At 41.5% G+C, this 71,428-nt stretch overlaps 4 protein-coding genes across 6 annotated transcripts; 1 reads left to right on the top strand and 3 right to left on the bottom strand.

Annotated features, from left to right (window-relative positions):
- Window positions 1-1,298: 1,298 nt before the first annotated feature.
- Window positions 1,299-3,207, bottom strand: LOC113017514 (tripartite motif-containing protein 16-like). Its single transcript, XM_026160661.1, has 2 exons — window positions 1,725-3,207; window positions 1,299-1,643 (listed from the first exon to the last, which is right to left on the bottom strand). Exons 1-2 carry the CDS (start codon window positions 3,131-3,133, stop codon window positions 1,457-1,459), a joined length of 1,596 nt encoding a protein of 531 aa, XP_026016446.1. The 5' UTR covers window positions 3,134-3,207; the 3' UTR covers window positions 1,299-1,456.
- A 17,455-nt stretch (window positions 3,208-20,662) lies between these two features.
- LOC113017517 (polymeric immunoglobulin receptor-like) lies at window positions 20,663-32,405 on the top strand. 3 transcript variants are annotated; one of them, XM_026160664.1, is made up of 6 exons: window positions 20,663-20,767; window positions 20,846-21,178; window positions 28,149-28,469; window positions 29,005-29,189; window positions 29,738-29,841; window positions 31,918-32,405. In XM_026160664.1, exons 1-5 carry the CDS (start codon window positions 20,728-20,730, stop codon window positions 29,822-29,824), a joined length of 966 nt encoding a protein of 321 aa, XP_026016449.1. In that variant the 5' UTR covers window positions 20,663-20,727; the 3' UTR covers window positions 29,825-29,841; window positions 31,918-32,405. The 3 variants fall into 3 exon arrangements, with proteins under 3 accessions (XP_026016449.1, XP_026016450.1, XP_026016448.1); XM_026160665.1 differs by lacking the exon at window positions 29,738-29,841; XM_026160663.1 differs by lacking the exon at window positions 31,918-32,405 and having other exon boundaries at window positions 29,738-29,987.
- A 10,065-nt stretch (window positions 32,406-42,470) lies between these two features.
- On the bottom strand, window positions 42,471-43,069 carry LOC113017524 (rano class II histocompatibility antigen, A beta chain-like). Its single transcript, XM_026160673.1, has 3 exons — window positions 42,875-43,069; window positions 42,715-42,782; window positions 42,471-42,620 (listed from the first exon to the last, which is right to left on the bottom strand). Exons 1-3 carry the CDS (start codon window positions 43,030-43,032, stop codon window positions 42,493-42,495), a joined length of 354 nt encoding a protein of 117 aa, XP_026016458.1. The 5' UTR covers window positions 43,033-43,069; the 3' UTR covers window positions 42,471-42,492.
- A 16,073-nt stretch (window positions 43,070-59,142) lies between these two features.
- LOC113017511 (protein NLRC3-like) lies at window positions 59,143-70,216 on the bottom strand. Its single transcript, XM_026160658.1, has 12 exons — window positions 70,171-70,216; window positions 69,892-69,991; window positions 67,897-67,926; window positions 67,600-67,689; window positions 67,205-67,327; window positions 66,640-66,691; window positions 65,852-66,071; window positions 63,960-65,754; window positions 63,526-63,699; window positions 62,347-62,520; window positions 59,764-59,810; window positions 59,143-59,684 (listed from the first exon to the last, which is right to left on the bottom strand). The coding sequence occupies exons 3-12, from the start codon at window positions 67,902-67,904 to the stop codon at window positions 59,143-59,145; spliced, it is 3,225 nt and encodes a 1,074-aa protein (XP_026016443.1). The 5' UTR covers window positions 67,905-67,926; window positions 69,892-69,991; window positions 70,171-70,216.
- Window positions 70,217-71,428: the final 1,212 nt, after the last annotated feature.

The following is a 71,428-nucleotide window of genomic DNA, read 5'->3' as shown; positions in this document are numbered from 1 at the left end:
AAAAATGAGATCCACGTATGAAGACATTAATTTAAAATTTCGATAGAACAGTGGCAGCATAATGTCCTCGTAAGTGGTTATCCAGCTCTTGTAGAGCAAAATTTAGTATTTTGGTTTAAACAACCCAAAATGGGATGTCCATATATATGAACGGCAGGTCCTAGGAGGTTAAGCTTGTAACTGACATTTATGCAATATAATGAAGTATTTGCAGAATAAACACAAATAATGTGCTTTGGAGTTTGTATGTTTTGGAGTTTGTATGTACTTTGTCAGGTTTAGTTGTGTGTAATTATTTTCTCACATATAAATTCAACTCACTGAGCTCAACATGAACTTCCTGTTAACAAAAACAGCAGGAATATTTAAAACATGCTGGATGTTTGCAGATGAGTAAGAAGCAGAAATATCTGCATAAATTTGATTTGTTTTTGTGTTAAATGATGTTGTTTGCTGATATCATGCCCCTGTTGTTTGTTCTCATCAATGTCCTGTTTTTAACTGATTTTCAAACTAGATCTGGTCCAGGTATTCTTCATCTAAACATCAGAAGTCTTTGTTCTAAACTGGGTTTTGTGAAAGCATCATATACCGAATAACTATCTACCATGATGTTAATGAGTCTGCTGACAAAAGATTTGAACTGGGACTGGTTATCTTATGTACTGAAAATGAGTCTGTTTTTGTTACTGAGAGAAAAAAAATCAATATTCACTACAGCTCACTATTACTTAATAATAATGGATTGCATTTATACAGCGCTTTTCGAGACCCTCAAAGTGCTTTACAATTCCACTATTCATTCACTCTTACATTCACACACTGGTGGAGGTAGCTACAGTTGTAGCCACAGCTCCCCTGGGGCAGACTGACAGAGGCGAGGCTGCCATATCGCGCCATCGGCCCCTCTGGCCAACACCAGTAGGCGGTAGGTGAAGTGCCTTGCCCAAGGACAGAACCACCAAGACAGATGTAGCAGGGGATCAAACCGGTAAACCTTCTGGCTAAAAGATGAGCTTCCCAAACCCCTGAACCACGGTCGCCCATGCTTTTATTTGTTCTCCTCCAAAGTCCTGATTGTGGAACAGACATGTCTAAAAGGAAACTTTCTGCTAAAATTTCGGAAATTTAAGTAAAGCAGTTCAAGCAGTTATCTGATTGTATCAATTTCTATAGAAACATGATATCTGTTTTAATCTGTCAAACTTTTTATTTGAAAATGGCTTTAAATGATTTTACTCTAAATACAATAATTGATTGTTAGTAGCATGATCAAATAATCATAAAAAAATGCCCATAAATGTAAGTACAGTTTGAAACAGTGCAATATTATTTTCACACATCAATGGACCACTGAACTTCTCAGCTTCTAAAATGTAAAGCCTCATTTAGAAACTACACAAGTACGTATAATGGTCAGGGATCAACATGAACCTTAGTACCTTAGAACCTTAGTTTATTTGACTTTAATCAACTCTGCAGTGTCTCCATCAGAGAACCCAAGCCGAAATCCAGCATAGAGCGGCTGAGTGAATGTGGTCTGGACTCTGTGGAGGAGAGTCATGGTTTCAGAGACGCTGTAGAAAGACAGAATACCTGCTCTGTGATCCAGGTACACTCCTACTCTGGAGGACAGAGGACCTGAGAGGACAGTTTGGACTTTGTTATATTGAAATTTATAACCGTTTGTGTCACAATATAATGACTGAGATTTGTCATTCCATCCAAATCCACATTCATTGCCCCTTCCTGCTCTGCTGATATTCTTGTATGCAACTGCGACATAAACTGCTCCTCCTCTCCACTCCACCTCCCAGTAACAACGTCCAGTCAGACTCTCTCTACTCAGGACCTGACACCATACAGTGAATCTGTTTGGATGATCAAAATAAGACTTTTGTTGTTTCATAAATGTTACTTTTCTGTTCCCCTCAGATAATAACAGATGTGTGTTTGCTGTGTTTGGATCCAGTGTGATTTCATGTGAATATTTTAAGAATCCAGCTCTGGTCTTTGGCTCTGCTGGTGACAGTAAAACATCCTCTTCAGTGACTGTCAGTGAGATGTTTGTCCATTCCTCTCTCAGAATGTCCTGTAGTTTATCTCTGGTCTCTGACACAGCTGCTGTCACATCCTCAAAGTAGCTCAGAGGACGAATATTGATGCTGGATGAGTGTGTAGACTCACTGAGTGCTGACAGTGAGGGGTAGTTGTGTAGAAACTGGTTGTGATCCTCTGTGTGTGAGAGGTGCTCCAGCTCGCCGTCTTTCCTCTTCAGCTCAGCGATCTCCTGCTCCAGCTTCTCCTGAAGCTCTTTGACTCGACTCACTTCAGTTTCCTGCTGGGATCTGACCTGCTGCTTCACATCAGAGCTTCTTTTCTGGAGGAGACGGATCAGCTCAGTGAACATCTTCTCACTGTCCTCCACTGCTTTATCAGCAGAGCCATTGATGGCCTCCACCTCCTGTTGAAGCAGCTTCACATCTTTCTCTCGCTCCTGGATTCTCTGCTGGATGTTTAGTCGTCTCACCTCGAGCTCCTTCTGCTTCTCTGTCCTTTCTGCTGCAGCTGGGACTGTTTCATGGCCTTTATGTTCATCAACTGAGCAGAGATAACAGATACTCTGCTGATCAGTACGACAGAAAATCTTCATCACCTCATCATGACGAGAGCAGATGTTCTCCTGGAGCTTCTTGGAGGGGGCCACCAGCTTGTGTTTCTTTAACGGAGCTGCATCATAGTGAGGTTGGAGGTGTTTCTCACAGTAAGAGGCCAGACAGACTAAACAGGACTTGATGGCTCTCAGCTTCCTCCCAGTGCAGACATCACAGGCCACATCTTCAGGTCCAGCATAGCAGTGATCAGCTGGAGCAGCTTGGAGTCCAGTCTTCTTCAGCTGCTCCACTAAAGCTGCAAACATGACGTTTTTCTCCAGGACAGGCCTCGGTATGAAAGTCTTCCTGCACTGAGGGCAGCTGTGGATTCCCTTCTTGTCCTCTTTGTCAAAGTGGGTTTCAACACAGTTCATGCAGTAGCTGTGTCCACAGGCTGTAGTCACCGGATCCTTCAGTAGATCCAAACAGATGGAACAAGAGAAGGTTTCTCGGTCCAGCTGAACTCCTTTCTGCGCCATTTCTCCTCTCAGTGTCAGTGACTGTGTGAGTTTCTCTTCCTTATAACTGAAACTAGTCTGAGCTCTGATCTCAACAACGTGTTTCTGCAGTGAATGGAGCCTGTCAGCTCTTACACGTCACCACATGTTGTTTACGCCCATTGTCAAAGTGCAGGTCTGAAGGGGAGGGAACGAGGAAACACGTGGACAGAGAGGAGGTGCTGTGTTTAAGAGCAGGAAGAAGAGTGAGGTTATCAGGCTGTGCTTCACTCCAGGAAGAGGAGTAGTTTGAGAGCGATACTGTGTGTTTAACCTTTTTTTATTTACTGCTCACCTTTTAAGCCTGTTAACACTTTCTTCTATATAATAAACTTCACTTGTCACAGTTCTCACTGAAGTTATCCTTCAGTTTTATTCAATGCAGGATGATAATGACCCTAGACATACAGATAAGGCAGCCACTGCATGATGACATGAAGCTTATGTTGCATTTAAGGGTGCAGCAAGTGGAATAGTTGGTATTTCAGGGAAATGTTCGATAGGAATGAAGAAAAATTCCTGACTCGTTAATTTCAAAGAAAACATACTCATCAACTTTTTTAATTTCATTTTTTTTGTTATGTAGAAGTGTCACGGTTCTGGGTCCGTTGGACCCAGTAGTTTGAGTTTTATTATGTTTTGGTTTTAGTTTGCATCAGGGATTGTTTTCTTGTTCTCTTGTAGTGTTGATTATGATGATGTTTATTATTTGAGTTTCATGTTTCTGTGGTGTTTAGGATTTGTTCTTCAGTTGTGTCTGCTTAGTATTTGTCTAGCTCCATGTGCCATTTTCTGTCTGTCTCTCTATGTCGAGTTTGTGTCTTAGTGTGATGGTTGCTTGTTCCTGTTTTATTGTGATGGTCTGCGTCTCATGTGAGTGTGTTCAGTTTTACCTTTGTCTCGTCTTGTTGATTATTCCCAGCTGTGTCCACCACCTGCGTGTAATTCCCCTGTGATTCTCTGTGTATTTAAGTCATGTCTGCCGTCATTGTAGTTGCTGGTCCGTCTGTGTTTCCACCCTGCTTCATCTGTGTGTTTCCCTGCAGTCTACCATCATCTGTTTCCGCCCGCTCTCATTCATGTCCAGGTTCGTGTTCTATAGTTAGTTTGTTCCCAGTTTAGTTTAGTCATTGCTCCGTTCGCCGTTTGTCCATTTCCTTTTTGTGTTTAATAAACCACCCTCACACCCATACAAGTGCCTGCGTTTGGATCCTCCTTTATTTTCCACACGGCTCATCTCACTCGCCGTGACAAGAAGCTGTAATCAACTCGACAAATCATCTTGAAATTGTCACTAAATGGGGACCTGGGTTGGGACTGACCCTTTGATATCTGATTATGTCCCTGAAATTGTTAAATAAAGCTGATGTCCAGTGCACTTGTTTTACAGTGACGTTAATATTAGAACAACACACTGCAAAAGGGGAAATGGTGCTCTGAGGTCCAGAGAGGTGGAGAAGCCAAACATCCATTTATCCAAAGAGACACTCTCTCATTACTCAGGGTAGGGTCACCACACACTGGGGGAAAGGAATCCAGGAATCTGTGTGAAAACAGAATAAAAGTAATATCCAGACAACAAGAGCAATAAGATTGGCTTAAAATACTTCAGACCCTCCTGTATGATCCATGCACAGAGATCTGAGGGAACGTCCAGGAAGGATGATAGTGTTCTCCACAGAATTGATTGGTCTGCTTAGTAACTGGCTCAGGAGCTGTTATGCCAGTACAAAGGCTTATTAATAGTTATTAATCCCTACCTCCTTCTCAACAGTCGACTGATCTACCAAGTTCATCGTCACCCCAACTTCCCCTCAATACGTGTCTACACTGATAATGTTGATCAAACAAATTGAAGCAATTTAGATACCGAATGATCTGATTGCCACCTGGACCACTGTTACCTTCACTCTTCACATTCACATGAGTGAATTTGTTCTGTTGAGGTTCACTTCTTCTTGACCTCACCGATCCGTTTGATATCCCAGCTGGGGAAGAAGGGTCAGATGAGGCTGGAGTATTTTTCATCTTTATTACCAATGTGCGTTGGGAGATCCCACTACATGGAGTCACAGCAAGCATCGAGTAGATCCGAGGATCATTCCTGATACACACACCTATATAGAGTCAGTGGGGCGGCTGCCCTGTGTCACCCCCCTTCAGTAGTTTTCCACTAATTCTATTGTTCAGTCTGGGGGGTTGCCCAGGCAGACCCCCACTGTCAATAAATTCCTCAGGGTTCAGCAACTTAATCTCATTTGTGAGAGTTTTAAGGTCACATGAAATGCTTTGAGAATAAAAGTCCACAATTGTCCTTTAAACAAGGGTTGACCCAAGTCATTCTAGCAAAACACACACTTAGGAATCATTTCCCGTTCTTCTGATCTACAGCCACCTCCTGTTATCTAAGCACATTCTATTCTAATTGTTGTTTTATTCTACTCACAATAAAATACACAGCAGTTAGCAGGCTCAGTGAGCAGCTGGACTGAGCAGTTGGACTCGTATTTGTCACATGGACATTTTCATGGTGCTGATTGGAAAAGTTATGGGTACACACCAGCTCGCAAGTGGGAACAGGTAATCTGTGCACGCGGACTATTTTTTTTTTTCCAGAAACAGCTCCACCTCATGGCCGTTGTGCGAACCAGTGATCGTCTGCAGCTCTTTGACTCTGATCATATGAAATTTGTTAGCTGGTAGATGTGAGTACTTGCAGCCTTGGTGTCTCATTATCCTCAAGGAAATACACAGAGATCTGAGCAGTTGGTGCACATTTCCCCTCAAAGAAACCACAGTTGTTCTGTGTTTGTCATGTGCAGATATCTCCCCTTGGAGGACATAAACGATCGATTGGCAGTTTGTCCATCGATGTCTTCGAGCTTCACACACGAGCGAGCGGCAGCGGACCGAGAGACCAGTCCCTACTTTGTAATGACACTTCCAGCTTGGCTGTGGTGGATGCATGTGAAGTGTTCATCAACTTGGACTGTCATGACATCCCATATGGAAAAGATATATATAAATCTTATAAAGTTTGTATCTGTCTTGCGTGAAACTTGTATGAAAAGCATATAAGAGTGAGAACAGATATAAGATCCCTTGAAAAATTATATAATGAAACTTGTATGTTTTGGATACTTACTAAAACAATATATGAAAGTAATGAGAAAGTGGCCACTTTCATGAGTAAATCATGTAAGCCTTATACAGGGAGTGCAGAATTATTAGGCAAGTTGTATTTTTGAAGAATAATTTTATTATTGAACAACAACCATGTTCTCAATGAACCCAAAAAACTCATTAATATCAAAGCTGAATGTTTTTGGAAGTAGTTTTTAGTTTGTTTTTAGTTTTAGCTATTTTAGGGGGATATCTGTGTGTGCAGGTGACTATTACTGTGCATAATTATTAGGCAACTTAACAAAAAACAAATATATACCCATTTCAATTATTTATTTTCACCAGTGACACCAATATAACATCTCCACATTCACAAATATACATTTCTGACATTCAAAAACAAAACAAAAACTAATCAGCAACCAATATAGCCACCTTTCTTTGCAAGGACACTCAAAAGCCTGCCATCCATGGATTCTGTCAGTGTTTTGATCTGTTCACAATCAACATTGCGTGCAGCAGCAACCACAGCCTCCCAGACACTGTTCAGAGAGGTGTACTGTTTTCCCTCCTTGTAAATCTCACATTTGATGATGGACCACAGGTTCTCAATGGGGTTCAGATCAGGTGAACAAGGAGGCCATGTCATTAGTTTTTCTTCTTTTATACCCTTTCTTTTTTTTTTTTCTTTTTTTTTTCTAAATGACATCAGAAACAGCAGTATGCGACATTACGTGATGGCAGAGCTTCAGTTCATCCTTTGTCATTTTTTTTTTTTTTTTTAATAAATAGGACAGGGGGAATGAATGAGAGAAAGAGGGGAGAGAAAGAAAGAAAACCAAAGGGGAGAAGAGACGGTGAGAAGGGGGGGGAAGAGAGAGAAAAAAAAAAGAAAAAAAAAAAAAACAACTCCTGGGTCACCTGTATGGAGAAAAAAAAAAACAAACAAACAAAAAAATCAAACAGAGGAGACAGCATTTTATACCCTTTCTTGCCAGCCACGCTGTGGAGTACTTGGACACGTGTGATGGAGCATTGTCCTGCATGAAAATCATGTTTTTCTTGAAGGATGCAGACTTCTTCCTGTACCACTGCTTGAAGAAGGTGTCTTCCAGAAACTGGCAGTAGGACTGGGAGTTGAGCTTGACTCCATCCTCAACCCGAAAAGGCCCCACAAGCTCATCTTTGATGATACCAGCCCAAACCAGTACTCCACCTTGCTGGCGTCTGAGTCGGACTGGAGCTCTCTGCCCTTTACCAATCCAGCCACGGGCCCATCCATCTGGCCCATCAAGACTCACTCTCATTTCATCAGTCCATAAAACCTTAGAAAAACCAGTCTTGAGATATTTCTTGGCCCAGTCTTGACGTTTCAGCTTGTGTGTCTTGTTCAGTGGTGGTCGTCTTTCAGCCTTTCTTACCTTGGCCATGTCTCTGAGTATTGCACACCTTGTGCTTTTGGGCACTCCAGTGATGTTGCAGCTCTGAAATATGGCCAAACTGGTGGCAAGTGGCATCTTGGCAGCTGCACGCTTGACTTTTCTCAGTTCATGGGCAGTTATTTTGCGCCTTGGTTTTTCCACACGCTTCTTGCGACCCTGTTGACTATTTTGAATGAAATGCTTGATTGTTCGATGATCACGCTTCAGAAGCTTTGCAATTTTGAGACTGCTGCATCCCTCTGCAAGATATCTCACTATTTTTTGACTTTTCTGAGCCTGTCAAGTCCTTCTTTTGACCCATTTTGCCAAAGGAAAGGACGTTGCCTAATAATTATGCACACCTGATATAGGGTGTTGATGTCATTAGACCACACCCCTTCTCATTACAGAGATGCACATCACCTAATATGCTTAATTGGTAGTAGGCTTTCGAGCCTATACAGCTTGGAGTAAGACAACATGCATGAAGAGGGTGATGTGGACAAAATACTCATTTGCCTAATAATTCTGCACTCCCTGTATAACCTGCAGACGGCACCCATGGGGTACCATTCTCTAACAAATCACCCTAACTTTAAAATATTTGGCACAACCTCAGTCTATCACTTCTGCTATCCTTAAATTATTGCAGTAGATGCCTGTAGCTTAAATGGTTTCATGATCTGAACGTGAACCTACCGGTCACGTCTACAGTAATGTTACCAGATATGCATTTATGGTGTGCAAAAAGAAAGGGGGGGAAGAAACACACAGCTTTTTCAGCTTAAACACTGCCTGGATCACTCTCTTAGGCTACGTCCCCACGCACATGGGTAATTTTGAAAACTGACATTTTCTGTTTTCGTTTAAAAAACAAAAAAAAATTCCGTCCACGCGTAAAAGCCAAAAACGAAGGAAAACGCTGCTAGGAACATGCCAAAGCAGCAGGTGGCGATATATTACTAACCGTGTAGAAATGTTTGCCAATCAGAAGTCTAGAAGCCTCGGTGGGAAAGAGTAAACAAAGATGGCGCATAGAAGCAGTGTCACTACCCAATCCGTACCGGAAACCCGATCGGTCAGCGGGGGAGCTGGCCCTAGGGAGGGGCATCCTTCCCTCCCTCCTTTTCCTCCCCATCCCCGGCTACCTCCCTCTTCCCGCTCCACCACACTCACCCACACAGGTAGGGCCTTGGGGTGCGGGTGTGTCACCAGGGTGCAGGGGAGACATTCCCCCCCCTCTGTCCCCTTCTGGCCACCTGTGCCTCAACTTTATCTCACAATGATAGGTTTGTAGCTTGTACCTATCCGCTGGAACGTTGAAGACAATATAACTACACTGCAAAGCAAGACACAAGCAGGCTGGTTTACTCATGCATGAGGGAAATCTGGCTGGGGCCGAGTGTCGTCCCACCACCTAGCCTCCGTCAGACTCTCAGCCAGGCTCCCCATAGCACTCCTTTTACTGTGGTTACATGAATATGCATAGGGTCATTAACATATGACATCTTACATAGGTATACATGTGAATAAAGAATACTGTGTATGTGTGTTTGTGTCTGTGTGTGTGTGTGTGTGAGGTCCAGATGTGACCCTGTGAAGACTCCCCAAACGCTGGTGCCAGGAGCGGGTCCATCTGAACAAAAGGCTCTTATACTTAAACAGATATACGTGTGTTTGCTATACCATATATCAGCAAGAGAAGATACGACCTCTCCTAGGAGGTGTGTGATCTATACCAGAACACTCTGTAGAGGGAGTGAACGCACTCCCCCTTCATGCTACTCAGAGCCGTTACAGACCTCCTAGGATGAGACGTTCTTTCAACCTACAAATGATTATACACTTCTAAGCATATGTGGGTAAATATTTCTAAGCATAAATGACAATCAACAATACAAAACCTAACACACAACTTAGACATCCACATTACTTACACTCTCATAACACACACATATATATAGGGCCTTGAGGGTGGGCACGTTAACGGCGTCCAGTGGACAGTCTGTGTACTCAAACCTACCTCTGGCGCTGGTGCCCACCCCTCAATTTTAAATCCATGTAGACCTTGAGGGTTCTCAGGAGGGGCCGTGCTAACACCTACTGCTCTCTGGCTGCAGTACCATGCTCTCCCTTGTTTTAAATGCACTTTAGAACAACACGCAGCAACACTACACATGAGCGGGAGGAGGGAGGTATGGGGTCTTCACACACACCCATTCTCTGCTAGCCATCGGGGCGGGGGGGCTGGGAGGAGATGTTGGCTGTCCGATTGGCCTCCCTGCTGCTGCGGAGCCTGGGACGGTCTGCTTGCCTCCACCCCAGGGGGGGAGGGCAACATCTCTTGGGTCTGGGTTCTGTTTCCCCCTCTGGGGGCGAGGTTACCTGGACCCGGGGTATAGAGTATGTTTGGGGAGTGTGATTGTGTGTACATGTCCATTTATGTCAATCCTTACGTTGGGTGAGTGCTGAGTGTTTGTATATGTGTGCATGAGGGTGGGAATGCATGTTTGTGTCTGTGTGTGCCTGTTTGTCTGTGTCTATATCTCAGGTCGGGTCTTAGACTCCACCTCTCTGGGAACTCCCAGGCCCTCCAAAGTATGGAGGCCTATCTCCCCTCACCACACTCCCTGCCGGTGACTGATGCCCTCAGGGGTCGGTGCATTGGTGGTTCTTGGTGTCCGGGGCTGGGCGCTGAGGTATGTACCAGCTCACTCCCGGTGGCTACTTGGCGGGGCCTCTGGCCTCTGGGCCTGCGGCTCGGTTCACTCTGGCACAGCTGGCTGCCGGCAGAGCCGGCGGGCACGCCGGTGCAGCCCCCTCTAGCTTCTGCTCGGTGGCTACTGGGTGACGCCTCGTCTGGGGATCCTCAGCCCTTCCCATGAGGGTGGCACGGATGCCCCTCCGGTGGTCCTCCTTGGGCTCTCGCACTCTGGGGCCTCTGGATGTCTGGGGCCTGGATCTCCTCCATGCCTGCTTCATGCCCTGGGCGATGGGGCTATGGCTCTCTACATCCTCTTGCAGACCATTACATGTGGAAACCATTTGAATACAAGCACACTGATCCACACAGGTGTGCACACGGGTGTTCACTGTTCGTAGACCCAAATTACACCTTTCTTGGCTGCTACTTCAAAGCACATTGTGCGCTGTCTGTCCTGCATACTGCACAACAACATTGAATATTTAGTATTTACTGCTGTTTACACTTAGCTAGATTAATGCGATGGTATTGTGTTTAGTATGTTGCTTTGGTTTTTTTTTTTGCTTGTTTTCTATTCTTTCTCTCTCAACAGGTGATCCAAGAGATTTTATTTTATTTTATTTTATTTTTTACCCTTTCTCACTGTCCCTCTCCCCTTCTGTTTTTCTTTTCCTTCCTCTTTCTTTCTCCCTTTCCTATCCCTCACTCATGTCTGTCCCGTCTGTAACAACTGAAAATAAAATAAAATAAATAATAAAAACAAAGGTCGCTCAAATGGACCAATACGGCAATGCCATGATGATCCATTTGGCAAAATAAATCCATTGGGTATCCTTGTTGGTCTTCAGACAACAATTCTGATGGCTAAAGAACCAAATGGGACAGGCCAAAAAAAAAAAAAAAAAAAAAAGAAAACCCGATCGGTACCCCGCATGCACAAATCTTACTTTAGATTTTACACATGCGCAGTAAGGATCGGAGAGTCCTGATCCGAAACTATCTTTTTAATTTTCGTTTTTGTCTACATTGTACTGAAATGCTTCATTATTGCAAACATTTTAAGATATACTTATTATTCTTAACATCTTAACAGATATTCTGACCCATAACTATTGTAAAACGCTACGACCGGAAGTAGACACCTTTCGCGCATGCGGGATACCGATCGGGTTTCCGGTACGGATCAGGTAGTGACAAGCAGAACTGAGTCCTATAGAGATTGAAAATGTGACGTCATTCAGGGGTAAAACCGCAAAGGATTCTGGGAACTCGTGGCAAGAGGTACTAGGGCACACAGGTTTTCAATTGAAATCAGTTACACAGCGATAAAAAGAAACACAAAAAATGGCAAGAAGCTGTTGTATTATTAACTGCAATAGCCGGTCGCATGACAGCCACAGGAAGCCGACGGGTACAGAGATCAGTTGTGGATTACGTCGTTGAAGAGAAATTGTTTAAGCCAGTAACAAAGAGCCGACGGATGGCCTGGATTGCAGCCATTCGAAGACCAAATATAACATCCCAGAAAACTCCAGCTCACATGTTAGTCTGCTCCAAGCATTTCCACAAAGGTCAGTCTTCTGTTGTAGTTAATGCGTCATTTTTCTTAACATAATTGGTGATATAGGTTACAAGGAAGTCTGGCGCTGAACAGAAATTGTCGCGCTATGCTCCTTTGTTTATTGTGCATAAATAGTGAATTGTCCTGACACAATATTGCGTTTCGCTTCTGTTATTACCATGGTACATTGACAAAAACTTTACTTTTATTCACAGGATAAAACAGGTTTTTTGTATCACTAATTGCCCAGTACGATTACAACATACAATATTATTGTCACTGCTACATTTCTGTAACGCGTACCAGAAATTATTTCCACTACTAATTAATTACCGTTGAGCTCAAAGGTCCTATTAATAAACGGTTAACGAATGTGTATTTATGAAGACAATTTGTGAGACTGTTAAACTTACCTTTGTTCGTACGATGGTCTTTCATTCTACACGGTGCATTTCAAGGTCCTGCACCCATCCGTCGGTAAACTGTACCTGGGCTTGTTGCAGTGACCTGAAGTTACTAAACTTCACGAGTGTATGCACTCACTCCAAGAACCGTATAATTATAAATATGAGCGTGGTGAAAGTGGGCAGCACGCTAACGTCTTTTGTCCACTCTGTGTGCTCGTAAGGGTCTGACCCTTTCACTCTTTGATTTTTTCCTCGTATCTTTTCTTTGACTTTTCAACAAGTCTGTCTTTGTACAGACCGACATTGTTCTCCTTTGTTTTGTACATAACTTTTTTGGGGGACAAAGAAAAAGCAAGAAGGTATTGGAACTGGAGAATGAACGTTTTGCGGTGCTGCAAATGCTTGCGTTTGATGCGGTACTTGGATTGTTTTGCCGCAAGTTCCCGGCATGCAATGCGCGAAAGTCACGTGGTCTGTCAATCTATGTGTGGAGGGACAGTAACTGTGTGTATATGTAAGCATTGAAACACTGCATAGAGTAAAATTAACAGTAATGGTATTTTGTCCAAGTCCGCCATTGTAGAAATTCATTTCACCGAAGCAATAACCTGGCGCACAGTGTGACGTCAAAAAAGGCACAGACGTTTGATGCTGCGTTTCCTCTGTTTCCCTCGTCCACAGTAAACGCAAAAACTGAGTTTTCGAAAATCTCCACCCTGGCATGAGTTTCAAAAAAATCTTTGTTTTCAGTGACCGAAAATGCCATTTACGTGTGGATGAAAGGTGCAAACGCACAGAAAAATCTGCGTTTCCAAAAATACCCGTGTACATGTGGACGTAGCCTTAGATACTGTGCTGTTCCATCTAGTTATTGGTTACTGAAAAATGTTTGGCCAGGGCAGTTATTAATTTAATACTTAAGTGCAGCTGTTCAGATCAGATGGTGATGTAGGAAAATGCAGAACATGTTACTATAGCTGAATGCTGTGTAAAACACTAGTATTAAATCTAACTCCCATTGATGGCTTAATTAACTATTTAATAAAATTAAGTCTTTCATTGAATATCCCCCTATGCATAGTTAAGTAGTCTATGTAGCAGTCTACTGCAGGATGTCCAAAGTGCAGCCTGCAGGTCATATGTGCCCCTCTAAGTGATTTTGTGTCATTCAACTGCAAATGAAACATGTTAAAATTTTATACTGCTTGTACAGCACACAGTTGCTGAAGACAGACAATTAAAAATATTTTTATGTTCAGATTTGTTCTGGGATATGTCACCATTTATATATATCTTCCTGTGACTTTAAAGTCTGTCAGCTAGTTAGGTACATTTTTGCACTGCCAGTGTTTGTTGCTGGAGTTGATCAGTTTACCATATAAACACTTGCAGTGCATTTCAAACTTATAATTACACTGTTCATTTTGTGAATTATCCTGGAAAAAATGGAAATGTTTGCAACTTTTTCTTTCTCATGTACTTTCTTTTATTTCCTTCTGACATTTAAATTCTTTGGGATCTCAAACACCATCTTTGACATAAAGATATGTAAGTCATTTTCATATTATTTGTATTACTTATTGGCCATATTCAATAGCTTGCACGAATTGTTTTGAAAAGTGATGGTTAATGGGACATCTGTGAAAGAAGTGCATTACTATTTTTTTTGTTCTGGTAATCGGTATAAAATGTTTATTTAGCTGCAGGAGTCAATGACCAATTTCATAATTAGACATCTTTTGAAATTTCAATGTTTTGTGCTAACAATAATGCCAACAGTGCTCTCTTCACTTGTGCCACAACTCTGACAGTTTTGCTCCTCCCCTCATATTGGAGTTCTCTCTGAGCTGCTGCTGTCAGGTGCATCAAAACATTTTACATTCCCTTGTTATTCTAATCTCTATCTGAGTTTAGGACTCCAAACATTCACACCTGCTGTCAGTAACCAGAGCTCACATGACTGTAAGTAGTGCAGCTCATTAAGGTGAATTGAATTGAAATCTATACTTTATAGGAAGGTTTTTACTGATAAAAGTGGTAATAAACATGGTAACCAATAAAAATGCAAGCTTGCTGCTTTAAAAAAAAAGAAATTACTCCTGTAATCTCTAACAGTTTTTTAACAGCAGTTGTGAGGATCCACAGTCGTTAAGCTTTGGTAAAGATTTAAAAATAACATAACATTAAACATTAAATAAGTTTGATGGTGTTGACAGCAGCAGCTCAGTGTTAATCAGCTGATGGTGAGGGGAGCAGGAAAGCACTTTTCGTCATGGTTGTTGGAGTTGTTTAGGATGCTGGTATTCATAGGAACAAAAATTAACTAAGTTGTTTTCCATTCTATAGAAATTGTGTATCTACTTTTTAATAAGTCTTTCTGCTAATGTTATTAATTATCATACATTACAGATTTTATTTTTAAGCAACAACATTTTAGCATGCAATCAGAGCATACCTTACAGTACAGTTTTGTAAGCTGTGCACACAAAAATAGACTGTTATTTTACAAAATTGCTCATTCAACAAATGTAAATCAGATTTTTTGTTTTAGGTGCACTGTAACAGCTAGATGGAACTCCTCAAAATTAAAGAAAGAACAGGGAAATACATGGAAATAACAATTTTCCTTCAAGCACATCAGCAAAGTTAAATTGGTATACTTGATAACTGTTGTTATAAGTTATTAACCCCGATTCTTTTGTCACCATGATAGAACAGAGAAAACCGACTCATAGTGGTCAAAACATTTTATATTTCTTTTTATTCAATCATCTTCTGGAAGAGAGAGACCCCTGCACAGCCCAAACGCTAGTTGCAGGATCTCTAACATTTGAAGCTCCACATGTGTCTTATATGGTGGTATTTCTGTACTTCAGATGTCACACACGTCACACGCAGTTTCATTACAAACAAAACTCCTTCTATTCAGTTCTAGTGATGGGATTTCCGGCTCTTTTTAGAGAACCGGCTCTTTCGGCTCGGCTCACTAAAAAGAGCCAGCTGTTTCGGCTTCGAACCGGCTCTTCAGGTTGTTTTCTTGCTTTAATTAATTAATTATCAACAACAATACAAAATTATGAACAAAAGGAATTAGTAATGTAAAAAAACGTGGTTTTCTTTATTTATGTTTATATATAAATATTTATAGGGGCCCCTAGAGACAAAGCATGTACAAACTCCAAAACACATTTCTAGCGTTAACTGAACTTCCAAAACAGAGCTACGTAGATCACTTAAATTACACAATCGAATTCATATGTCTATTGTTTTTGTATTAATACACAAACACTCATACATATATATATACATATATATTTAAATATGTATATATTCAAATAATAAATAAATTCATTTACCTGTTATTACCACACACCCAATCCGATTGTTGGTACTTCCTGGCTTGTGTAGCCACTAGGTAACGAAAGCTCAACACGGCCCCTAGCATCCTGGAGCTATTCCGTTGTGTTTTGGAGTGTGTACATGCTTTGTCTCTAGGGGCCACTGTAAATATACGTTTATTTATTCATTCCACATAAAATGTAATAAATAACTTATAAAATACAAAAACCAACTATTTACATTTCATACATTTCAACTTTTAACTACTTAAATTTTCAGCTTTTTCCTTTTAAACAAATTTAAAGTGAAACAACACAAAACACTGCAAACCACAACACAATAAAATATAAACTAACATATGGGGGGGGGGGGGAACGCCCAGATCTTTAATTAAGGGAAAGGTTGGCATTTAGAAATATTAATATCAAGGTTCAAGGTTCTTTATTTGTCACATGCATAGTTATACAAGTATAACACACAGTGAAATGTAGCCTGACACACTCCTCGACATGTGCAAAAATTGGGGGGGGGGGGGGGGGGGGGCTGTAGAGGAGGAACATTATATATATATATAGTATATACATTGGGTGATTGTGCAGTAGTAGCAGCAAGCAGGTGAATTCTGTACATTAATATGAATAGACATCTGACTATTTTACAGGATAGACAATATAAACATGTTTAAAATTAAAGGAATTTGAAATGTACATTGTTCCTTGGTTTAGTGTCTGGAAGAGAGTCCTCACACTCAACTGACTGCGTTTTATCTTCCCATTGCACTGATGGGTGGACAGTTCTTAGGTGCCTGTGCATGTTGTTTGTGGAGCCAGCTCTATATGATATCCTTTTCTTGTAGACTCTACACTTTGCCTTTGTTTTGTCAATAAGATTGAAATGGTTCCAGACTTTGCTTCTTTTCTTGGTATCACTCATTTTCTTTACTGTACCTTTCCAATGTGACGGTGTTGTCTCTTGTTGCTCCCGGCTCTCTTTCTTTCCCTCTCCCTCCTGCTCTTGTTGTGTGCTACTGCTGTTGCGAGTGTAACTACTGTCCCCGCCCCCTCAGCTCAGCGCTGAGGAGAGGGGGGAGGGGCGCAAATGCAAGGCTCTGTTTGCCGTCTCTGCTCAGCGCAAACACCAGGGTGACTTGCAGCATGAAGTGAAAAAAGTGAAAAGGAGGGCAGGAGAAAGGAAAAAAAAAAAAACCACGGCTCCCAATAAGGAGCCGGCTCGCATCGTTCACTTCAAAGATCCGGTGTTGTGCCAAAAAGTGATTGTCTGCCAAAAAGTGATTTCCAGTGTTTCTGTGTATTTTTTATGTGTAATATCTTTACGTATGTTCGTAAATAGACTTCGGTGAACAGGGGATACAAAGGGGTTACATAAAGAATTAAAAAATTATCTGTTTTTTAAGTATCTCTACAACTTGTACTTACATTATAACCAATCCGGTCCTTTATCCCCACTTAAAATATTTTTACAGAACTATTGTAATATTTGCTGCTATTTCTGCTGTCCTGTTGGGCAACTTACTCTTACAAAATACATTTTTAATGTTAATGAGATTTTTTTACTGCATAAATAAAGGTTATATAAAAGTCGCTGCCAAAAACTGATTGCGGCTTGTATCTTGCTACACGAATGTTGTTTGTGGCTCAAGATGACTTTATGTCATCCATAAGGGATGCATTTGACATATGTTTAACATATTATAGCCCAACAAGTTACTTATAGCACTTTAAATATGAGCAATCGCTTTTTGGCAAATACCGGAAATCAGTTTTTGGCAGACAATCACTTTTTGGCACAACACCGGCTCTAAGAGCCATTTCGTTCGCGACTGACCCATCACTATTCAGTTCCTCTTTTCTGTGTCTGAGTTATTAATATGCCTGTGAACTAAAACTTCCTGTGCAGCTTGCAATAACTTCCCCTTCCTAAGGTCTGTTGCCAGGGCAACCTGTCTGAACTTAGTTTCACTCTGTCTGTTGCTCATACTTCTGCAAAAACCTGCAGTTTCCTGTCAGCCTGTGACCTTGTCTCAAAGCTGGCCTTCTTTTATGCATAAAACAATCTAATGAGCAGATACGCATTAAAAAATATCTCTCTATTTCTTAACAAAGTATCACATGAATATGAATCTCCACAATTATAGATTTTAATTGGGAAGCAACATGCAGATGTACAGGAGGACTACAAACAGCAATTTCTATCACATACAACTCTTTGAGAAAATACCAGCAACAGTGATAATTTATCACTTGCTGATTTATACATTTTACAGTGTAGACTGATGGACAATCTCCACTCTGGCTAAAGTGTGTTTTTACAAACAATGTTTCCACATACAGTGGCTTGCAAAAGTATTCAGCCCCCTTGAACTTTTCCACATTTTGTCACATTACAGCCACAAACATGAATCAATTTTATTGGAATCCCACGTGAAAGACCAACACAAAGTGGTGTACACGTGAGAAGTGGAATGAAAATCACACATGATTCCAAACATTTTTTTACAAATAGATAACTGCAAAGTGGGGTGTGCGTAATTATTCAGCCCCCTTTGGTCTGAGTGCAGTCAGTTGCCCATAGACATTGCCTGATGAGTGCTAATGACTAAATAAATTTTTTGGATTGCCATATGTGTGAAAATGGCTCACACTTCTATTCTGCACACAATCTTCTGTGTATTTTAGTGAAATGGATTACCTTCTTGCCAAATCACAGATGAGGAGAAGGAGAATTAAAGCTAGAGTTCAGCAGCATTTAAATAGCCTTGCTTTAGATGCTGTGGAACTTGCAGAGAAGGCCGTGGACCAGGCTTTCCAGATATGGATTCAAGTCTCAGATCAGATTCTCAGTTTGAAGAAATGTTAGATGAAGATGACCATAACTCCAAATCACCTCTTCATGAGATAGGCATTGGCATGGTTTCAGCCTTTCCCTTAGACTATATGCATTTAATTTGCTTGGGTATTGTACGTAAATTACTTGCCCTGTGGATTAAGGGACCATTGCAGTGTCGGGTTCCTACTTCTACTCTGACCAAATAGACCAAACCAGCCAATCACAGACTTGGATGCAAAAAAAATCTGATTGGCTGTTCTGGTCTCCAATCAGCTCGAAATGACGAAATGCAATATCCCAGAATCCATTTCGTCCAAAACTCAAATGAGGCAGTGGCGGAGGAACACAGAGTGGCAGAGTTTGAAAAATTACTCTTTCTGGGTCACAAAATAAACTTTTAAAATAATTTCATGTGAGAATGTAGCTGTGTAAACTTCAAATATCTGCTCGATTCATCAAGACATCACATATTTGCACAAGTGCTCTAAACATTTTCGGAGATATGTGACACACACACATGAATGCACTAAAATAAAAAATATATTTCTTGTAAGATTTTTCTTCTGTATTTCCTCAGCACGTGCAGTGGTCTCAATACTGTGTGCATGGATGTTTACAGAGGTAGAAATACAGATACTTTGTTACTGTACTTCAGTACAAATTTCAGTTCACGTATGTACTTTACTTGAGTATTTTTTCTGACTACTTTTTTACTTTTACCCCCTACATTTTTAAACAAATATCTGTAATTTCTACTTCTTACCTTATCAAAACAGACTTTTGCTCTAACACACTTGAGGGGAGTTATTTTTTCTTCACGTTAGATCAAACTCATTTTAACCTTAACAGAAACACGTAAAAAGGAAATCCTGTTCCTGTAACTAGAGCAGTGATAGGCATCTCCAGGCCTCAAGTGCCAGTTTCCTGCAGGTTTTAGATACCACCCTGGGTTAATACACTTAATTCAAATGATGAGTTCATTACCAGGCCTCTGAAGAAGTCCAAAACAACTCTCAAGCCAAAGTGAAGGAGACAACAACTATTTATTTTTACCTTCAATGATATGTGTTCTATTGCTGGTCAGAGGTCATTGTTTGCAAAACTCCTGCACGGGATGATGTGGATATTTTTATTTTTGTATTTTAAATATTTTACTATTTGGGGCGACCGTGGCTCAGGGGGTTGGGAAGTGTATTTGTAACCAGAAGGTCGCCGGTTTGATCCCCGGGCTCTCTGTCCTGGTCATTGTGTCCTTGGGCAAGACACTTTACCCTACTTGCCTACTGGTGTTGGCCAGAGGGGCCGATGGCGCGATATGGCAGCCTCGCTTCTGTCAGCCCTGTCAGCCCCAGGGCAGCTGTGGCTATAACCGTAGCTTGGCTCCACCAGTGTGTGAATGTGAGAGTGAATGAATAGTGGCATTGTAAAGCACTTTGGGTGTCTTGAAAAGCGCTATATAAATCCAATCCATTATTATTGGCAATCAGGTAGAGGAATAAAATATTTCTGGGTATCTCTGTTTAGACTGCAGCCCTCACTGACAGACATGGATATGTGTTTTCCTCTTTAGACATTACAAACAGGTTCATGTTCAAGCAATCCTTTAAATCCATTTTAGACTTAATGCTATTTGGTCAACTTTGCCATTTATTTTCAATATTTAATATGAAATAATCTCAAAATGCAACAGCAAAAAAATGATGTTGATTTATAAATAAATATATAAATAAATATAAATAATATATTAATAATAAATTAATTAATATTACTCTATTCTAATTCCTAAGAAATGAGTCAGCTTTGACATGTGGTGTTTTTTTTTGTGTGTTTTAGATAGCACAGTAGACAGGAGTGTAGTTGAGAGTGTGAGAGGAAATGACACACTGGAAATGTCATTTCCATTTTTTTTCTATCTCTTAAGCTCAGGCAATCATGTGTTCCTCTCAGACATTGCCTGAGCTGGCATCAGGATTTAAAGGTCAAATTTGGTCTGAAACTCCTTCTCCTCATGAGAATGTGATGAATGTATCTTTAAAAAAGTTGAAGGAAGTGCTAAAAAGGAAACAACTCACTAAGTAACTTCTGTTTTCTGATGATAGACACAGACACAGTGAAGAGTCAGACGCTGTTCTTCTGAAGTTTAACAACTTTTCTGCATCAGGATCAAAGTCAGAATGAAAATCTTTCATTTTCTCTTCTTCTGCTTCTTGTCAGGTGAGAACTGTTGATCTGATTTTGTCTTTAATGCTGCTTTTTAATTTTAAAAAATTTTCATCTGTTTTCATCTGATAGACACAGCTGTGCTCGTCAAGGCAAAACACAATATTTGGTCTGCAGCTGAAGGAGCAAATGGCACACTTAACTGCAACTTAACTTTGTCCGGAAGCACAAAGTTCTTCTGTAAAGAAAAATGTGAGCGAGCAGAAGATATCCTCATCAAAACAGATGGAAGCACAGCTCAGAGTGGGAGATACAGCATTGAATATAAAGATGGAGCTTCAGGAAGAGGAATTGTGTTTTTGACCTTTACACACATGATCACGTCTGACTCAGGAATGTACAGGTGTGGTTTGGGAAGATCTGCTCCAGACGCATACTATGACTTTGAGGTCAGAGTTTCAAATGGTGAGTTTTTACTAAAGGTGACTTAAACGAAAAAGTTCAAGTTCACGTTCAATTTTTTATTCATCACATAAACAGTCATACAAGTACAACATGCAGTGAAATGCTTGTGTCCAAGAGAGGGAGGGGGACAAGCTGCAGATGTGGCCGTGCCAAAAAGAAAACAGTGAAAGTGCTCACATCAGGGACAAGAGGAGAGAAAAAGAGCTCTACTCAAACTGGGCCCCTAACTTGGATACCAGTTTGAGGATAGTAAAAAAAACCCACCTCAGCACAAAAAGGCACATGAATATTCACATCTACACCATGTAAAACGATGTGACATGCAACGGGAGGTTATGAGGTAAGGAATGATCTTATGTAGTCAGCGGGCATCTTGTCCTGCAGCCGTTTCTAGTGCTGGACAGACCTGCCATCTGCATCGCGTGGGTAGCAAAGCATCGGAGGCGTGTGTGTATATATATATATATATATATATATATATATATATATATATATATATATATATATATATATATATATATATATATATATATATATATATCTGCCAAGCAAAGACTCACAGCCTTGGCCAGCCGCTTGAGGAGGTACACCAGAGAGATAGAAGGCAGGAGAATAAACCAGCTGTTCTCCACAGAACCAGCAAAGGTGTAGTCTCAGTGGCAAGGGAACAATAAGAGAACAGCACCACCAAGGCTGGAGACGGAGCAATACTGGAAGAGCATATGGGAGAAGGATGCAACCCATAACGGCAATGCTCAGTGGCTAGAGGATCTGAGGGCTGACCACAGCGACCTCCCTGAACAGGGTCCAGTAACCATCACAGTGGCAGATATCCAAGAAAGGGTCTCCAGTATGAAGAGTTGGACAGCACCAGGGCCCGACATGGTTCACGCCTACTGGCTGAAGAAGCTGACTGCACTCCATGAGCGTCTGGCAGCACAAATGAACCAGCTGCTAGTTAACGAGAGACACCCGGAATGGCTAACTGAAGGCCGGACGGTCCTGATCCCCAAGGACCCCAAGAAGGGACCGGTCCCCTCCAACTACCGACCAATAACCTGCCTCAGTACTACATGGAAGCTCCTGTCAGGCATCATATCGGCTAAGATGAACAGGCACATGGTCAATACATGAGCGGGACACAGAAAGGAATTGGCAAGAATACCAGAGGCGCAAAATACCAGCTACTGGTAGACAGAACAATCAGCCGAGACTGCAAGACCAGACTGACCAACCTGTGCACTGCCTGGATTGATTACAAGAAGGCCTATGACTCAATGCCCCACAGCTGGATACTGGAATGCCTAGAATTGTACAAGATCAATGGGATCCTAAGAGCCTTCATCAGGAACTCAATGGGGATGTGGCGTACAACACTAGAGGCCAACTCCAAGCCCATAGCACAAGTCACCATCAAGTGCGGGATCTACCAAGGAGATGCTCTGTCCCCACTGCTGTTCTGCATAGGCCTGAACCCCCTCAGTGAGATCATTAACAAGACTGGCTACGGATACCGACTACGGAATGGAGCAGTTGTCAGCCACCTCCTGTACATGGATGACATCAAGCTGTATGCCAAGAGTGAACGAGACATCGATTCACTGATCCACACTACCAGGCTATACAGCAATGACATTGGAATGTCGTTCGGACTGGAGAAGTGTAGTCGGATGGTAACAAAGAGAGGGAAGGTAGTCAGAACTGAGGGGATTGAACTACCAGAAGGCAACATTGCAGACATAGAGGACAGTTACAAGTACTTGGGGATCCCACAGGCGAATGGGAACCATGAAGAGGCCGCTAGAAAAGCTGCAACCACCAAGTACCTGCAGAGGGTCAGGCAAGTCCTGAGGAGTCAGCTGAATGGTAAGAACAAGATCCGGGCCATCAACACGTACGCCCTGCCCGTGATCAGGTACCCTGCTGGGGTAATAGGCTAGCCAAAGGAGGAGATAGAAGCCACTGACATAAAGACAAGAAAGCTCCTTACCATGCATGGAGGGTTTTACCCCAAATCCAGCACCCTGAGGCTGTACGGAAGGGGGCCGGGGACTGGTGAGTGTCAGCACCACAGTCCAGGATGAGACAACGAACATCCAAGAATACATTGGGAAGATGGCCCCAACTGACCGAGTGCTCAGTGAATACCTCAGGCAGCAGAAACCCAAGAAAGAGGAGGGAGACGAGGAACCATCATGGAAGGACAGGCCCCTGCACGGTATGTACCACCGGCAGATAGAGGAGGTGGCTGATATCCAGAAATCCTACCAGTGGCTGGACAAAGCTGGACTGAAAGACAGCACAGAGGCACTAATCATGGCAGCACAAGAACAAGCTCTGAGCACAAGATCCATAGAGGCTGGGGTCTATCACACCAGGCAAGACCCCAGGTGCAGGCTGTGTAAAGATGCCCCAGAGACAATCTAGCACATAACAGCAGGGTGCAAGATGCTAGCAGGCAAGGCATACATGGAACGCCATAACCAAGTGGCCGGCATAGTGTACAGGAACATCTGTGCAAGTATAACCTGGAAGTCCCGAGGTCAAAATGGGAGATGCCCCCAAGGGTGGTGGAGAATGACCGAGCTAAGATCCTGTGGGACTTCCAGATACAGACGGACAAAATGGTGGTGGCTAACCAACCGGACATAGTGGTGGTAGACAAACAAAGAAGACGGCCGTAGTGATCGATGTAGCGGTTCCGAATGACAGCAATATCAGGAAGAAGGAACACGAGAAGCTGGAGAAATACCAAGGGCTCAGAGAAGAGCTCGAGAGGATGTGGAGGGTGAAGGTAACGGTGGTCCCCGTGGTAATCGGAGCACTAGGTGCGGTGACTCCCAAGCTAGGCGAGTGGCTCCAGCAGATCCCGGGAACAACATCGGAGATCTCTGTCCAGAAGAGCGCAGTCCTGGGAACAGCTAAGATACTGCGCAGGACCCTCAAGCTCCCAGGCCTCTGGTAGAGGACCCGAGCTTGAAGGATAAACCGCCCGCAGGGGCGTGCTGGGTGTTTATATATATATATATATATATATATATTGCCAGTCTTGGCAGCCGGGGGTCAGTCCGCCAGTGCCTCCGCTCCTGGTCGCCACCCGGCACACAATGCACCCGACCCCTATGGCGCCTCCTGCGGGAGGATGGGCCCATGTCTCATCTTCGGGCTGTGCCCGGCCACCAGACGCTCGCCCTCGGGCACCCTCCCCGGGCCTGGCTCCAGGGCGGGGCCCCGGTAACCCTATCCCGGGCAGGGTAAACGGTTCCCTCGATATCCTTTTCATAAGGGTCTTCTGAATCGCTCTTTGTCTGGTCCCTCACCCAGGACCAATTTGCCATGGGAGACCCTACCAGGGGACAAAAGCCCCCAGACAACATAGCCCCTGGGATCCCTGGGACACACAAACCCCTCCACCACGATAAGGTAGCGATTCAAGGAGGAGGGATATCCCCTCGGCTTGCTGCCGGTATGTTGGGGTTTTTCCCGGTGGACGAGAGGGTTTGTTCCCTGCGCCTTAGGGTCGGGGAACGGGTCCTGACTGTCATCTGCGCTTATGCGCCGAGTGGCAGTTCAGAGTACCCAGCCTTCTTAGAGTCCCTGGGGGGGGTGATGGAAGGTGCTCCACCTGGAGACTCTGTTGTCCTGCTGGGAGACTTCAATGCTCACGTGGGTAACGACAGCGAGACCTGGAGGGGCATAATTGGGAGGAACGGCCTCCCTGATCTGAACCCGAGCGGTGCTTTGTTATTGGACTTCTGTGCTAATCACAGTTTGGCCATAACGAACACCCTGTTCGAACATAAGAGTGTCCATAAGTGCACGTGGCACCAGGACGCTCTAGGCCGTAGGTCGATGATCGATTTTGTAATCGTATCACCAGACCTGCGACCATATGTTCTGGACACTCAGGTAAAGAGAGGGGCTGAGCTGTCAACTGATCACCACCTGGTGGTGAGTTGGATCAGGTGGCGGGGGAGGACGCTGGACAGACCTGGTGCACCTAAACACGTAGTGAGGGTGTGCTGGGAACGTCTAGCAGAGGCCCCAGTCCGCGAGATCTTCAACACACACCTCCGGCAGAGCTTCAACAGCATTCCGAGGGGGACTGGGGACATTGAGTTCGAATGGACCATGTTCAGCGTCTCCATTGCCGAAGCTGCTGCATTGAGCTGCGGCCGCAAGGTGGTTGGTGCCTGCCGTGGTGGTAATCCCCAAACCAAATGGTGGACACCAGAGGTAAAGGGAGCCACCAGGCTGAAGAAGGAGTCCTATCGGGCTTGGTTAGCCTGTGGGACTCCGGAGGCAGCCGACAGGTATCGACAGGCCAAGCGGAATGCGGCTCGGGCAGTGGCTGAAGCAAAAACTCGGGTGTGGGAGGAGTTCGGAGAGGCCATGGAAAAAGACTTTCGGACTTCCTCGAAGAGATTCTGGCAAACCGTCAGGCGTCTCAGGAGGGGAAAGCGATGCTCTACCTGCACTGTGTATAGTGCTGGCGGAGCGCTGCTAACGTCGACTGCGAAAATTGTCAGGCGGTGGAAGGAATACTTCAAGGACCTCCTTAATCCCACTGACACGTCTTCCGAGGAGGAAGCAGAGTCTGGGAATGAGGGGAATGACCCGCCAATTTCCGGGGGCGAGGTCACTGAGGCAGTTAAACAGCTCCTTGGTGGCAGAGCCCCTGGTGTTGATGAGGTCTGCCCCGAGTTCCTGAAGGCTCTGGACGTTGTAGGGCTGTCCTGGTTGACACGCCTCTGCAATGTTGCGTGGAGATCAGGGGCAGTACCTGTGGACTGGCAGACCGGGTGGTGGTCCCCATCTTTAAGAAGGGGGACCGGAGGGTGTGTTCCAACTACAGGGGGATCACACTCCTCAGCCTCCCTGGGAAAGTCTATGCCAGGGTGCTGGAAAGGAGAGTTCGTTCGCTAGTTGAAACCTCGGATACAGGAGGAACAATGCGGTTTTCGTCCTGGTCGTGGGACACTGGACCAGCTCTTTATCCTCTCGAGGATACTTGAGGGTGCATGGGAGTTTGCCCAACCAGTCTACATGTGTTTTGTGGACTTGGAGAAGGCATTCGACCGTGTCCCTCGGGGTGTCCTGTGGGAGGTGTTGCGGGAGTATGGGGTGTCTGGCCCATTGCTACGGGCCATTCGATCCCTATACAACCGTTGCAAGAGCTTGGTTCGCATTGGCGGCAATAAGTCGGACTCGTTCCCGGTGGGTGATGGGCTCCGCCAGGGCTGCCCTTTGTCTCCGGTTCTGTTCATAATTTTTATGGACAGGATTTCTAGGTGCAGCCAAGTGGCGGAGGGCTTTCGCTTTGGTGGCCTCAGAATCTCATCTCTGATTTTTGCGGATGATGTGGTTCTGTTGGCTTCATCGGGTGAGGGCCTCCAGCTCACACTGGAACGGTTCGCAGCCGAGTGTGAAGCAGCGGGAATGAGGATCAGCACCTCCAAATCTGAGGCCATGGTTCTCAGCCGGAAAAGGGTGGAGTGCCCACTTCGGATCGGGGATGAGTTCCTGCCCCAAGTGGAGGAGTTCAAGTATCTCGGGGTCTTGTTCGCGAGTGATGGGAGAAGGGAGCCGGAGATCGACAGACGGATTGGGGCTGCAGCTGCAGTAATGCAGACGCTGCACCAGTCCGTCGTGGTGAAGAGGGAGCTGAGTGTAAAAGCGAAGCTCTCAATTTACCGGTCGATCTACGTCCCTACCCTCACCTATGGCCACGAGCTGTGGGTAGTGACCGAAAGAACGAGATCGCGGATACAAGCGGCAGAAATGAGCTTCCTCCGAAGGGTGGCTGGCCTCTCCCTTAGAGATAGGGTGAGAAGTTCGGCCATCCGGGAGGGGCTCAGAGTAGAGCCGCTGCTCCTCCACATCGAAAGGAGCCAGCTGAGGTGGTTCGGGCATCTGACAAGGATGCCCCAGGCATGTCCCACCGGGAGGAGGCCCCGGGGCAGACCCAGGACACGCTGGAGAGATTATATCTCTTGGCTGGCCTGGGAACGCCTCGGTATTCCCCCGGATAAGCTGGAGGAGGTGGCTGGGGAGAGGGAGGTCTGGGCCTCTTTGCTTAGGCTGCTGCCCCCGCGACCCGGCCTCGGATAAAGCGGATGACGATGGATGGATGGATATATATATATATATATATATATATATATATATATATATATATATATATATATATATACATATGTGTGTGTGTGTGTTTTTCTTTCCCTACCTCTCTTTCTTTCTCCCTTTTCTTTCCCCCAGTCATGTCTGTCCCGTGTGTAGCAAGTGAAAATAAAATAAAATAAAATAAACAATAAAAACAAAGGTCAATCGAATGGACCTTTACAGCAATGTCGTGATGGTCCATTTGGGAAAGTAAATTCATTGGGCATCTTTCTTTGTCTTTAGACAATACTTCTGATAGCAAAAGAACCAAACGGGACAGGCGAAAAAAAATTAAAATAAAATAAAAAGAAGTTAGTCACTTTTTTTGATTTATGTGTGGATACCAGGCTCATCTTGTAGCTCTGAGTTTGAAACTCTGTGTTTCTTAGTTTTAAACTTCAAAGTGCATAAAACTGTGATGTTACATGAGGTTATTTAAAATCTGTTGTGCATCTCAGGTTTATTGTTGGTGTTTTATTTTCAGTTATCTGTTGGGTATGAGAACTTTGATCCAACTTCCAAACACAAAGAGTCCAAAAGCAGCAGGACCAAACCCACTCTTCATTGTTAAAGACCAAAATCTAAAAAGTAAAAATTAATTTTGGCCATCTACTCTCTGCGGTTATCTCCTCTTCCACACCTGTTTTTTGTTGATATTTTTGGACATATTTCTGAGATTTCTGAGTTCTGAAAAACGCTTCAAAAAATAAGACAAATGAAAAAACATTCACACTCTCCCCTGTGTACTTCTAAGACCTCTAACTCTGCCCTTTAAGTTCATAGTAATGAATGTTCTTCTATTTCACAGATCTGGATAAAAACAGTGGCTTTTATCACACAGAAATGAAGGGAGAAAACATCACATTAGTATGTTCCATTAATGCGTATGGACAGAGGACGTTCTTTTGTAAGAATGAGTGTAAGAATGAAGGGGAGATCCTCATTGACACAACTAACAACAAATCTGTGAGTGGAAGATACAGCATTGAACACAGACCAGGATCCATGTATCCACTGTATGCGACCATCACACAGCTGACCAAGTCAGACACAGGATTGTACATCTGTGGTTATGGAAACCCTCTGTCTCCTGATTCATACGAGAGTCAATATGTTCTTGTCAGTGATGGTAAGTTTCTGTTCAAAATAGTACAAACTTTTTGCATATTCCATGTGCCTTAAAATACTACTACTAATAAAAGTAGATCACTGCTTGGAAAGTAAAGTAAACACAATCAGAACAACAATAAATAAAATCATGAAACTTTTGGTGATTTTGAGGTGAGATTCTTGCTACTGCCTGAGATCAGCTGATACACTGAGTGAGAGATCATTATACCTTTCTAACATCAGAGGGTTTGACAAAGAAACAAACAAATGTCCATGTTTTTGTTGCTGTTCCCACTTTAATGTTTAACAGCATTACCTTATCCATTAGCTGATTTAACAAAACTGCAACTGAACTTGACTATGTGGTCTATGTATTTCACTATGCACAAAATGCTGCATTTAGTGCTTCCTAAATGTTTCTATTAACCTGTATGATAACATGATTTAAATTAGGCTGCATTTGCCTTCATCATTGTTGATTCAATAACCATATGCTTTGTGTTTGTTGTTCACGGCTTCAAACCCACCTACTTCCGCACCACAAACAACAACAGCAACACAGAGTGAAAGTGTGACTGCAGGAGTCTCTACACATTGTCCTGACTGCTCCTGGCTTCTGGTTGTGCGTGCGTCCTTGGATGGTGTTTTGCTGATGGCTGTTTTCCTCATGCTCTGCTACATTAGTAAGACAAGGAGGAACTTTGGACTGAACACCAGAGAAAATGACACAAACATGGAGGTGAGTTTGTGTCACTTGTTTTCTGTCTGTTGTTGCAGGTTTTAGTGAGTGTTGTTGATTCATGGTGTCAGAGGGGACTTTCTCAGAGAAATGTAGTGAAAAGAGGTGATGTTACCTGTTATTAAAGTTTCTTAAATGAAAGTTTCTTTAATAACACCATCTTCACCAGCATAGGGAAGTGAAAACAAAGCGAACAATTGTTATACCAGACAGAAACCTGTTACATAATTATTTAGGTAGAAAACCATACAACGTATTTTACTGTCCCTTCTGAGGTTATTCCACAACATCAACATTTCAGGGTGTCTTATCTAAAAGTGTGAAAGCACCTTTAGGCCTGTTTCCTGACACTGCAGTACATGTATGCTGCTCTGAAACTTCTTATGATTTTTATATTGTTACATCTGTTTTTGTTTGTTTATTACTCTGGGGGAAAAAAACTGTGTTTCTTAGTTTTAAACTTCAAAGTGCATAAAACTGTGATGTTACGTGAGGTTATTTAAAATCTGTTGTGCATCTCAGGTTTATTGTTGGTGTTTTATTTTCAGTTACCTGTTGGGTATGAGAACTTTGATCCAACTTCCAAACACAAAGAGTCCAAAAGCAGCAGGACCAAACCCACTCTTCATTGTTAAAGACCAAAATCTAAAAAGTAAAAATTAATTTTGGCCATCTACTCTCTGAGGTTATCTCCTCTTCCACACCTGTTTTTTGTTGATATTTTTGGACGTATTTCTGAGATTTCACTAAAAGCTCTGGATACGAGGATCACCTCCTATATCATTTGCTTCACTATGCTTTAATGTGTTCCTGTTATATAAATGCTTATATGTATTGGCATAGTTATTTGCAGAGGTGTGAAGTAACAAAGTACAAATACTTCATTATTGTACTTAAGTACAATTTTCAGGTATCTGTATTTTACTTAAGTAGTTTCTTTTCTTTTTACTTTTACCCCTTACATTTTTAAACAAATATCTGTACTTGCTACTTCTTACATTTTCAAAATAGACTAGTTACTTCAGGCTTAATGCATTTGAGGGGAGTTATTATTTAATTAATGAGCGCCTTTAAACATCCAACTTAAATAAGAGGGTCTCACGAGTTCAACTGGGACTTAAACCAGATACCTTTGTGTTATTGCTTTGAGTTGTACACTAACCCTCTAAAGTTAACTATTAAATATTTTAATCAATTGACATCTTCAGTTTTTACACAGCCTGCTGTTTACTGCTGTATTCGGCTCATATGGACAGGAACCAATGTTCCCTCTAAGCTGCGCACGTGCACAATTGCGCACAGCTGGCACGGTCTCTGCACACAGAAAATCTGCTTTGCGTACAAAAAAAATCCAACCTGAATTGAAATTAAAATAAAAAATTTAACAATTCTCTTTTGCAGTGTTAGTCAGTAAATGACTGGCTGCTCCTGTATGGGATTAGCACGATGCCACCTTATCCCATAGTCCAGCCAATAATGCAATTCACATTTGTATATACACACCGAATTAAGGTCGACAGGCTATGACAGCGTCCTTATGTGCCGACACGGTGTTTTAGCTAGCAAAGCGGCGTGGCTGATGTGGAATGAAGCCACGCTAATGACAATGTGTACAACCATTGGAGATGTGAGCAGGACAGATGGAACAATTGAGGGAAAAAGGTGTGGACTTTATACCACAATTTAAAAACGATACCAGTTTTAAAATTGTGTTGATAGGCCACGAAAAACCAGAGTTATGATAAAAATATCTGCAATGTTTGGTTTTCTTCCTGAATACTATCGTTGTTTATTTTTTACTGCGGGAAGAAACGGGAAAAACAGCGTTTTATAAGGAAAACGCTCGAAAGCCTGTGAGCAAAAACAAAACCAAAAAACTCACCCTTTCCTATTGGTGGAAAAAAGTACCATGTCGAAACGGTGGGAAGTTTTAGGAGTGACGGCGGTGTTTTGAGATGTGAGAGATTTGAGACGTTCAGCGCAAATCTCGTGTAGTCAGTGTGTAGTGTAGTCAATAGTTTCGTTGGTGTGTCAGAACAATGAGGCGACTGCTGAATGTTACAGGTGTTACAGGAGTGATACATCTCCTGCAGGTATCAGGCTGTTGTTCTCCTTTATCTCATAGTGGACAGAAATTTTTTTTTGGAGTGGCACAAATAATTTGTGTGGCATCAAATTTGATGCAGAACAGCTGATTGTTCTGTAAATAGTTTGAAATGTTTATTTTAAAAAACGCCTTGGCCGCATTAAAAAAATAAATAGCTGCAAAAAACTTTGTTGTTTGTCAAACTGAGTTACTTTTTTGAAGAAGTAACTATATAATTAATTGCCCAACATTGGTCATTATATACTGTGTTTTGCAGACAGGACTCTCTTCCAGACCACAGACTCATACTAATAATACAAGTCAGAGCTTTATAAAAAATTTAAAAAAAAGAAAGAAAACAAAGAAAGTTGTGTTTTCAAAATTGGAGTTCAAGTTATTTTTACTTCCAATAGTGTTAACATACTACACAGGTCATGAACAAGATTTATTAAAGGAAGTTTTTCCTTCACACTGTTGCCAAAGTGTTTGCTCATAGGGGGTCATATGATTGTTGGGGTTTTCTCTATATCTATTATTGTATGATCTACTGTACAATATAAAGCACCTTGAGGCGACTGTTGTTGTGATTTGGCGCTATATAAATAAAATTGAATTGAACTGAATTGAATCTAAATCCCACAGAAAATTTGTGGACAGCATAAATGCAAGCAAGAAGGCCTACAAACCTGACCCACTTACATCACTTCTGTCAAGAGGAGTGGGCCAAGATTCCAGCAAACTATTGTAGAAAGCTTGTTGAAGGATACCTGAAATTTTTGGCCCAAGTGAAACCATTTCAGGGCAATTCTATCAAATACTAAGGAAGTGTATGTATACTTCTGACTTTAATGAAAGTATTACAAAAAAAATAAAAATAACAATTTTCCCTCTCTTTATTCTGACATTTCACAAATACAAAAATTATTTTCTCGGATTTGATGTTTGATAGTAAAGATTAAAATGTGTTTGCGTTTTTAGTGTATGTAAATAAGTGGTTTCAATTGTATGTGATGAGAGGAGAAACTGACAGAATGAAAGTCGGAACGAGTCATTGTGCTTGTCGCCTTTTCTCCTCATATACCGTACAGAAAATTTATAATGTAATGTTTCATACCTGCAGCATAACACACCTGTATGCTATAAATACATTTGTTGTATAAATGTTTACAAAGACACTTTAAAAACACCATCTTGCTGTCTGTTTATTTATTTGTTTCCTTTAATTCTCTGTACACACTGTTAAGTTTATCCAGATATAAACAGTTTTATTTCAGTTGTTTTTACATAAACAGTGCAACACAGTAACAGACAAATGGTCCTTTTTTATTTATTTAAAAGAAACAGCTGTTTTTAAATTCGGCTGTAGAATATTTAAACTGACAAAGGTTTAAAATTAATTACACACATAAATACAAGTGAGAATTAAACACACCTTATACGCTGACAACAAACACTCTTTGGTTTTAGTTTAATATGCAAGTTGACAAGAAAAAAATCCACTGTTTTTATCTTGTTTTTTTTCCCTTCACCTTCTCTTTTCTGTTACAATTCAAGATTATGTTTTTCACACAGAATAAAAACCAAATCTGAGGTTTTAAAACTGTTTCTGAATAGTTGAGAAAACACAGACTGGAGTTCATCCATAATTCAGACTGTTTTTACTTAATATGAAGTGAAGAGAGATGTCTCCAAAGCTTCAGGTTACAACCTCCATAAACTGCACTTGTGTCAGTAGTATTACAAGCTAGTTAACTGTAGTGAAATTATACTTAAATATATTATCATATTATCGTATTAGTAGAAACTGATAAAACAGATAAAATAGCTATCATAGCCAATGACAAATAAATAAAACGTTTTTTTTCAGTAGAATCGGTGTCATCCACCAACTTTGGACTGCAAACCAAACTAATATATGTACAATGTATAATACAGAATACCTGATATGTGGACACACTGTACATTTTATACCTGATCATACCTGATACTTATTTAACTTTCACAATATTTAAGTGAGAAGAAGTGTGAATCACAAATGTGACAATATTTCTCTGCACAGTAAGTTCATTATTCTGAGTCAGCACAGAGGTGGATACTGGAGTCACGAGCTTCACTCTAAACCCAGCATATACAGGTTCAGTGAAGGTGGTCTTGAAGGTGTGCAGGTGGATCATTTTGTCAGAGGAGACGCTGTAGAAGGACACAAGTCCTGCAGAACAGTCCACATACACTGTGTGAACTTAGCCCCACTGTCATGCAGACTGTCAACTGTAGCAAATTTTAACTTTTTCATACACACACAGACATTGTCAAAGACACTGCAGCGGGGTTACCAATCTCGACTTGGAATCTACCCGGCTAAAGAACTTGGGCCCACTCTCATTCAGGCTGTTAACCATGGCGAATTTAACTAATCGATTTCAATCGAGACGCAACCTTTCGCGCTTTCACATTAACACAAACACACAATCTACAGGCGCTGCAACGGGCTCGCCCACCTCCGCACAGAATCTAGCCGGCGGAAAGGCTTGGGCCCACTCTCGTGCAGGCTGTCAACTGTGGCAAGGATCCCACACCCTGACTGGTTCTTTAGGATGTCCTCAGTCCCCAGGTCACCACCCTAGTCCCTAGTCCTCCCTTCCCATTGGTTTCGCCCTCACGTCTGTGAGTGTGGCAGCCAAGCCCAGAACAATTAGTCTTACTCTTGCACTTTCAGTCGCTATCCGCAACAGCCAATTTGTTTACTCAGCTTATTTACTCATTTACACCCCCAATTTAGTTGCTCTAACGCACTGGGACGGAACACACACCGCCTCTCTGCTGCTGCTAAATATCAACACTTCACCGTGTTCTTTTAATTCCTCATAGGCATCCGATGGAAGACAAAACACTGCTCAGCAGACCATTTCACACTTTATTCTCTTACACAATTACTTCTAGAAGGGAGACGCATCCTGCATGACACGTTGCCGCAGATCTCAAAAGGGTGATGCACGCTAACAGTTTTTATAAGAAGCTGTCCCACTCTAGTCTAAACAACAGTGTTTCAGTAACTTTCCACTAGAAGATGGTCCCATGTTATCTACTTTTTCCCAGGCAAGTGTGGGCGAGAGTCTACAGCATTCTATCCCCCAAGGACATGTAGTCTAATGCCTTTATTTTCCAGGACAGTGTCCACTTAATACTACACCAAATGGTTATATGGCCTTTTAGTTAATATAAAGCATAGAGCTGAGGCACTTCAAATAATTGAATTTCCCGGAGGAACCCACCCGAGGGATTAATAAAGTTTCATCTAATCTAATCTAATTTCCTCTCAACATGATTGAGCATTTAAACACATAGTGTTGTTCTTCCTTCAGCCCGAAGATCAAAGAATTGGGGTATTTAAAGATCAAAATCTAATAATTGTGAGCTTTAACTGTTTTAAATTTGGCCAATGTACTGGCTTATCTTCTTTTCCAACAATGATTTCATTTTGAAATTTTTGAGCACATTTCTGCAATTTTATGATCACCTCCCATATTATTTGCTTCACTGTGTTTCTGTATTGTTTGCGTATATGTGTATGTTTGTATGTAAGATGGGATAAACACATGTTTCTGATTACTTGTAAAAAGAATTATGACTTCATTTTTTGTACCTTTATGTTTTGGATCTGTACAAACCTGCCATTGGCCTGCAATTATCAGCTCTTCTGTTCACATCAGTCTGCCTGCTTTCAACATCCTGCACTTTGCTCCTCGCACTCCACTCCACTGCGCTTGACATAAGGCTTATAACTATGTGAATCAGGTCACATTACAAAGCAAAAGCAATGTAACAAGTACAACATGATTTACTTTAAAACACCAATAATATGGATGGACCTGCTTTTAAATGCTTTTAAATTCACTCAAAGATGTTTTTAACAAAGGTCACATAAAGATAAAGAACACATAAATTTAAGCTCCAGAAATTAGAGATAAAGTCAAATGTAAGACAGAGTAAATACTTGGTGCTGTTCTCTCCTCTTCTTTAGTTGGTGGTTGCTTGTTTTCTTCAGCCAGCTCTTTCATCCGGTCTCTCTCTCTCTCTCTCTCTCCTTTAATGTGACATCAGCAGCAGTTTTGTTTGGTTTAAATAATAAAATAGTTTGTGAGAGTTCATCATTCACAATCAGCTCAGCAGACAAAAACAGTTAAAAGCTGGTTATAAAAACAGGGAACTATTGATGGCTGAACGTCACATTTCAGGAACACTGAAAACTCCTCAGAGAAAAGTCCTTCAGATTAGACTAAAGATTTGCTCAAGAACAGTGTTTAGGGTTTCCATAGAACAGCTGCATCCAAGCCTCATGTCACCAAGCGCAATGTCAAGCATCGGATGCAGAGTTGTAAAGCACCTGGTCAACCTCTTAGTTCCAATGAGAAAAGCTCTTATTGCTTCAGCACACTGAGACGTTTTGGACAATTTCCTGCTCCCCTTCCTGTTCCAACATCAGTGGTCATTTGCAATTTTTAACCTGCAGAAATGTTAATTATAATGCTGTCAACCATAATACGGGAACATCAGATCATGCATGTAAAAGAACAATAACATAGCATGGGAGGGGGTGGAGGGATAATTTGACTTAGATGTTAGGACTGTATATTTGGTGATGTTTGTGTAAGTTTCCTCAAGATTGCCCACCTGTTAAGGAGCACATACAGGCATACACACATGCATACTGTCGTGGAATTTGTAATTAAAAAGTCTGCAGACATGGTTAGCCATAATCAAAACCTTTATTACCATGCCCATGGGAGAGTAAACAGACAGTTAACACAGACATGACATGTGAGCTCTGAGCTCTCGAGGTACAGCAGGGCCCCGTTTATCTCAAAACAACAACACGATTTCCTGCTCTGCTGTTTTTACCCCAGCGTGTTCAAACTAGAAAGTTAGTTCCTCTTTTTATAGGTCAAGTGCAGGGCCCTATTTCAGGAAGCCGGTTTAGTGCAAACTCTGAGTAAGTATACCCTGAGTTAATGAAAACTCTGGGTTTTCGCTTTCACAAAGCGAGTTTAGATTAATCCTGAGTGAGTTACTATGACGACACACTCCGTGAAGCTAACCTGCTCCCTAGCAGGTTTACTTCAACTAACCCTGACGTTCTCCGCCTCTTTGTCGGAAACCTGACTGTGGGAAGTGTCAGACATGGCGTGCCCCTTCCTTGAAGAGCCAATAGATGTTGAAGCCCAAATTCTCCGCAGAGCTCTCCGCCGGGAGAGAGTGATTAGAGCGCGTCTGGACATTTTATCATTTCCTGATGATTTCCTGTGTGAACGTTACCGTTTTTCAGCACAATCTATAATTCATTTGAATAACATCCTCAGGCCATATATTACGCATGTGACACATCGTGGACATGCTCTCAGTTCTGTACATATTATTTGTATTGCACTTCGGTTTTTTGCAAACGGGAGCTTTCTGTATAATATTGATGACGCTGAGCACGTTTCCAAGGCTACCGTCTGTCGGGCAGTCAGGAATGTTACAGTTGCACTGAAACGTCTCCTGTACTCGTTTGTGGTGTTCCCCGGTCACAGACCCACAAGATTTATCAAAGAGGGATTCCACAAAATTGCAGGTAGCAGGATGAACAAAACTCAATTCATGATGTGGTGATACTTGGACTACTACTTAAATTTTACATTTATTTTCAGGGTTCCCAGGCGTGATTGGCTGTACAGATGGCACTCACATTCCAATCATTGCTCCTTCAGTAAATGAAGGAGACTATGTGAACAGGAAGTCTTTCCACAGCATTAATGTGCAGGCACATAGTTCCCTGTAGCATTTCAAACTAACAAATCATTTCATTATAGTAATGGATGCTAATTTGTGTTCTCTGCACTGTGAAGATCATATGTGAAGCTGCCAACGTTATCACAAATGTGGAAGCCAACTGCTCAGCCTCTGTGAGTGGTGGTGGTGGTGGAGGACCCCCACCTGTTTTTCAGGCCTCTGCTTTTTTTCTAGTGGCCATAACGGGTCACATTTGAGCATACAGAGTAAGCAAATATTTACTTGTAATGTGCTCAGATAATTTCAATAAGTGCTTACAGAAAGAAAATTAATGTAGCCTCTAACTGCAATTGATTTACATCGGACAAACAGACCAAGCACTATGGCTCATAATACAATTACACCTCACCTGTTTGGACTATATTTTTATATTTCATTTTTACTTGCTGCCAGGAACGTTTGGGGCCTGTTGGGTTGCACCTGCGCTCACATCACATCACAAAATAAAATGTGTAAAATAAAAAATGAAATATAATAAAATAACGTGTTATATGGGTGGAAATCTCTAGATCAATGTTTAAATTAACACTCACGCATTGACTCTGTCGGCTATGTTTTGCCATGCATGCTCCCTTTATTTTGCAGCTGAGGCTGTGTTACTTTTTTTCTGCAAAATTTGCATGTTATCGGCATATGCTGCCATCAGAATTTCGGACTCAAGCGCTGTAAAATACATTGACCGCGCCTTCTTTCCCTCCGTCTCCATGGTGACTCGCTTAATCTGTGCTCCACTAATCAGGGCTTTATGTATCCTCGTGCGCGCGCTTAACTTGGGGTTAACGCAACTCCGCGTTGATTGAACTACTTGTTATCAGCCTTTCTGAAACCGAATATTCCGAGTTGGACAGTTCGGGGTTACTCAACCCTGAGTATCGTTTTTCACTCTGAGTTTTCTAAACCGGCTTCCTGAAACAGGGCCCAGGTCTTCACCTTTTGGCCCACGGGACTGAGGCGTGACCTTTCCATCACACCCTATCTTAACTCTGCACCATCTTGCACATCCCACACGCATGGTGCAAATCCTTATTTCAACTGCATCTGAAAGTTTTTCTATAGCAAAGCAGAAGGTGTCATAACATTAAAGAACAGTTGTTTTCTTCAGCTGTTGAGGTCAAAATAAGTTCAGCTAGTTCAAAACTGTTCACTGGAATTTTCCATTACAGTGTCACAACTGAGTATGCACATAAGAACTTAAACACTTTAACATGAGAATAATACAAATTTCCCATTACAATAAACTAAATCATTTTAGTCACATATTCTAATCTAAAATTTTTCTTCTCCGTTTTCTCACTATCTGCAGTGGTCGCATTACTGTTTGCATGTAAATTTACCTTTATATCTACCATGTACATAAAAAGGGTGACCTCTTTAATCCCTGAGAGCTAAAACAACAGGTAGTATCAAAGACGTTGGTGTGTTCTGTCACATAGCAGTGCTACACAACCCAACACGTCCTTCAGGCTGAAAACAACAAGAGAAGCTTTGTGTCACTCTTCTGAACTCATTTCTGTATTTGTGTGTTCTTTAAAAAAAAGTAATTCAAAAGTTAGTTTTATTTTTTCATTAAAGAAGTGTTGAAGATCTAATTTTATAAACAGGAAGTCATTTACAATATGAAGCAGCAGGATTAATCACATCAAAATTGCCAACTTGTTTTCATCACTCAGATGCAGAGAGTTTAGATTTATTTGCACAGAATTTGAAGTGATTTTAACTTCCAGGTATTTTTTCCAGAAACATTATTTACAGCTTTATTTATTTAAGCAACATCCATTAGAATTTATATTTGTTATTTTATATTATTTATTGTTTATATAAATATAAACAATAAATAATATAAAATAATAGCTTTGAGACGACCCCCATGTATGTTACACCATTTCGTGTGGCTCGATCGGGAATGGTGTGCTATGACTCTTGGTAGGGATTTGTCGCACGGTTTTCCCAAAATTGACCCTGTGCACGAGAAAATGCTAACTTCCTGGTTTGAGACCGGATGTGGGGTTGTACATTTCCGGTAGCTTTACTTTGCGGTCAATCGCTACTGCGAAGATATACTGCAAAATCATGTCCAAAACTCGAAAACGGAAAGATCGCGTTAAGTTACAAACAGGAGAAGGTGGGAACACTCACCGCTGTTGTGTCATAAAAAATCTAATGATCAATTTTGACGTTTAAAGCGTTTAGATCGATCAGTTGTTTACATCACTCAACACAAGCAGAACTGCATCACTGCATGCAGATACACATCGTCCACATTCAGAAGACAAGTCGATGAACATCATTTACAGAAATATTGGGTAAATGCCCAAGACATCTATAGAAATGTAAATCGCCACTTGATTCATTCATTTGCTTAACTTGTTTTGGACCGTAAACAAGGCGCGAATAGGACACCGGAAACAAAGCTCCCCACAGGAGTTTCCGCACCGGAAGTAGTATATGCTAACGTGCACATAGTCAATTCCCCCCCAAAAAAACCATTTTTCCCCATTCATTTTGATGGGGAAGGGCCTGAAAAAAGGCGCCAAACCAGGCCACTTTGAAGGCCTACTTTTATTGACCAAACCCATGTTGCGATTTTTTACGGTTGTTTCACAAGAGCAGTTTAAGTTTTAGGAAAATTGGGAATTTTCACGGAATGTTCGCCCCACTGTCAACTGCCATAAAACCAGAGTGTGGAGAATAATTTAAAAAAAATTGTCTTTCTCTTCCTGTCCCACCCAAACCGTTTGCCCTACATCTATAATTTATACATCAAAAAGTAGCTATCGTTGTCTTCTTTCATCCAGTGTCTTCCTCATTGAGATCAGATTTATGGTCTTCTCACAAATGCCATCAAAGCGCAGCCTCCTCCCTCTCTGTCCCCCATAGACGACCATTCTAAAACTGCTCTCAATTTTCAGCTCAAACTTAACATCGAATGGTGTCTTTACACTGTCACCACGTCAGTATAATACACTCTACAGGCATGAAAATTTAATATGTTGTAGTCTGGAAGTTCCTGCCAATCACGGTGAAAGAATATTTGCGATTGGACCTACATTGTTCTCTTGGGAAGCATTTGTTTCAGAGCTTAATTCCTGTTTGCCCATCTCTCTGCAGTGTGTGTGTGTCCCATTCCCTCCTGCCACTCACAGGAGTAACTATAGCAACCGGCCCTAACAGCTGAGTACAGGAACAGCTGATGACTCTCTGCTTAAAACAGTTTTTTGCTCAAACCGCATACATCCTGATGTCTTCGGTCAGCTGATACGGCAGTAGCACAGGCACACTTAAAATTTCTTCAGAAATTTTCGCTTTCTAGTTATATTTTCAAATCTGAAACAAATAAACAAGACCATCAAAAACTCAGGAAACAGTTTCAAAACAGAGTTCAAAAGGTTCATGGAGGTCGACCAGGAGGCCAACAGCACAGGCATCCAAAACAGAACAGTTCAGGGGGCCGGCCATGCGAAAACCAGCGGCAGCGACACCTGTGGAGGAAATCCAAAGGCCGACCGTGCGGAAGGCAGATGGCAGTAACAGAAGCGACCCCATGCTGGGGGCCGCCCTCGACGGCGATGACGTCCAGCTAGAGGCCTGGAAGATGGCCGGCAAAGGCGAGGTGGTTCAGGCTGAGCTGGATCGGGCAGCGGTGTAGAGGCGGCAGAGGCTGGACCAGGTGAGGATGCTGCGGAGCCAGACGGCAGCGTGGCAGCTGTGGATGGTGACGCTGCAGGTGACGGTGTGAAAGCCACATCTCCATTTTTCAGAACATAAAGTTCCAGGTTGCATTTATTTTCTTATATTCCACTTTCACTTTTATTTTTCCCATAGGAATAATTATTTCACTGGTTTATGTTTTCAGTTTCACTAAGGTGTGTTAGAGTTTCAGATTAGGGAATTTGTCTCTGTAGTGTTCATATGAGATAAGTGAGAGGGCAGACCCAGTGTCAAACTCCATTTGTAACTCAACCTCTTGTATTTTTGGTGTGAGCCATATTGCTTCCTTATCTTTCTCTTGTATTGTATAGAGCTCAAGGCATGCCAATTCCTCCTGAGAATAATCTGAGTCTGCCTAATTTACTTCATGCTACTTTACCCGCTCCATCCGAGCCACAGGCCTTCACACTGTCTGGTCCAAGCCATCACCACCATCAACATCCCCCAAAGCTACACAGTCTGGGTCATTGGCCCCCACAGTTTTTAGTTGCACTTTTGGACAGATTTATAACTTTTTAAAAATGTATTTATGATTTTTAAAAATTAGTCATGGTCCCTGTGCCTTGCAAATGGACCCTGTGTTAGGCAACATGTTTTGTTTTCTGCTCTCTCTCTCTCTCTCTCTCCCTCTCTCTCTTGCCTCTGCCGGGGCGGTGCTCATTACAGGCTCCCACCCCTGAGATTGCACCTGTGTTCAATCTCCATACCTGACACTGATCTCCACTCATCCTGAAGCCATACTTAAGACAGCAGCACTTTGCTACTCATCGCTGGATCGTTGAGCAAAAGATTTCTGAGACAATGAACAAAAAATTGATATAGACAAACACTGTTCCCCGGTGCAGAACACGGTCAGTGTTTAAAGTAGTGTAAACTGGTTTCTTTGACATTAATGTGTTGATGCATGTAAATAAACACACAGGTGAAATTTTATGTTTATTGTGGTTTGAAGGCATCCATTAAAAATCTATACATGTGTTTAGTCATGGATCAGATTCAGAGTAGCCCATTATAGAACTCACGAGTCTGTTGAACACACGAACCAGCTGATTTTGTATTCAACCAGTAAGAATGACGACTTCTCCTTCTCATTCATTGGAAAACAGAGTAGGACCTGAAAAAAGCAAGAAGAACAGACTCAATAACAAACTTGTATCCACATCGTGAAAACATTTCTGGATAAAACATTAACAATAATGATTTGGTGAAAATCCCAGTTTCAGCGAATGGACTCTGCTTGCTCTGAAAAACCTGTCTCAAATGGTGTAAAATCCCTCAGGTTTGTCAAAGAGATGGAGATGCCTGAGGCCTGAAGCATCTGAGGCTGTCTAAATAAGAGACTTAATATCTAATGAGAGGACAGCAGATAAAGTATAGAGTTCAGTAATATAGACATGCAATTTTGCTAATTGGTAATTTTTCTTCGAACCTGGTATTAGAATTAACAAATGTAATTAAAGCTCAGACTCAGGCCCTTTAGATGGAGAGCCAATCCTGACCTCTTATTCAGGGATAGCTGGGATCCACCACATCTGACTGCATCAGTGAAATTAGACTCGGGCCTGAATATGGACTTAAACTTGATTTAAAACTAAATGAAAGTGAATATAGAACACAAATAGTCAAATAAAAAGGCTGATATAAAGTAATGTCAACTGGTCTGTGAATGTGAGTCCTAGTCTAACCTGGGGCCTTCCACCAGTAGAGAAAACATCCAGCCAAAAGTAAGATCAGACCCAGGGTCAGCATAGAGGCTCCGATGGCAATCAGCGTGGTTGATTCAGGAGTTGATTTGTCTGAGGACGGCTCTGAGTCGGACAGGTGACAGATAGAGGCCAACAGTCAAACAGACAGGTTAGCAGTCAAATACATATTTCTGTGGACAGACAGACAGGTATTTACCCCAGTCAGTGATCAGAGGTTCCTTCAGGCTAGCGTGCTCCACCACACAGGAGATGTTCTCGCCAGACCTTCAACACAAAGACCACTGATTCACAAACCACTCACAGAACTGGATCTGAATATAGACCTGGACCCGAATTCGGCTTTGATGTGGACTGACCTGGGTGTGTACTCCAGGTAGGAGTGAGTCTGGTAGTACCAATCACCATTTGGCATCACTTCAGTCGAAGTGACATCAGAGGTGACTTCCTGTCCGTCTCTGAGCCAGCTCACTTTGATCTCACTGGGAAAGAAGTCGTAGACGCTGCAGACCAACATGGCAGGATGGTGACCAGAAAGTGGGGTCTTGGACTTAATTCTGACACTGGGCTGAACTGGGCTGAACTAAAAACCACACAGACATTATATTACCATTGTGGCAATAATATGTGTGATGTTTTTTTTTTTCAAGTGCTTTATTAATAGTAAGATTTACAGTGGCAGAAATACACAATTATTTCAGTTTCACAATTATCTGATACCAAATCACAGGGTTCGTACAGGTGCTTGAAATCCTTGACAATGTTTGAATTTTAATGTTGTCTTTTCAAGGTTTGAAAAGTGCTTGAATTTCAGATGTGGTGCTTAAAAGTGTTTGAAAGTGTAACTGTATTTCATTCACCACAAATAACTATCTGGTTGAATAGTTTTCTTTTCAGATAGAGAAATAAAATGAGTCGCAAAATGTAAAAGCAAAATTTCGCCATCTAGGCTGCCTTGCGCCTCCGTCTGTTTCAACGTGTGATCCCGCCCCTCCCTCGGACAGTCGGGGATGAGTGCGCTAACATACCTGTAGGTTGCTGTTTTAAAGGTCGTGTCCAAATTCATGGGCTGCATCCTCCTGAGGCCGCATTTGTAGACCGATTACATCACAGCAACGCGACGAAGGCTGTCGAAATTCGTAGACTCCTCCGAATGCAGCCGACAAATGCGTCCTCCTTTTCCCCGAATTTGAAGGATGGGTCGGGTGTGTCCTTCGTGGTCTACCATATCCCAGAATTCATAGCGCGGCCCAGCCAAACTCCAGTTTCCAACAATGGCGGCCGCTACTAAGTTTTAAAATTACTCATACTAATCTTTCTGGGTCACAAAATAAACTTTTAACATATTTTCAGGCGAGAAAGTAGCTGTGTAAACATCAAATATCTGCTCGGTTTTATCAAGATATCGCATATTTGCAAAAGTGCTTCGAAGTTGTCAGAGACGTCTGCTACCCACCAGCTCGATAGCTAGCCGGGAGCTCGAGGGTTACTGAAGCTGCCGAGAACGGCACAACTCCCGGCACATCATTTTTAGATCACCGCGGACTTTCGCTGCTCGGGTTACACGTAATATATAAGTCACTTAGACAACCTAAAAATGTTATTGTTGGGCTTTTTTCAGTGTTTTGTTTGTTCGTGAGTAAATCGGTTTGGCTGAGATTAAAGTTATTAGATTAGATTAGATAAAATAAAACTTTATTATTAATCCCCCGGGTGGGTTCCTCCTTGGTTTTTACACAGCTGACTAAACGTCAAATAGAAAACTGATTAAACAGAAGTGTGAGATGGTCGAGAATTTACGCCAGTGTCCTGTTATATTTTAGATAGCAAGGAGCAGATGGCCGAATTTATTAAACTCCACCGAGACAGCGGTGACACTAATCAGAAGGCTAGACCGTCCAATTCCACAGCCGTTTACTTCCGGCCTATCCGACCTTCTGAGGACCCGGCCCACGTAGACCGCGAAGGCCGGGTCCTCAGGAGGATGCAGCCCATGAATTTGGACACGACCTATGTACCAGGTTTTAAATTGTGTTGATAGGCCACGTAAAACCGATGTTTTTTTTCTGAATAAAACAGTGGCGTTTACTCCGGGAAGAAACGGTTAAAACGGCGTTTTCTAAGGAGAGCGCTAGCAAACATGCTTTGATTGTGAGTGAAAAAAGAAAAAGAAAAAAACACTCGTTCCCTATTGGTGGAAAAATGTACCGTGTGGACCAATCAAAAAATGATATGGCAACATGTGGCATCTGGTTGTTTGGGAAGAGGGGGGCAGTTTAGGAGTGAGCGAGAGCGAGTGAGCGAAAGAGAGAGAGACTTTTGATACGTGAGAGATTTGTGACGTGTACCGTGTTTGGAGTCTCAAGTTAGTGTGTTGTCTTGTGTAGTTAGTGTGTGGTGTAGTCGTTGTTTTGTTTTGTGTGTCAGTTCTACTAGTGAACGTCACAAAGAATAGCCACAGTTCCCCGGCTTTCATTCAATTCAGTGTGTTTATCGTCAGCACCGACACATTAAACTACTTAAACATTATAAATATCTTCAAGCTCACACTGAGGCCTGTGGGGCACAATCAGCCACTCAGACAGTTCACACATTTATATGTGTATTTGTATATGAATATTTCATACTTTAAGGCTGCCTGTTTATTTAAGGGAGATGAACAAAATACATTGGAATTGTACATAATAACATCACAGATGATAAATTCAATAGATTTTAAGTAGATGCTTGTGCATTCTTAAAGTCTTATATGTTGAATTGAACTATGTGATCTGTTCAAAGCCTCCCAGTCAGTGCTGTTCTCCATGCCTGTCTGACTGTACATGATGTTATCAGCACAAACATTTTAAAAAACAAACATCTGTCTCCTATTTTCTGTCACACAAGAAAGAAGCATCAATATCTGATGAGAAGACTTATTTATTTCTTTTTGGGGTTTTTTTTTTCCAACAATATCCCTAACAAGTTGATTTGTTCACATCTTAATTTTTAAGTGAAATGTGCATTTTGAGTTTATACACTATGTATATAAGGCGACCGTCCTTTTGCAGTATTTTTGTGTGGTGTGTTTTTCTGTCTTAACAAAAGGGGAACAAAGGTGTTTAAGATCACCTAGGATGATTTGTTTTAATTTTCACATGGTCTTATTGAGGTGACGCGAATTGATTTAACACTGGAGTTTTTGCTGTGTAGACTGAAATAATCAATGTTCTCCTGATGTATTTACTGGAAGGCAATGGTCCTCAAGTAAAAAAATAACTGCTTCACATGGCCTCAGCCATGACATTCTTTTAGCTTCCAAGAGGGAATTAAGAACATTACATTTAGCAGATCAAGTTGAGGGACTTGAACAATATTTGATATACAATGCCATGTTAAAAGTTATCTTTAAAAGCTTCTGACTGGTCACAAATTCATGACAAAGATCCCTAAGCTTACAGTCAGATAAATAATAAATTCCATCCGTTCTCTTGGTATTGTGGCTCTAACTTGTGCTTCTTACCCAGTTTGAGGAGGAAATGGTGGACATTTGTCTCAAGATATTGTAGTCTTGTAGTCGTTTTCTGACAGTCTCCACGGCCTCCGTGGTGGGTATGCAAGTGAAGAGAGAGACTACATCAAAGGACACCATGGTTTCATCTGGATCCAGGGTAAGTTTCTGGACCTTGTCAGTGAAGTCGGTGGAGTTCTTGATGTGATGTGGGGTGTTCCCCACGAGAGGAGCAAGGATGGTAGCAAGGTGTTTAGCAATGTTATAAGTGGCTGAGTTTATGCTACTGACTATGGGTCTGAGTGGGACAGCTTCCTTATGGATTTTAGGAAGTCCGTAAATGCAGGGTATGGCATCCCCTGGGTAAAGGCGGTGATATGTAAGGCGGTCAATAATTTTGTCCTTTTCAAAGTCTTGAAGGCAAGCTATAACTTTCTTTTTGTAGCTGCTACAAACGACTACAAGAAGACAGCTCCTTGGAGGACAGGACCAACTTCACACCCGATCAGATTTGCACACTGTTGGACCTCTGCCTCACCACTACATATTTCAAGTACAACGAAGGCTTTTACAGACAAAAACATGGCTGTGCCATGGGCTCCCCGTGTCACCTATTGTAGCCAACCTTTACATGGAGGAAGTGGAAAGGAAGGCTCTTGGCTCTTTCAAAGGACGAGTACCCAGCCACTGGTACAGATATGTAGATGACACATGGGTCAAAATCAAGACACAAGAAGTGGAATCATTCACTGTGCACATTAACTCTGTAGATAAAAACATCAAGTTCACCAGGGAAGACACAAAGGACAACTGTTTGCCTTTCCTGGACTGTGCTGTGCACATTGAAGAGAATGGCAACCTCAACATTGAAGTTTACCGGAAGCCCACACACACGGACCAGTACCTCCTGTTCGACTCCCATCACCCTCTGGAACACAAACTTGGAGTAATTAGGACCCTACACCACCGGGCAGAACATGTTCCCTCTAAGCCTGAAGGAAAAAAGAAGGAACACACACATGTAAAGGAAGCACTCTAAACGTGCGGCTATCCTAAATGGGCGTTCTTAAAGTCAGCAAAGAGGCACAGAAAAGAAGATCAGACACCAGCGAGGGAGGATAAGAAAGACAGACGCAACAACATTGTCATCCCTTATGTAGCCGGTGTATCAGAGAAACTCAGGAGCGTTTTCTCCAAGCATGACATCCCGGTGCATTTCAGACCCAGCAACACGCTCAGACAAAAACTGGTTCACCCGAAAGACAAAACGCCAAAACACAGACTTAACAACGTGGTGTATGCTGTACAGTGCAGTGAGGAATGCTCAGACCTCTACATTGGAGAGACCAAACAGCCACTTCACAAGCGCATGGCACAACATAGAAGAGCCACCTCCACAGGACAAGACTCAGCAGTCCATCTGCATCTTAAGGATAAAGGTCACTCTTTCGAGGATGCCAATGTTCACATTTTGGACAGAGAGGACAGATGGTTTGAAAGAGGAGTGAAAGAAGCCATCTATGTCCACTGTGAGCGACCATCTTTGAACAGAGGTGGTGGTTTACGACACCAACTCTTTGCCATCTATAATCCAGTTTTGAGATCCCTTCCCAGACGCCTTAACACCCACTCACATCCTGGGCCAGCTGATCTCAGGAATTCGTATGATAAGGTGGGGCCAGGTTTCACAATGAACTCACCCGAAACTCTGGCTGATTGGGACCCACACCCAGTTTCACACCTTGTCTCAGGCGATTAGAGGATCATCAGGGGTCCTTTTGTCCCTCGTTGGGGGGAAACTCCCACTAGGTTTATATCTGGGACTCTCCACCATTTGACCTTAGAACTGAAGAAGCTTCTTGGATGAGAGGTGAAACGTCTTCAAGTAACTTAAAGAAGTCCAGACGCTTTTCTTTGCAAGCTCCTTTGACCATTTGTATTTGTGCCTTCCTAGATGCTAGGATAAGTTAGTTATTCCCGGTCGCCATGTAATAGTTACAATTGTGTGATTTCTCTTCTACTTAACAGCACTTGAAATGCTTTATTTTGCACATGTATGTACACCTTACTTGAGCCAACCTCTTTGTCACTGAAGTGCCCTAGTTGATATACTATACCTCACCTTATATGCGGTAATGGCTAACACTTTTATCTCCTGTGGGCTCCAAGTGGTAAAGGGGATTGTGTACCAGTTTTATGCATTACAATGCTGGAGTGGAATTATTGTTTAATTGCCATCCAGAGTGGGGGTAGTGTTGCAGGAATTGCCGTCTTGTGTGTGACTGGGTGCAGTAAGGAGTGTATGTGATGTGTGTGTGAGCATGCGCGTGAAGGAAACGCGGGGAGCGAAAGAGGGAAAAGAGAGAGAGAGTGTGTCATGGGTAGAGAGGGCGACCGGGAGCAGCGTTCTAACGGGCTACAGGCTATGCAGTGTGTTTTCGAAGTGTGCAGTACTGTTATTAAAGCCTAATCTCTTCAGTACTCTCCGGTGCCTCGGCTGATTTCTGTCTATCTCACTACTCCACAAAAGTGAAGGGAATTAACCCCGAAGGAGGACAAACTTCGGCCCTGGAGGAAGCATCTCCCCTCGCGTCTCCCGACCACAGTCAGGGGACTGACGGCGAGGAATGGTTAACAAGAGGTTGAAGTTAACATCTGTGTTTACCCCTATTGTGAATAATCTTGACTTTCAACCAGGGATGTTCGATATAGGTTTTAAGGAATGGAAGAACAAAGGAGTTCACAGACTGAGGGGACTTATTCTCCAACAATGTAGTTGTGCCATTTGACCAAATGGTTGAGAAATATTCTTTCCCCAAACATGACTTCTGTTACTTACAGATAAGGCATTATATCTTGCATAGTACTAACTTTAGTGAGAGTCATGAAGCCTCTCCAGTTGAAAAATTATTATTTTTAACAGATAAAGAGGTACCTGTGAAGATATTTTATAAGGCTTTATATTCTGTACCTTCAGTGATGTCACAGAGGCTTAAAGGCACATGGGAAAAGGAGTTAGGTATAGCAACTGATGATGAAGAGTGGAAAGATGTCTGGAGTTATGCCAAATCAATCTCAGTTTGTAATCTTACCAAAGCAATACAGTTAAAAATCATACACAGAATGCATATATCCATATTTCGCAGACATCAGTATAATCCTACCCTTTCACCCATGTGCCTCAAATGTAAGACAGAAATTGGTACCCTAACTCACAGCTTCTGGTCATGTTTGAAATTGCAAGAATATTGGTCTAATGTGTTATCTGAAATGGAGAAGATTTTGGTTTGTGAAGTGGAGATGGACCCTCTGTCTTTCATACTGGGCCTCCCCAGCCGGCGGTTAATATCCAAGAATAATAGGAGATTGTACTGTGTTCTCACCTATGCGGCGAGGAAGAATATACTACTCCAATGGATTAATGAAAAAGTACCAACTATTAAAGGTTGGCAAAGAGTAGTGTTGGATCTAGTGCCATTGGAATATCTTACATATGCACTGCACTCAAAAACAGATCAATTCTTTAAGGTGTGGGAACCATACTTGAATTATGTGGAACCTGATGTTAATATTATGGTACAAGGATTCTCTTGAGTGTTCAAACTGCAACGTACTACTGGGACCACAGGTATTGTACTGTATTGTACTCTCTCTTTATTTATTTATTTATTTATTTATTTATTTATTTATTTATTTATTTATTTGTTTTTTGGATGGAACTGAGTTGGTGTTCTGTGCTTAGTTATCAGTCTGTTTGTTTTTGTTTTGTTTATTTGTTTTTGTTTATTTGTTTGTTTTTTATTTATTTATTTATTTTTGGTTCTGAATTGTACACTTTATTATATAAAATATATAAAATATATAAAAATATATTATTAAAAAAAATGCTCCACAACACTTGGTTCAATCTGGCTTTATGCAGAGAAATGTGTGATGTTAAACTGAACCATCAGCTGATGGAAATGTTTATTATTAACCCTTTAAGACCTACCATAGCACCAAGTCCGCCAGAGCTTATATTATATTTGTACATGGTGTGGTGCCATTTTTGGGAGCATTTCAAGTTGCTATACATCAATACAACAATTATAGCCCAGATTTTAATAATATGTATTCATTAAGTGCATAGTAATTACATAAATTGCAAAAAAGTGCAATAAACTACAAAAAAATTGAAAATTGTTTTTACTTTTTTAACATGTATTTCTAGTTAGAGAAATTTAAGAGGCTTATCCCTCAAAACTGTAAATACAAAAAAGTTGCACAAAATAGTTTCCCACCACAGGAAATTTATTTTGAGTGTCTTCATAGTTTTATTTTTGAAATACACCAATTTTTATACACTGCAGGAAAAACGAAAATAAATATTATACTGCAAATTTGCAAAAAAGCAGCATATGCATCAAAATAAACTATTTCCAGCAGTGCAATATGAGTCCTAAGCATCCCAGAAACGACACAGAAAGTCATAAAGTCAAAGATAACTTTTAAAAAGACCAGTATAGGCCCTGAGGCCCTGATGGTAAAAAAGACTACATTTCCGCGAAAATGATGTAACTTCCGGTTTCGGGCAGGTAATGGCGGACATGTAAAAGTTCGCGCTGACGTCTATTCCAACGTAGGAAGTGTTATGAACAGCTGATCGGATCGGCAAAGCGTGTTTCTGGAATATTATGTTTTTGTTCCTGCAAGCGCTTTTTATGCAGTTTTTGCAAAGCTTTAAGTGGAAGGAAACCGTGACCTAGGACAAGCTGATGGCATAAGATGTAAGTATAACTCCTCCGGTTTCATATGCAAAAAAAATTATTGCGCTAGCTTAAGTGGTTGCAGAGCTACTTAGATTTAAAAATAGTTACGTAAAACAGAGCGTGCCCGCTCCAACCGGCTCTAAAGGGTTAAACTCCACGCCTTCATCTGTTGGAAGTTTAACAGGTACACGTCCCTCACTCACCCTCAAAAGCAGATGCAACAGATGCTCCTGCCTTGGTTTGAAGACACCTGCATTCATACTTAGAAAATCCATCTGTACATGTCAGTAAGTGTCTCACATTATCATTATCTGCACAATATTCACCCATATCAGCCAAATCAGCCTCAAACTGTTTGTCGATTCCACTAATCAAAACTCTGTTTCTGGGAAAAAGTCTTCTTGCTGGTTTATGAAGTGTGTAAGTATCCATCCATCCATTCATCCATCCATTCATCCATCCATCTTCACCCGCTTTATCCGAGGCCGGGTCGCGGGGGCAGCAGCCTAAGCAAAGAGGCCCAGACCTCCCTCTCCCCAGCCACCTCCTCCAGCTTATCCGGGGGAACACCAAGGCGTTCCCAGGCCAACCGAGAGATATAATCTCTCCAGCGTGTCCTGGGTCTGCCCCGGGGCCTCCTCCCGGTGGGACATGCCTGGAACACCTCACCCAGGAGGCGCCCAGGGGGCATCCTTGTCCTTGTTGAGCAAAATCAACTCAAAATATTCCCACACGCCAGAACGTCCTCTCTTCCTCGCTGGCTCCAGTGGAATGATCACCTCGTCGCTCTCTGTCACCATCAACACACTCCACGAATCCCGTGGATTATTCACTTCTTTATATCCGTTTGAATCAGGTACCGAAGCAGTTACGTGCGTAATGAAGCTTCGGACGTCACTGGTCACGTGACTTTTGCCAAACGAAGCAAGCCTCGACACAGTGCTTCTGAACCAGTATGTTGTTTTTTTCGACACACGCTCCGGAGCGTCAGCTTCAAGCGGGCCATCACTAACCACCGGTATCCAGCCGGTGATGATCTGCAGATCATCACCGGCTGGAACCATCACCGCCTCACTCGGACCACTTACCCCTCTCATGCAGATCCTCCACCTACAATAAGTAACACAGTTCTTGTCCATATTTGGTCTTTCCTGACCTGCAGAAAAACACCTTCTGAACTTTACCTCCTCTCGTTACAGTGACTCAAAAGTCTCCTGGTTTCGTTTCCTCAGCCTGACTTCCCTTTTCCCCACGTCACAGAATTCATATGTGTATAGTTTCCTAGTACTTCATGTTTGTTGTACAGTTCACGTTTGCTAAATTACTTCTTAGAATCTCACGTACATCATGGTTCACAGTTCATAGTCACATCATAGCTGTGATTCTGTGTTTGTAAATAACGTCTTGTTATCATGTTTCCCAGTGACTCTGTTTGTATCTGGAATTCAGTCCGTTTGTCTGGTTTGGCCTCCGCCTGTGACACAGTGACAGAGATGAGGCTGAATACTGGGCTGTTTTGTCACATGGTGCAAGCAGAATCATCTGCAGCTCAACGTAACAAATAAACACAACAAATAAACACAACAAATAAATGGATCTGGCTGTATGGGTACTTAATGATCAAGCTGGCAGCAACGTTGTGGTGTTTAGTAGACAGGAGGGTGGGAAGTGTGAGAGGAAATGACACACAGGACATGGTTTGAGGTAGATTCATACCTTTCTTTCATAGCCTTTCTCTCACACTTCTCTGCTTGTGTGTGTTTTTGTTTCACCTCTTGTTGTGATGCTCCGGACGCCTTCCCAACCTCCACAAGTCCGTTGGCCCCAATTTTATGAGTTAAAAACTTCTCTTAATTTCTCCTCTAATTCTCTCCTCGCTGCTGTCTGTTTCACAGCTGCTGATTCTTGCTGTGTGTGGTTGGCATTACCTATAATTTTGCTTCGACTGCTGTGCTTGTGGGGGCAGTTGGTCCAGGTCCGCAGCTTCCTGTATTAACACACTAAGAGATTTATTTAATTTCATTTTCATCACATGTTAAACAGATAAGCAGGCAACACGCCTACCTTGACAGCGTAAACTGCACGCCAGTCTCTCAACACATTCCTCTCTGTACTCCTCCATAATTCTCCACTACACACCTCTTACTATCTCTCTTTTTATTTTTATTTTTTTATTACACCACAGAGTAATACACCCAATTATGCCCGTCTATCTCTATGTGGCTCCAAATTCCATCTTTATTTTAATTTCACACTCGTCAGGGGACAGGCACACAACAATTTTAACCAGTGAAACGAGGAATTTAACCTTTTTATTTCTTTACTAATCTAGACTCAACCTTTGTTCGCAAAATGTGTCTTGTTCTAGTCCGGAATAAATGTGAACCCGCGATTACGCTGCGGTCCCAGTGTTATTTCGTAGCTATGCGGGAGTCCTCAGTTCCCAAGTCGCCACCTCGGCACTTAACCTGCCTGCACGTCTACAGACAGGGGGGTTGCCAAACCTTGAACAAAATTATTTCCACAGGTACACTAGGCATCAACCTTTGATCCTAAAATGTGTCTTTGCTCTAGCGTCCTCCTATTCAAACACATCAATCGTCACTGTCACTGTATTCACACTTCACACTCACAAAAAACACTCAGAGCGCACCTCACCCACAGCCAGAGCGCGCCTTACACACACAGCGCGTTTCACCATCAGTGAGACACACAGAGAGCGCTCCTCATCAGCAGAAATTTGCACAGAAACCTCTGAGCTCAACTATTAGATCATCTTAAAGCACACTGCACCATAGACCAAAATACCCCTTTCTCTGCGCTTATGACCGCCACAACGGGGCAAAGTCGCATCATAAAAGTGATGCTTGCATCCCCGAAGTTATACCTGACATCATAAACCAGGTTTTGCTCTATGTACTTCAAGTAAAATTTTACTTTGTATTATGACCGCAGCCCTTAAAACTCGACTGACGCCACAAACCACCGTCAAACCTCTATCCAATGTACTAAAACTAGCACCAACCACTACTGCACTTCACGGCCGCACCACCGGAACACGGCCGTATCATAAACCAAACCTACGGACGTGTTGCGCTCTCGCGTTGCCAGCGTCCAACTGCACCGTAAGCCAGCATCTGCTTTTCCTTAAATCAACTTCTATTTCATGGCCGGCAAGAGCCAGGACGTAACCGACACCATAAACAAACTTCAAACCTCGACTTCAATGTACTGAACTAATGGCCGCGTCTTCAGAAGAAATTCTAATGTATTATTGCTACAGAAGCCAGTTTTAGACAAAATTAAATGTGGAAGGTAAAGTGGGCTGCAATCTAGACCAACGTAGTATGTTATTAGTATCTCGGTAGAAGCAGTTTACATAACACACTGGAATTCAGCCTCAACTTATGTTGTTAGTATCTTGCGCCAAAAACCAGACACCGACAAATTTACTGTGAAAATACATGTGACTCAGTGAACAGATTAATTTGGAAAGCCCAATATGCACATTTTGGTATAATACAACAGGCTGTGCTTACCTTTTTATTTTTGGACATGTCCTCTGTTCACCTTGCCTCACGATCTAACCAAAGGCCAAATCTGCACCTCCTCAGCACACCAAAGATCCGGGTCACACGGCACCAAGTTGTTAAAATCTCCCAATTCTTTGAATCTTTGGGCTGAAGGAAGGACAGAACTCGGTGTATAAATGCTCATTCAACAATCATTTATTTCCATATAATTCAACACTTATGAGCATTAGAACCATCATGATGGGGAGAGCTGCCTGCAGAGGGTCACAGCAAGTCTCAAAATGGTGACGGGTTACACAGCTCTTTATACTCTTCTAGTGGCCCCCACCTGGTCGTAAAAGCCCAAATATTCACATTCTTTCTCTGTTACAGCGCCTAATTTATGACCTCGGCTCCCTGTCTTTCTGCTCTTCACCAAAGGAATGTGGTCTGTTTCTTCTATTATCTGGACAAGGTCCTCTGCACACAACATTCTCTTCATGATTCAGCAGTAAAACATGTCAAGAAACAATGTAATACATTCAACAGTGTTGAGTAATACAGGTCAAACCAATAGATCGAATGATTTTCACACTCTTAAATCAGAAGTATAATGCAAACTAAAACTACATACTAATCACACACTCTATATTAAAGGGTATAATATGATCTACAGCAGTTAACATAATTCAACTATTTTGATTACATATATAAGGTAACATATAATAACAGAATAATCTCACAAGTGCCACACACGTGGCTTTACGTTTCGGCACATAAGTCATAAGCACACAAACTCTCTCTCTCAGGTCTCCGCCTTCACTATATATATAGGGAGAAACCTCAATGGTTAAATGATCACCACCTGTCCCTCCAGCCTCCTTGGCACTGCCCCCTTGAGCTCACTGCCCCACTCCTCCCCTGCAGCTGAGCCAGGGACCACACCTCCCCCACAAACTGGTTCAGTTCAGACTAATTAATGTTCTTATATTTCACAGAACTGGATAAAAACGTTGGTTTTTATTTCACACAAACTGAGGGAGAAAAGATGACATTGGTATGTTCCAACAACACATATGGACACAGGAAGTTCTTTTGTAAGAATGAGTGTAAGAATGAAGGGGAGATCCTCATTGACACAACTAATACCAAATCTGAGAGTCGCAGATACAGCATTGAATACAGACCAGGATCTGTGTACGGACTGTATGCAACCATCACACAGTCGTCCAAGTCAGACACAGGAAAGTACATCTGTGGTTATGGGAACCCTCTGTCTCCAGATTCATATGCGAATGAATATGTTCTTGTCATTGATGGTAAGTTTCTTTTGAAAATAGTAAAAAAAACTTTTAACTTTTGGTGACTTTGAGGTGAGATTGTTGTTACTGCCAGAGATCAGCTGATTGGTTGAGACATCATTATACCTTTCTAACATCAAATAAAGGACAAATTGTTGAAGTCTGGATGTCCAATCTCAGAGTATTAATTTCTTGTTGTGCTGATAAATTTATTCCTCTGTTCATTCACAAATATAAACCATATTTCTTATGAAGCTTTAAAAAACATACAGATATTTAAATACAGTAAGTTTCACAATCATAATGTGCACTAATAATTTTAAATCAAAGCACATATTATATACAAAACATCATTTTTTATATTATTAAAAGTTTTTTAACTATTTGAAATCTAAGGTTATGTGTGTTTAAGAAGTGTGAGCTCCACTTTGAATAATTTTTTTAAACTTGTGATGGTAGAGCATCATCATCATCATCATCATCATCATCATCATCATCATCATCATCTTTCACTAAAGCTGAGTGTTTCTACGCATGCAGGTGAAAACATATGTTGTGCACTTTATGTGAGATTTCCCAGTCTAATGTGTAAAAGAGTATCAGCTTATCCATCAGCTGATCTGATGACACTGAATGTGACTTTGTGGTTTATCTGAAAAAGTAATAATGATGTAAAGAACAGGAAAGCAGGCAGCTGAGTGATTACAGATCTTCCCTATTGAACTTACACATAAGCTTCATGTTAATGCTGCATTTAGTGCTTCATACATGTTTGTATTTACCTGTATGATAATATGATTAGTTTTACTGCATTTGTCTGTATCGCTATTGATTTAGTATTGATATTTTTTCTGTTTGTTGTTCACAGATTCAAACCCACCTGCTTCCACACTACAAACAACAACAACACAGAGTGAAAGTGTCACTGCAGGAGTCTCTACACATTGTCTTGACTCCTCTTGGCTTCGGGTTGTGCGTGCGTCCTTGGATGGTGTTTTGCTGATGGCTGTTTTCCTCATGCTCTTCTACATTAGTAAGACAAGGCGGAACTTTGGACTGAACACCAGAGAAAATGACACAAACATGGAGGTGAGTTTGTGTCACTTGTTTTCTGTCTGTTGTTGCAGGTTTCAGTGAGTGTTGTTGATCCCTGCTGTCTGTGAGACTTTCTCAGTGAAATTTAGTGAAAATAAGTGATGTTACCTGTTATTATGGTTTCTTCAATAATATCCTTGTAGTCTTCACCAGCAGAGGGAAGTGAAGACAAAGCAAACAACTTTTATAGCAGACAGAAACATGTTTATATAATTATGTAGATATGACAGCATACAATATATTTTACTGACCTTTCTGAAGTTATTCCACAACATCACCATTTCAAGGTGTCATATTTAAAAGTGTGAACGGTGCGTTAGTCCTGTTTCCTGACACTGCAGCACATATATGCTGTTCTGAAAGAAACCTGTTGAACTTCTTATGATATTTATAATGTTACATTTTTTTTACGTTTGTTTCTCTGAAATAAACTTTGTGCTTCTTATTTTTAATATTCAATTTGCATTAAACAGTGATGTTGCATGAAGTTATTGAAAATCTGTTTTGCATCTTAAGTTTTAAGTCTTTTGTTTTTTCATTTTCAGTTCTCTGTAACACATGAGAACTGGGATCCAACCTCCAAACACAAAGAGTCTAAAAGCAGCAGGACCAAACCTACTCTGCATTATTAAAGACCAAAATCTAACAAGTAAAAATGAATTTTGATATTTTTGGACCTATAGCTGAGATTTCATGATCACCTCCATATAATTTGCTTCACTATGCTTCATTTTGTTCCTGTTATTCAAATGCATACATGTACATTGATGTACTTCATTGCAGAGGTGAAGTAACAAAGTACAAATACTGTACAGTATTTGTACTTTATTTGTTTTTCTTCTGTACTGTTTATTTTACTCCCTACATATTTAAACAAATATCTGCACTTTCTACTCCTCACATTTTCAAAACAGGCTTTTTACTTTTGTTTTAACACATTTCAGGAGAGTTATTATTTTGTCACTTCCTCCAAACATCACAGATTTGAGCCTAAACAGAAACACATGAAAGGCAGTCCTGTTCATTTAGTAATTAGCAGGAGATGTTGCATGAAAGGACATGTGTGCCAAAGTCAGCGGTTAAATGTGGGGCCATCTTTTTTGTTTTTTTGAGGGTTTTTTTGTCACAACACACTGGAACGACTGCAGGTGTCCATAAGTTGTGGTACTTGAGCAGCATGCGCCACCGAAGAGGAGCAAACAGAAAGGGAGTAACTGTTTTAACTGTCAGGTAATTTCAAATGCAACATTTCTATAATCTCAACAAGCATCAGCAAATACACAAACTGGTGAAGCTGCTGTATTTCACAGGGAGAGAAAAGAAAGAGCTAACTTCACTCAGAGAAGGAAAAAGATAACAAAGAGGACAGGAGAGTATTTAAAGGGAAGGACTGCTAAGTGGAATTTGACAAACTGGAAATGTAAAGCTCATTTTTTTTAAGTCACACATTGGTTGACTTTTATATATTAATCACAGTGAAAGTGTGTGTGTGTGTGTGTGTGTGTGTGTGTGTGTGTGTGTGTGTGTGTGTGTCCTTCCATGCTAAGAAGTGTGGGCGCTTAAGTTAATTTGCCAAGTTTGAATTAGCAACTAACGAAGAACAAACTTGGAGTATTTGATGTTGAGAAACAGCTCTTGTCTTTTGTGGCTCACTTTGTTGCTGCTGCAGCAGTGGCTGTGACATGAAGTCTGCCTCATGTGTTCAGAGAGCTACACACATCACCAAACTTGAAGGAGCTGTGTATGTGTGCTTTGCTTTCATTTGTGCTTCCACCTATGGCCACCAGGTGGTGCTCTTTTGTGTTTTCTTCTCAGCTGAGTTGTATTTTAGGCCCTGTTAGTGAGGAGACAAACCGATATATCAAATTTCAACCATTTAAACTGGCTCAAATAAAAGACCTCTTTAGTAACTTGGCTCCAAACAGACACTGACAGCAGAGAAGAAAACTTTTCACAGCTTTAAAAACAAACAGTACTGGACTCTACCTGCTGGAGGCGCTGTGAGCTCACTGGACCCAGTCAAACAGATTAAAATACTCCTTCCTCCTTACACAAAATATTTAGAGCCTGCAGCGCTCATCATCATAAAGTCTAACCAACAACGTCTAAAATGTCTAAATTATATGTTCCAAAGATTTCATCCATCAGTGTAAGCATGATTAAAATGTGTATAATGCAACAGATTTAGTAATAGATGATAGTAATGCAACAGATTTAAAAATACAGTTCCTCTTTCCTCAGCACTAAAAGTCCTGTGGGTATTTAAACTGTAGTATATAAGTAAAAACTGATATCTGCTCTTAAAAACAGGCACCAAAGACAATAAGATGATAAAAAAAAATTTTCAGGAGAATCAGTCTGATCCAACATCTCTGGACTGAAAAACAAACGAATATATGTACGAGACAGTATACCTGATATACTAAGTGAGGAAAAGTGTGAAACACCAATGTGAGAATATTTCTCTGCACCGTAAGTTCATCATTCTGAGTCAGCACAGAGGTGGATATTAGAGTCAGGCTTCACCCTAAACCCAGCATATACAGGTTCAGTGAAGGTGGTGTTGAAGGTGTGCAGGTGGATCAGTTTATCAGAGGAGACACTGTAGAAGGACACAATTCCTGCAGAACAGTCCACATACACTGCTACTTTGTGAGAGAGAGCTGAGGGGAGAAGAGGGATGGCTCTTAAATCAAATTTGTGACTTGCATAGTAACCCTTATCATCACTGCAGTTGAGACTCCAGGATTGATGAGTCCTTCCAAACCTGCTTTCATCCTCTTCTCCTTTCCGTCTGATTCCTCCATAAACTACAGCAACATGAACTTCTCCTCTCCACTCGACCTCCCAGTAACAGCGACCAGTCAGACTGTTGGTACACAGCAGCTGAGGCCACTGATCAAACCTATGATCATGATCAGCATACAGCTGATCTTCTTCCACATGTGTCACCTCCTTGTTGTCATCAGACAGTTTGAGGTTTCTGTGTGCTGTGTTTGAATCCAGCGTCAGATCACAGAAATCTAAAAGGGAACCGTGACAAAAAATGTAGAACAGTACACGATTGTGTGAATGCAGCTCATAAATCAAAAACACACTTACATTTCTTTAGACCTGGTCTCATCCACTGGACTCCTTGAGGCTCCACACTGAAATGAGCACATTATCTTTTAGTGTGCAGACGTGGCCTTTATATTCTCTGATTCATCTTTTCTAGAAAATAACCTTGTGTTTTATTTTTTCTCTTAATAAAGTCAAACAGATATACACTTTCTACGGTTCTAAGGTTTTATGTATCAAAGCACAATTAAAAAAAGAAATCATCTGGTCCGTACCAGGTTCTTAAATTACCTGAATACAACCTGACAGTGAAGTGTATTAGACAAGTAAAAAAGGTCAAAATCATGTATAAAAATATGTGTGCACACAGTGCACAGGATTTGAATAACTTGAGAGGAATCGCTTTATGATAGGCTCCAGCGCCCCCCGCGACCCTGAAAAGGATAAGCGGAAGCGAATGGATGGATGGAATCGCTTTATGAAGAATTCTAACTTTTCACATGACTGTATCAGCTCTGCATGAAATAACAAATACTTGCTTTACTTTTATTTGACACCAGGAAAGTCAAAGTCCTGTTTCAAAGCTTACAGTGGTTCTGCATTTATTGGCATAAAAGCACACAGTAAGCTCCAGACTGAGAATAAGTCTGGGAACCCAATCTGACACAAAACATTGGCAAGGGGTGACAATGAAACAAAAGTGTTACAGTTATCTTCTCAACCAGGTGAACTAAAACTAAAACTTCTGGTATGATGGCGCCTGTGTTTGGCTCTACCACTGCCAGGTGCAGTTTGTCGTGCTCTACTACTGTTGTGTTATTTTTTTCTGCTTTACTGTTCTCACTCAGTTTTAATGATGTATTTGCTGCCTAGGTGCATGATCGCCTGGCTTTGCTATCCATCTGGTCCTCTATGATGCCACACGATGTCTCGTTGTCCTCTGGCATTTTCCACCCTCCTCCATTAACTGGATCCTCGTCAGGCGATTTCGGTGGTCCCTCTAGACCACGGAAAAGGTGAGGGAGAAGAGGTGGTTTTCAGGTAAAGCTCAGGCTTTACTGGCGGCATGGTTTGGGTGGTAAGCGACGTCGAGTGTGCGTTGTCTCCTGTGTTTAGAAAAGCTCCATGGAGGGGGACTTGTTTTCCACGGCCTTGTTTGGATACGCTGGGCCCGGCTCTTTGTGACCAGGATGATGGATTTTGGACCCAGCGTTTGGAGTTTTGGGATGTTTAGGTTTTTTTCTGGTTTTGTACTTTTAATTATTCTTGGTTTCATGATTATATATTCTGTATTGGTTTCATACTTTCTTGCAGCAGCATTTCAGCAACCTCTAAACTCAGTCCGAGTCTTTCTCCTGTTGTTTATGAGACGTTTCCACCAGAAGTGTCAGTGGGAATAACGGAGCAGGAGGGAAAGTCTTTGTGGGTCATTCATCATCATGTAAATATGATGAGGATATTGTGTGTTCAAATTCAGCTGTCTAAGTGTGTGGTGAGTTCATTGAGAGAACGTGTGTCCAGCTTGTATTCCTGTGTATATATTGTCTGTGTTTCACTCTGCTCGTTGTTGACCCCTTCCTCTTGGTGCATGTAATCTCTGTTAGCCTGTTTGGTATTAAGTCAAGTTGTTCCTGTTATTGTTTTTGTTTTGTAGCTTCGGTTATTTCCAGCATCAATAGAGCTACTGCATGCAGAGTCCACTGTTTGTTTGAGGATGAAGTCACTTGATGCTGTGGATCACATTTTTAGAAACATTTTTGATAACATCTGCTGAAAAAAACTAGAAGAGAGAAGTTAGTCTTTTGACTTTTTGAGGTACCTTATGTACTAAGGTACTCATTTACTAAATAGAAGACATCCTGGGCTTTCCACTGATATTTCATGTGTTTAGGTGGCCTCTTTTAGCTCCAAAGAGGAAGGAAAACAATAAAAAGTTCAATGAGAAGATTGCTTTTTTCTTGATTCTCAGGAGGCTATGACAGCAAACATTCCAATTCAGTCAATATTTATTTAATTACACTTTGAATCTGAGTACTTAATTGAATTGAGAGCATATATTATTCTTCTCAATCATAATTAAAAATAACGTGTTCCTGCACAGATGACTTGTTCATGAAAATCGGAATCGTGGCGCCTCACCTGGATAAAAACAGGGAGGTGAGGCTGTGACTGTGTGGAGCAACAAGCGAGGACATAGGGAACGCAGCAGGAAGCAGCAAAAATAAACTATAAACTGGATCACAGACCCAGAACCACCACAAAGGCACCTGTCAGAACTGGGGTTAAACACATCAAAACCTCACTTGGCCATGGTCATGTGATGTTGGTATTTTGAGACACACTTTAAAGAAGTGTTTTAAAACATCTGCATCTAGGAAGATTTACAGTCTTTAAAAGTCAATAGGGTCCAATCCTTATCTATTTGTTACATTCTCCTTCAAGCTGTGTATCCTTCCTTGTGTGCCCACACATGGGCTTTTGGCTGCCATTGGTTCTGAGTCATTCACCCACACAGCTGCCCATTTAACTGGACATACAGACTGTTTTACTGGCAATTAGGTCAGTGGTTACCTTACAATATCCTGGAGAAAAATATATTTTCAGCTTTGTTTCCTGTTTTCCTACCAGAGTATTTCCAGTTTCACATGTGGATCCTCCTTTTGAAGAGAAAAAAGCTTCATTCCTGAGTCTCCTGGATGATTATAGCTCAAGTCCAACTCTTTCAAATAGGAGGGATTGGAGCGCAGAGCTGTGGCCAGAGAGGTGAAGCCTGTTCCTGTGATCTGACAGCCTGACAACCTTCAAACACATCAACATGTCACATCATTGTTAGGAACTGCTCTGAATTTGATGATGTACAGTCGAACTAACAGATTCTGATTTCAGTTAAAGTTGTTACAAAAACAAACAAACTGGCTTTTCTTCACTCAGTTTAAAAAAAGAACAAAACACATTGACTTTCTGTCACAGGCTGGGTCTCTGACCCAGCACTCTGAGTTTTCTTTGTATTTTTTGATATGTTATTAGTTTGTGTTAATTCCTATTTGCCTTTAGTTTAGGCAGTTATTGTTCCTGGGTTTTCTATGTTTTGGGGTTTTCTATTTATTTCATCACGTATTAGGTCTGTTAAGTTGTGTTGTCATTTCCTGTTTTATTCTGACAATGTCATGTGTTCTTTGGTCATTGTATTTAGTTTCACTCCTCCTGGTCCTGTCATTAGATTCATGTCAGTCAGCTGTTTCCTCATGTGTCTCCACTTCCCCTGATCACCTCATGTGTGTATTTAAGCCTTTTGTTTTCTTCATGCCATTGTCAGTTCGTCTGTTTATTCTCACCAGAATCATGGTCATAGTCTTAGCCTGTTTATTTTCCACCTCGGTCATAGTTATAGTTTTTGGTCTTAGTACCTTTAGTGTTTTGTTTCTTCGTGTTTTGTCAGTTCAGTGTTTTGTTTCTTAGTGTTTTGCCTGTTTGCTTTGGTCTCTTGGTTCATTTCCTGCCGTCATCGCAATAAAGGTTCATTTTTCTGTTAATCATTACTATTCCTCGTCATCATCTGCTTTTGGGTCCTGCTTCCGCACACATCGGCGCACCCCGCCGTGACACTTTCTGTCTTTTTTGCTATGATGGACAATCATAAATAAAGTCATATTTTTATGATTTATGAAGTGTGTGTTTTTCACTTTCTACTCTACTGTTCTCTTTCAGAGCTTACACCACAACAGAAACAACATGTTAACATCTATAAAATAATGACAGTTGTTGTGAAATATCCAAATCTCCTGAAACAAAGAGTCAGCTAACCTGAGAGTTTCCAGCACACAGTGTGGATTCCCAAGTCCAACACAAAGCAGCTTCACTCCTGAGTCCTGGAGGTTATTGTTACTCATGTCCAGCTCTCTCAGTCTGGAGGACTGAGAACTTAAAATTGAGGAAAGAGCTTCACAGCTTCTCTCTGTGAGGTTACAGCCACTCAACCTAGAAACATATCAGTATATCAGTGAACTTTGCAACCATTTGAAATAAACACTTTAACTCTCTCAGGCTCAAATTAAGTTTCTGTTGCTAATACACAAAAGAATACCTGCAGTGGTACTTCTGAGTAAAAAAAAATTTTTATACATATAAAATATGTATGTGGGGTAATCAGGTTGTTAGCTTTTAAGTGTTGCAAATCTGCAACGCCTGCCTTGAGAGGGTTAAAGCAATATCTTGCCAGGATTAAACTGGATACTTACTGGACTTTCTTACAGGCTTTGACCACTGGCAGCAGCTGCAGAAGAGCCGCTTCTGAAGCTGAGTATTTCCTCAAGTCAAAAACATCCAGACTTGTTTCTGATGAAAGTAGGATGAAGACCAGAGCTGACCACTGTGCAGGAGAGAGATCAACTTTAGACAGTTGTCCTGAACTCAGGTGATGTTGGATTTCCTTTACTATAGAGTCATCCTTCAATTCATTCAAACAGTGGAGCAGATGAATGCTTTTCTCTGGAGAGAGAGTGCCATTCATTTTTTCTTTAACATATTGGACTGTTTCCTCATTTATCTGTGAGCTGATTCCTGTTTGTGTGTGCAGGCCTTGTAGGTGATCCCAATTGGCTGGTATCGAAAGACCCAGGAAGAAGCGAAGAATCAAGTCCAGATGTCCATTTGGACTCTTCAAGGCCTTGTCCACAGCACTCTGGTAGAAATATTGTACTAAAGACTCTCCACTCTGCACTGATGCTGTTTCTTCTTCTTTCAGCAGGTTGATACCAGAGTTGGTGAATGTCAGATGGACATGAAGAGCTGCCAGAAACTCCTGAACACTCAGATGGACAAAACAGTAAACCTTCTCTTGGTACAGCCCTCTCTCTTCTTTAAAGACCTGTGTGAACACTCCTGAGTACACTGAGGCCTCTCTGACATTAATGTCACACTCTGTCAGGTCTGATTCATAGAAGATCAGGTTTCCTTTCTGCAGCTGCTGAAAAGCCAGTTTCCCGAGTGACTCAATCATCTTACTGCTCTTTGGACTCCAGAGAGGATCTGTCTCAGCTCCTCCATCATACTTGATGTTCTTCACTTTGGTCTGAACCACCAGGAAGTGAATGTACATCTCAGTCAGTGTCTTGGGCAGCTTCCCTCCAGCCTGTTTGGTTTTTAACAAACTCTCTAGAACTGTAGCAGTGATCCAGCAGAAGATTGGGATGTGACACATGATGTGGAGGCTTCGTGATGTCTCCATGTGAGAGATTATGGTGTTAGTCTCTTCCTTGACTCTGAGTCTCTTCCTGAAGTACTCTTCCTTCTGTGGGTCAGTGAACCCTCTGACCTCTGTAACCATGTCTATATAGTCAGCAGGGATCTGATTGGCTGCTGCAGGTCTTGTGGTTATCCAGATGTGAGCAGAAGGAAGCAACTTTCCCCTGATGAGGTTTGTCAGCAGCACATCCACTGATGTGGACTCTGTAACATCTGTGAGGATCTCAGTGATGTGGAAGTTCAGAGGAAGTCGACACTCATCCAGACCATCAAAGATGAACACAACTTTGAACTTTTTAAAGTTACAGATTCCTGCTTCTTTGATTTCAGTAAAGAAGTGATGAATAAATCCCACTAAGCTGAACTTTTTATCCCTCAGTAAATTCAGCTCTCTGAATGGGAATGGAAAAATGAACTGGATGTCCTGGTTGGTCTTTTCTTCAGCCCAGTCCAAAGTGAACTTTTGTGTCAGGAATGTTTTCCCGATGCCAGCCACTCCTTTGGTCAGAACTGTTCTGATTGGTTTGTCTCTTTCAGTCGAAGCTTTAAAGATGTTTTCACACCTGATTGTTGTTTCTGGTCTGTTTGGTTTCCAGGAGAACATTTCAATCTGTCTGACCTCGTGTTCAGTGTTGACCTCTCTGGTCCCTCCCTCTGTGATGTAGAGCTCTGTGTAGATCTCATTTAGAGTGATTTGGGTTCCTGGTTTAGCAATCCCCTCAGAGACACACTGGAACTTCTTCTTCAGGTTACATTTAAATGTATCCTCACAAAGTGGATCAGGACTTTCTACAGGAAAGCAACAGAAACATGAGTGTTATAGTAATGGAAATTTTGACAATTTCATTCCATTAAAGACTGAATTTATGAAGAGAAATCCTCTCACTGCTCTGCAGACAGTCAGCCAGCTCCTCCTGTTTCATTATTCTCAGGAAGTTAACTGCAAGTTTCAGAAATGCTTCTCTGCTGCTCCTTCTCTGCTTCTCTTCCTCACTGTCCAACACCTCCTCTTCATCCCTCTGACACTCTGAATAATCTGGATTCAGATCATTCTGCATCTTCTTTAGCTCGTTCTTCACAAACATGATAATGCTGTCCTCTAGCATCTGGAAAATAATGACACAATCTGAATTCATAAAAAAATCAGATCTTCATAGTAAAAAACACTTTTTTACAGATTTGTTTTTTTGTGTGTTTTCAATTTAACAGAAATACAGCGTTAAAAGATATGCAGGTAACTAATTAAATTAAAACTTCTGCCAGAGAAAAAATATATAATTCCAAAATATCTTGGATAAGTGTGTCATTTTGTGTGTGTCATTTTTCACAGATTTGTTTTGTGTGTTTTGAATTTAACAAAGGAAACAATAAAATAATAACATAAATTAAATTAAATAATTCTAAGTACTCGGTTATTTCCCCATCTTACATCTTATGTACCTTATAGTTTCCTGCAAATTCCACGTAAGTAAAGGGTACTTGCGCCTTATTTTCAGGTCGTGTTATAAAGTTATGCTGAAACTTTGTTTTGAAAAGTGTTTTATAAATACAAATAAAGTAATAAATTATTTCCCTGTTGAATTACTTCTGATATTTTGCCATTATTTTATGATGAATATTGGACTGTGCAACATGAAAATAATTACAAACAGAGGTTGGTGTACATGTACAAACCTTAAATACTGAGTCCAGATCAGTTTGATGCTGCAGACTCTCCTGATCAGCTCTTTGGAGACATTATGAAGACATTTGAACCATTTTGCACATAAATACAAGCCAAAGATTTCTTCTTCTACTGTTAGAAAATCATCCTGATTAAAACAAGCACAACTGTGCTGTAACAAACCTATTATGTTAATTTATAGACTTATTTATTTATTTATTTATTTAACTCCACTAGTCCAAAACTAACAGGTCAGTGATGGTTCTGTACCAGTGTTCTTGTAATGACCATATTATGGATATTTCCTGCACATTACATCATCACATTAAAAAAGTCAGATTCGTGTTGTTGTGTTGAAGTGTTTCATTTCAAATTTGACCTTTGTGCCTTTAAAATACCAGCAGCAAGTAAAAGCATCTTACAGCAGCAACTGAAGCTTTTTTCTGAGTAAAAAAACTTAAAATACACATTAAAAAATCGTATCAGCAGCCTGTCAGTCTTACACATGGAGCTCTTTAATCTCAGAACTGAGGCCAGGTGTACCACAGAGCTGTAAGGTAAATGTGAATGTCTTACTCCTCAGCAGCAACAGATTTTGTTCCTTTAAAGTAGATGAATTCATCCTTTGACCGATCACTCTTCAAAGACAGACATGTGGGTCCAGGATCAGCTTCAGGAGCATCTGGTGTCTCACTGATCCTGGTGAACAGAGAAAAAGACCATCAGGCAGAGAAATTACATTTTTAGCCTTCAGACACAAAAAGTAGGATAAACTTGGAGCTAGTCACAGTGATAATATTACAGTAAGGCTAAAAACTTTGATGCTCTTCACAATGTTCTCTTTAGTCTGTTTGTTTATTCTTCTTTTTGTGAACAAAGCTAAAAAAAAATTAATAATCAATGACTAAACCAAACCTTCTCACTGTTTATTCATGGAGTTAAGATACGTTTAACATTTTGTTAAGTCTTACCTCTCATCAGGAGTCAGTTCCCTTCTTTTAAAGTCAGGGCGATCTTCCTGTGGAGATCTGGGTCTGATCTCAGGCTCAGGAGAGTCTGGTCTGAGGAGTGAGGAAAAGAATAAGGCAGGGTTATATATATACACTTTTTTAATCTCCAGGTGGAACATACGCTGGAAAAACTTTGCAGGGTTAATTTGAATGAACAAAACAGAGAGCAGGTTTGTTGTAGAGAGTTACTGCATGTATGAAATCACTTCTGTTTTTGTTCTTTTAGCAGTGAAGATAATGCAAGGTTTTGTGTGATACCTTTCCATGTTGGTAAAAACCTGCAGTCACCTGATGGGAGAGAAAAGTGAGAATAAAACACAGATTTTATTTTTTTCTGTTTATTGAGATATTTGATAGGGAGAAGGTGGTGACTTGTTTAAGTATAATAATAGTTTTATATTATATTATATTATATAATATATTATAAAAAAAACATAAAAAAAAACATAAAAAAAACTTACATGATATAAATCAGATCAAAGATTCACTTTTTCATCATCTTCCTGAACACTGTCTTGTGGTGGATTTTTGTTTGATATGTATAATTATGTAACTATATACACTATATATCTATGTGCACTGAACATATATATTTTAACTTTCACGTAGAGTCTTATGCACAAGACATTTTGCTTCACCGAGGTTTATTAAGGTTTTACAGTAACAGGACAGTTAATGCTGTTGAGAGTTCACCTGAATAAGTCACTCTCCAGCTCTGGTAACTAACCTCCTCCAATACACACTCAACGTCTTTCATGCAGCACAACCAAAACAGTAACATTGTAACAGAGATCCTGAACACATCACGATAAAATATCATACGATATAATCACACACACACACACACACACACACACACACACACACACACACACACACACACACACACACACACACACACACACACACATACTTTGAACCTACACTGATGTAGTTATAAGATTGTGCCAATTGCTATGTAAGATTTAATAATTAGGATTAATGTGTGATGTTTGACCGTGTCATGACCTGTTGTGATAAGCCAGCGCAAGGGGTCCTGACTGGCCTTTGGCCAAGACCTCGGACTCTACTTGACCCCTGCAGCTGTGTTGGGCGCGTAGGAAAGTTACCCAGCAGCAGGGGGCGGGGATACTGGTCCCTATATATTAGGGGACCAGTGGACACCCCCAGCTCTTTTTTCCTCCTGCTGCTGCTTCGTCTCTGTGTTGCTCTGCTGTCTGTGCTTAAGGCTGTACACCCCGGGATTTTGCTTTGCTTGCTTTCTGCTATGTAATTCTCTTGCTAAATGTCTGTATGTATTTTTCCTGCTGTTCATGTGATTCAGTGTATTAAACTCTGTTCCAAGAATTCTACTCTTTTCCTCTTCGCCTCTTTCGCATCTTTTTGAGTTGGATCTCTACATCGTTGGTGGGAGAAGGTTATCAGGGTGGCTTCAAAATTTGCGACCACTGTCTGTCTGCAGCTGTTTGCTGTCTGCACTGGGATAAGATCTGATTCTGTGCTTTCTCTATTAAGATCTTTTCTTACTTTCACCACTTTATACTTCAGGAGTTCGAGTCTGTATTTAAGTAAAAGTATTTTCCTGCTACACATCGTAGATCACATAACACATATTTTAGAAATGATGCTCTTCTTCAGCTTTCTCAGCTTTTCTTTCATTCTTAGACTGTGTGTAACCACTGCAGGATTTAAAGAAACATCTTAAAATAATACAATAAAAACATTTTAATTTTTAAAAAAAAATAAAATAAAATGAAAATATTTCAAAGCTCACCAAATGTCCACTATCAGTGTGTTTTATTCTGTAGCTCACTTCCTTGTTTTTCTCTTATCTGTTATTGTTTTGAATACAGGTGCTCACTGTACTGATGACACGCCTACACTGTTATACTGGTTAAACTGGTTAAACTGGTTAAACTGGTTAAACACTGCCTTGTTCTGATGTTTTGCTGAATTTCCTGCCCCTGGCTACTGAATTTCATCCATCAAGTAAAGGGTTTGAACAACTAAACATAAATTATGCAGTTACTAAATGGCGTAAAACATTTTAATCGAATAATAATTATGTTAAGAACTGTAGGGCTCTGCGTCCTGACAAAGTCAGAAATGATCCAGCCACCTAAATCAGACACATGATAAACTACACAGAGAGCTCATCACCCAGAGGCATTAACAGTTTTGTCAAAGCACATAAAACCATCATCTGATTATCTGAAAACAGAAAAAAAAACGAATTCATGGTTCATGTCTCACCTTTAGTCCTTCCAACAGAGTCTGTTCTGCCTGCAGTGGGAAACCTTCAGCCTCCTCAGTCCAGTAAAAAGGTTCTCAAAGGTTTTGTGGTCACGAGCCCCTTTCAGAGGACAACATTATCCCATATAATCAGCTGATTTGGTCTTAGCTTCACATGATGATGTGCACTGACTGAAATATTTAACCACGTTCACCAGATAGCTGACTGGCTAATAATTCATAGGTAGCAGGACAGAAGACAGAATTACAGTAAAAATAAATGAAAGATAAAATACGTACATCTGCCGTGTGTCCTTCTTTCACTCTGTACCTTTTTCATCAGCCCTTAGAGGACAAAGAACCGAGTCTACTTTCATATCCAAACACAGGTATCACGCCCGGCTGCCTGGGTCAGGTTACATCAGCGAGTTTGTTCCTCTGTTTGTGTTCACAACAGCTTCTGTTGTCACGGACCCAGTTCCAGGGATTCGGGGTCCGTGAGCAGTCTGGACTACTATTGTAGTTATTATCATTGTTATTGTGGTTATTGTTATTATGGTTGTGTCTGCTGTCCTGTTTTCCATGTGGGTTACGGTCAGGTGTTTATGGGTGTGTGCATGTGTGTGTGAGGGCGCGGTCGTGGCAGGCTCTTTTAGGCCTGGTGGGTGTGGCCCTGCCAGCTGACCGGTCCCACCCAGGAATCCACACACACCTGGCGCCAATCAAGCCTCGTCAGAGGAGCTTCAAAACAGTGTGGCTGAGAGCTCCTCGACGCTGGATCGTTGAGTGACTTCCCGTCAGTCTTAAGTGTATTGTGCAAGGTTAGTGCAAGCCTACTGTTAGGTTTTGTACTCACGGCTGCCTTTGGTATGCGTGTTTCCTCAGGAGGAATTGTGGCGACCAGGAGGCAGCACACGGAGAGTACACAGGGAACGGAGACGGAGCACGGGATAAAGGAGAAGACACGGAACGGGAGTTGGGACCACACGGGGGGAGTTATTGTTGTTCGGATTGTCACCACTGTAAATAAACACTGTTGCACTGTAGAGTCCTGCATTTTTGGGTCCTCCTTTCCCCACATCCCCACGGTCTGCCAGCCAGACCTTGACATCTGTTCAGTTTTCAGTAACTTCGAAGAAACACACAGTTATTATTGGGTTTGGTTTTATGAGTAAAGTTTGAAGACATCAGTAAAACAGGAGTAAAAAATAACAATAATTATGTGTCTGTGTTGACCTTGAAACAAAAAAATATGATCCTCTGTAATAGGAACTAATATGAGCTCATGTTTATGTGTCTCTTTGCCACACTTAGATCAGCTGTGTCATAGTCATTTATGATTAATAAAAAAAATCCCAATACAAAGGCAAATATTTCATTATGAACTCTAAATATAAAACCAGACAAATAATTATCCTGTGATTTGATGCAAATAGATTAGATGTTATGATGGTGTAGATGTTTATCAATATTGATAATAATTCAGTGTCCAATCTCAGGTCATTGGCTCAGAGTTTTATTGGCCCATTTTTCTTGACTTGTGAAAAAAGATTTGTGC

Source organism: Astatotilapia calliptera, unplaced genomic scaffold (assembly GCF_900246225.1).
Source record: "Astatotilapia calliptera unplaced genomic scaffold, fAstCal1.2 U_scaffold_14, whole genome shotgun sequence".
In the NCBI taxonomy this organism is placed as follows: Eukaryota; Metazoa; Chordata; class Actinopteri; order Cichliformes; family Cichlidae; genus Astatotilapia; species Astatotilapia calliptera.
This window is presented reverse-complemented; position numbering and strand designations above follow the sequence as displayed.

Coding starts and splice junctions, on each gene's coding strand:
- LOC113017511 (XM_026160658.1), bottom strand. Junction 66,072..66,639: donor ATCTGGACTCAGTATTTAAG/GTTTGTACATGT, acceptor ATTATTTTCCAG/ATGCTAGAGGACAGCATTAT. Junction 63,700..63,959: donor AAAGCCTGTAAGAAAGTCCA/GTAAGTATCCAG, acceptor ATATGTTTCTAG/GTTGAGTGGCTGTAACCTCA.
- LOC113017524 (XM_026160673.1), bottom strand. CDS start 43,032: ATGTTGGTCTGCAGCGTCTACGACTTCTTTCCCAGTGAGATCAAAGTG. Junction 42,783..42,874: donor TACCTGGAGTACACACCCAG/GTCAGTCCACAT, acceptor TTTGTGTTGAAG/GTCTGGCGAGAACATCTCCT. Junction 42,621..42,714: donor ACCTCTGATCACTGACTGGG/GTAAATACCTGT, acceptor TGTCCGACTCAG/AGCCGTCCTCAGACAAATCA.
- LOC113017514 (XM_026160661.1), bottom strand. CDS start 3,133: ATGGCGCAGAAAGGAGTTCAGCTGGACCGAGAAACCTTCTCTTGTTCC. Junction 1,644..1,724: donor GGCAATGAATGTGGATTTGG/ATGGAATGACAA, acceptor AACTGTCCTCTC/AGGTCCTCTGTCCTCCAGAG.
- LOC113017517 (XM_026160664.1), top strand. CDS start 20,728: ATGAAAATCTTTCATTTTCTCTTCTTCTGCTTCTTGTCAG. Junction 20,768..20,845: donor CTTCTTCTGCTTCTTGTCAG/GTGAGAACTGTT, acceptor TTCATCTGATAG/ACACAGCTGTGCTCGTCAAG. Junction 29,190..29,737: donor AAAATGACACAAACATGGAG/GTGAGTTTGTGT, acceptor TTTTATTTTCAG/TTACCTGTTGGGTATGAGAA.